The sequence below is a fragment of the Salvia splendens genome, chromosome 13 (assembly GCF_004379255.2).
Source record: "Salvia splendens isolate huo1 chromosome 13, SspV2, whole genome shotgun sequence".
In the NCBI taxonomy this organism is placed as follows: Eukaryota; Viridiplantae; Streptophyta; class Magnoliopsida; order Lamiales; family Lamiaceae; genus Salvia; species Salvia splendens.
Window position 1 is genome coordinate 19,593,058 of NC_056044.1, and position 72,089 is coordinate 19,665,146.

General features: G+C 37.8%; 4 protein-coding genes and 1 long non-coding RNA gene across 6 annotated transcripts; 2 read left to right on the top strand and 3 right to left on the bottom strand.

The window, feature by feature from the left end:
- Positions 1 to 4,931: 4,931 nt before the first annotated feature.
- On the bottom strand, positions 4,932 to 5,549 carry LOC121760662. The gene has a single exon (XM_042156300.1). It carries the CDS (start codon positions 5,547 to 5,549, stop codon positions 4,932 to 4,934), a length of 618 nt encoding a protein of 205 aa, XP_042012234.1.
- A 33,302-nt stretch (positions 5,550 to 38,851) lies between these two features.
- Positions 38,852 to 47,339, bottom strand: LOC121760321 (protein MRG1-like). 2 transcript variants are annotated; one of them, XM_042155997.1, is made up of 11 exons: positions 47,123 to 47,339; positions 45,649 to 45,702; positions 45,438 to 45,451; positions 44,907 to 45,052; positions 44,735 to 44,770; positions 43,825 to 43,865; positions 41,546 to 41,644; positions 40,875 to 40,954; positions 39,790 to 39,959; positions 39,479 to 39,551; positions 38,852 to 39,213 (listed from the first exon to the last, which is right to left on the bottom strand). In XM_042155997.1, exons 1-11 carry the CDS (start codon positions 47,240 to 47,242, stop codon positions 39,123 to 39,125), a joined length of 924 nt encoding a protein of 307 aa, XP_042011931.1. In that variant the 5' UTR covers positions 47,243 to 47,339; the 3' UTR covers positions 38,852 to 39,122. The 2 variants fall into 2 exon arrangements, with proteins under 2 accessions (XP_042011931.1, XP_042011932.1); XM_042155998.1 differs by lacking the exon at positions 45,438 to 45,451 and having other exon boundaries at positions 47,123 to 47,259.
- Positions 47,340 to 50,064: 2,725 nt separating this feature from the next.
- LOC121760663 lies at positions 50,065 to 50,646 on the bottom strand. Its single transcript, XM_042156301.1, has one exon. It carries the CDS (start codon positions 50,644 to 50,646, stop codon positions 50,065 to 50,067), a length of 582 nt encoding a protein of 193 aa, XP_042012235.1.
- A 1,086-nt stretch (positions 50,647 to 51,732) lies between these two features.
- LOC121762365 lies at positions 51,733 to 53,549 on the top strand. The gene is made up of 3 exons (XR_006042196.1): positions 51,733 to 53,021; positions 53,119 to 53,221; positions 53,311 to 53,549. It is a non-coding gene; the product is annotated as an uncharacterized LOC121762365 (long non-coding RNA).
- Positions 53,550 to 67,585: 14,036 nt separating this feature from the next.
- Positions 67,586 to 69,837, top strand: LOC121761255 (SUMO-conjugating enzyme SCE1-like). Its single transcript, XM_042156886.1, has 5 exons — positions 67,586 to 67,761; positions 67,866 to 67,949; positions 68,794 to 68,946; positions 69,044 to 69,157; positions 69,536 to 69,837. The coding sequence occupies exons 1-5, from the start codon at positions 67,693 to 67,695 to the stop codon at positions 69,596 to 69,598; spliced, it is 483 nt and encodes a 160-aa protein (XP_042012820.1). The 5' UTR covers positions 67,586 to 67,692; the 3' UTR covers positions 69,599 to 69,837.
- The last annotated feature ends 2,252 nt before the right edge of the window (positions 69,838 to 72,089 follow it).

Sequence of the window (72,089 nt, forward strand, 5' to 3'; positions counted from 1 at the left end):
TATGACTACTTCTGCTCTAACATTTTGAATTTTCAGCTCTAACTGATTCAGCTTTATTTTACAGGACTCCCTTTTGAATATAAACCTGCACTAACAATTAACAAAGATCAAAGAAATTATATATTTTCTCATAGATTAGTTAATTAATCAACAATGAAACTAATTTCTTGCTTTTCTTGTCGAAATTAAAAACATGCCTTTTTCCTAAGTCTATTTTTTCTTGATGCTTCTCTATGAGCAAGCCTCCTCAATGTATGTGTGCATGAGTGTGTAGTGTGTGCACGCGCGTGCGTGTCAATAGTAATGTTGACTATAAGAAAATTTTATGTTAGATGATATATTTATAACTACTGGAATATGGAAAAGATAAAAGAGAAAACATTTATATACATAAATTATTTATATATTTAAATGTACTAATATACATGAAATGTTGTTATTGATTGGTTTTAATGTTTAGAGGCAATGAATAATAATATGTTTTTGTGTATGAGTATTTTTCTTTTAGATCTACATTATTCAATCTGTCTCATAAAATTAGCATAACTTAAAAGGACAAGGATTTTAATTCATAATTAGTAAAGTAAGAAAAATAAAGATAAAATATAATAAAAATAATATTAGCTGATTGTAGAATCCACATTATTAATAGTAGTATTTAGTTGTTCAAAAGTTTTTATTAGAACTAGTCTAATTTTAGGTAAGAATCAAAATGACAAAACTTGTTAATTTTTATTGGATGAATGGAGTAATATTTTGAAGAGGGTGGTGGATTTATTTTATTTTATTTGTTGGCATCGTTTTATTAAGAATTCTACTAAGATTCTTGACTGGTGATAAATAGGAATATTTTTTTACTCATCCAACTTACGTTACAATTTAGAGTCCGATAATGCGCGTATATCATGCAAAAACGCAATTAATAATAAATGCATTTTACCATAAATAGATTACATGTAGGCATTTCGGAGGCATCTAGTAAGATTCGATATGGGATGCAAATAACAATTAATTCGGTGTAGTATATGTTAATTTAAAATATGAATGTTAACATTTTGTTTATTGCTCATATTCAAACAAAATGAAGATATACAAGAACCTAGTTGGGTGGCCGTTTTCATAGTATTTTCAAGTCAAAGAGTAGTGATAATTACATATGCAAAATATAGCCTCCTATATAACTTCATATATATTAGTAGTAGGGTGGAATGATTTTTAAACTTAAACACACACGTATACATAGACACTGATATTTTTCCCATTTGTATACAGTGAAATAAAGCAACATATGCATACACGCAACGACACATATATCATCATTTCATTATTATAATTAACCTAATTAAGCCATACTTAATCAGGAGAAGCTAAATTCGAATTTTCTTTAAACTAAATATTATTTAAAGAAAATGTAGGTCTTTAGGCTTGGCGCATGTTGCGTGACGGTTTGATCCGCATCATACACATTTTCTCACGTTACTTTATTCTCATTCATACTTTATTCTATCTAATTTTCTTTTCTCCTATTTTATTATATATTTATTTAATATATTATACATCTCTTTTTAATCTTTGTGCCAAAAATAAATGAGTCTACTACACGGAACGGAGATAGTATTATACTCCCTCCGTCTCACTTTAGTAGTCTTGTTGACTTTTCTGCACTTGTTTTATACAAATGATAATAAATAGTTAAAGTGAAAAAATGGTAAATGAAGAGAGAGAATAATGTAGAGAAAACAAGTGCAGAAAAGTCGATACTGCTAAAGTGGGACGGAGGGAGTATGTAAATTAAATATCATCTCAATTTTATATACTTTAATTTTTAGATTTATAATAAAAATAAAATTTTAGAATTTTTAATAATTGAAAAAAAGAATTCACACTACAAACATACTGCACACACAATACACATTGCACATGCACACACTCCACACACTATGCACATTGCACATGCACACACACTACACACAATTTACACTGCACAGACACTGCACATATACTATACACACTATACACTGCACACACTATACACACTACACACTAAAAAAATAATTCAGAGCAAATTATTCAGTATCAAATGTTTTTATTCATTTCTTTAACTAAACTTGGGTTATCCTACATAAAGCATTTCTCTGTTGCCACCTTTAGTCGTAGCGGGTGCGGTTGAGCCAGAGGGTGCTGAGGGGGCAGAGGCGGTGGAAGTACTCACCGATAACCAGAAAACACTGCGCGGCTTGGCGGATCGTCAGATGCGGCTGTAGCTAGTGAAGGGTTTGCTGCATCAAGTTATCGCCTTGTAATTAAATCAACCATTTTTTACTTTAATTAATTAAAGATATAGTACAAAAATAATAACAAGAATAACAATTGATGAGTGTTTATCACACAACTCATCATACATAAATGTTGACAATGTGGAAAAGATATACTCCATCCGTCCCAATGAAGATTACTCACTTTCCTTTTTGGTTTGTATCAACCAAGATAACCCATTACTTAAAATGAAAACATCTTTATCTCTATTTTATTCTCTCTCTTTTACTTTACTCTTTCCACTTAACACACAAAATAAAACTGTATAAAGTCTCGTGCCGCCCAAGGAAGGGGTCATCTTCCTTGGGAAAAAGAGAGTACTATAAAAGAGAAAAAGCATTTAAGTGCATAAAGTATTTGTATATTTACATAGGTAGGCTTTTAAATATATACTACTCTCTTCTTCCCATAAAAATAATATAACTTGAAAATATATGAATTTTAATGTGCAATTAGTTAAGTAAAAAAGAGAAATAAAAACTAGTTTATTTTAATAAGACAGATAGAGTAATACTCTGTACTTTGAAAGGGGCGGTGGATTTTTTTTGTTGTTTGATGGCATCCTTCTATTAAAAATTCTATAAATATTCCTGACTAGAGATAAAAAAGAGTATTATTTGACTCGTCCAACGTAAGTTATAGTTTAAAGTTCGCTAACGCGTGTATATCATGCAAAGGCGCAATTAATAATAAATGCATTTATAAGAAATAGATAACATGTAAGCATTTCACACTAAGATTTGATATGGGATAAAGATAACATTTAACTTGGCCTAGTACATTTTAATTTTAAATATAAATCTTAGCAAATAAAATGGAAACAAATATTAGTTGAGGATATATTATACTCCCCAATTAGTGAGAATTTTATAAAGGGTTCGTTCGGTACGTGGAATTGAAATTGAAATTCTATGGATAAATCAATTCCAAATTCATTGTTCGTTAAACAAAGGAATTGAATTATAATTCAAAGTGTGTGTAAAGGTGCAGTGTGTGTGTTAAGGTGAAGTGTGTGCGCGTGCGTGCGTGCGTGCATGTGCGTGTACTGTGTGAGTATGAATAGTAATGTTGACTATAAGGAAATTTTATATTTATACTAAATTAAATATGAAAAAGATAAAAGATAAAAAGCATTTTATATGCAAAGTATTTATATATTTACGCAGTTACCCCTTAATTAATACTAGTATATACTTTAAATGTCGTTATTGATTGATTTTAATGTTTAGAGGCAATGCATACTAATGTGTTTTTGTGTATGAGTGTTTTTCGTTTAGATATTATATTACTCAATTCGTCTCATAAAATTAGAACAACTTAAAATTAGAACATCCTAAAAATATGGCCAACTATGTATCTTCAAGTTAAACCCATGAGTGATCGCCTCTTCCACTTCGTGGGTCAAGTGCTGCAGCCCATGAATTTCTACCCGTTGCTGCTCCATTAACCCCTCCTCAAGGGTCAACAATTTGGGCTTCCTCCTCAAGGCTTATCCGTTGTGTGAACATGCTCAAGGCTTCTTGTATCTTCTTGCCCATAACGAATGGTGCGTGACGGTTTGATTTGCATCATTCACATTTTCTCACATTATTTTATTTTCTTTCTTATTTTGTTTTCTCCTATTTATTTATTTAATATACTATACATCTCTTCTTTAATCTCCATGCCGAAAAGAAATGACTCTATTACCCCGGAATGGAGAGAGTATTATATATAAATTCAATATCATCTCAATTTTATAATTTTTATATTTTATAATAAAACTAAAATTTTAGAATTTTTAATAATTAAAAAAAATTCACACTACATACATATTGCATAAACTACACACATTGCACGTGCACACATGCTGCACATACTATACACAGTGGCAGAAGCAGGATTTTGACATTGGGGTCCAATTTTAGGGTATTTTAATACCGGTGTTACCGAAAATTGCGAGGGAGATGAACAATGAGATAGAAATAATTAAATGATATGGAAACTAGAGAAATGTATTTATTTAGTATTATTAACAAAGAATAATTTTTGAAATAGGTTGATTAAAGAAATACTCCTTAAAACATGAAATATTTTTGTACATAATAGTTGTAGAAAATAAAAAATATTACTCCCTCCGTCCCACAAAGTTTGTCTTAATTTTACCAATTTTCGTCCGTCCCACTAAGTTTATTTGTCCCACTTGGAATCTACCTAAAAATAGACATTAAATACACCTCTCAATCTCTTCAATGTGGGACCCTTATTTCACTATACACCTCAATTAAATACAAAGTCAAACAATTTCTTAAAACGTGCACCAGGTCAAACTGGGACAAACTTTGAAGGACGAGGGAGTACAACATAGAAAAAAATAAAATGTAAAATTATGAACCAATTTAAAATAATATAAAACATGAATTTTATTTTTGTATAATAGTTGTAAGACATCACAAAGTAAATAGACAAATTGAAATAATAAAAAAGGCAAACTGGTTGAGACAGTGACGAAGCCAGAATTTTACGGTTGGGGGTACAAATAAAAAATTCAAATAATAAAATGAAACATAAATAATATTACATAATATAAATATAATGTTGTAAACACATAGTTCCATACAATGATATTATAACACTTATCTTCTACTTTTCATCTTCTGAAACCGCTGCATAATAGCTTCATTAGTTACATTAACAAACACATCCTTCTTAATATAAGGAACTAAGCAATCATTCAATAGCTGGTCTCCCATACGATTCCGTAGAGAAGTCTTAACGAGCTTCATTGCTGAAAAAACTCTTTCTACTGAAGAAGTGGCAACGGGTAAGAGCAATGACAGTTTAATTAACAAATAAACCAACGGAAAATTCTCATGTTTCCTTGTAGAAACCATATTCTGAGCAAGACCTGCAAGTCCCGATACTTTTGAAAACCTTTCATCTGTGCGCACATCAAAAATAAAGTTATCAAGCTGACTTTCAAGTTCATACAAAGTAACTTCAGAAAATTCAGATGGATAATACTTGGCAAGGCGAAGCAGCTTCTTTGACTCAAATGCAGAAAATGAGTCTCTAGGATCAAAACATGTCATACACAGAAGTAAATCTGTGTTGACTTCATTAAAACGGTGATTCAACTCTTGAGCTTGCATATCAATGACTGAACAAAACAACTCAACTCGATAATGGTGGAGATTTTTTATTTTCTCAATTTTACGCATTCCTCTTCCTCTAACTACACACTCATCTTCCATATCAAGCACATCAATCTCATTTGTTCTACAAAACTTTGTAACTTCAGTAAGCAAAACCTCCCAACCTTTTTTTTTCATCCAAACCCCTTAGCTCAAGTGGTTGAGGAGGGAGGCAAGGATACCGCGCCATCATAGAGGTCACGAGTTCGACCCCTGGGAGGCGCATCTTGGGGATTAATTTCCCCTGGGGGGTTCTTGAGTCCTCGCCTGGACCCAGGCGCTGGGGGAGATAGGTTAACGACGTCCCCTTGATTGGGTTGATAGACTGGTCTGGACCCGTGCTTGGGGAAAGGTTGGCTGACTCGTTCCTTTCCATCCCGACAACGAAGCGCAGCTCGGTGGTAAGACGCTTCACCTCCGACTGTTAGGCCGGGGGTCCGAGTCACTTCGGGGGGTAGATGGGGAACCATCGTCAATCCTCCTTAAAAAAGGAAGAAAAAAAACCTCCCAACCTTTTTCCCTCATTACTTGTAAACGTGTTTTTGCTACTTTGACAAGATTCATAGCATTAACAATGTCTCGATCCTTCTTTTGTAGAACTTGAGAGAGATCATGTGTAATTCCCAAGAGTTTCCTCATAAGATGCAACACAAAGATAAACTCAAAACAATTTAGAATTTCTTGCACATCCAAAGCTTCAGCCCTATGTGCATCCTCGTAATCATTCTCCCCAATATACTCAAGAACATCATTAATAGAAGAAAATAAATGCATCAAGTTGATGAGTGTACCATAATGCGAACTCCAACAAGTTGACGACGAGCATCAAGTTGATGAGAGTACCATAAATGCATCAAAATTAATAATTATGAAATTACTAAAATACCCCTATGATTTTTCAGAATTATTAAGGGGCCCCTGGGCCCCCAGGCCCCATTGTCCCTGGGTTGAGAGGAATCGAGTCGAACACAGTCAAATATTGTGCAAGGCAAGGTGACCTGCCATTTATGCTGATAAGTGAATTTGTAAATTTCATGATTACAAAATATATAGTACTATAGTAAATTGTGAAATTGTTAAGGATGTTGGAAATATTGAAGTCTTTTAGACGGGCAAACTCTTGCTATTACAAAAGAACCAAAAAACTGGAAGGTAAGTAAAACAAAGTAAAAACAATAAAAGGAACAAGATACAAACTATAGTCTTCTTTAAGTCGAGTCGAGGTATCTCTCTCCGCAAGACAAAATACGCCCCGGCTAGTGCTCACGGATTGGCGTAATGTCCCCAAAGATGAAACGACTTTCCTCCTATCGAGTTGAAGCACCTCAAACTCGTAGGCTCCGGCGAACTTGAATTGGAGACGAGAACCGAGCAATGCAATGCTCCTAATGCGAACTAGAATGCTTAAGCTAGAGAGAAGAGAGAGTGATTCGTTTTTTTTTCTTCTCTTCTCCTAAAACCCATCTATTTATAGGATAGGGGAGGCCACCTCAAAGGTCTTGGAATTAAGGGAAACCATAAACCAAAATGAGGTTACAAAACATGAAAGGCCAAAGGACTTGAAAGTGAAAAGCTAGAAGTCTTTCATATTATCACACGTTTTTCAACAATCCCCCACATTGGTTAGAGCACTGCAAGCTCAAACCAACACAAGACGTGTATGCATGCATGTAGACTCTTTTGCTCAGTTCTCAAGAAACGATACTGTATTTGGAGAGGTAACTTGTGGTTTTGAACCTTCCATAGTCAACACTATCGGACATACCGGCGGGCTAGTGGACGCGATGCCTTGAACTATTCCTCCTTGGTGTATGCCTAGTCAGTAGCATCAACACAATATTGTCTCAACTCCATCAGTTCTCACGTTTGTGTCCGTTTCGGCCGTGGAACACCTCTTTGGAATTCATAAGTGACTCACACACACGAAGCGGCCCCACTTCTCACTTACATAGGTGATTCTTTCATGAGTATCCTACCATACTGCATCTCCTTGAGATTTCAAGAATCATTAAAAGTCAAAAGACTTAACCTCTTACCACGTGCAGGTTATAACACTCAATGCTTTCTAAAGAATGGGCGAAGATTAAAATCTTCTGAGTGTTACAGCTAGATTTGTATAGCTTCGTTTTCCCATTGAACCAATCCCATGGGATCTCCAATCGTATGGTTGGGTTACCACTATACTCATCTTTTAAGATGTGTTTTCAATACCATTCCTTTTAGCAATTTATGCATTTGATCACGGTTTAAACCTTTTGTTAACGGATCCGCTAAGTTATCCACTGACTTTACATAGTCAACTGAGATAACGCCACTTGTGATCAACTGCCTTACGGTATTATGTCGCCGACGAATATGTCGAGACTTACCATTATAAAAGCCACTTTGTGCTCTACTTATAGCTGCTTTGCTATCACAGTGTATCAATACTGCGGGCACTGGCTTCTTCCAACATGGAATATATTCTAGGAAATTTCTGAGCCACTCGGCTTCTTCCTCTGCTTTATCCAATGCGATAAACTCAGATTCCATGGTGGAACGAGCAATACACGTCGGTTTCGTTGATTTCCATGAGACAGCACCACCCCCCACAGTGAACACATACCCACTTGTCGAAAATGAGTCTTTTGAATCAGAGATCCAATTTGCATCACAGTACCCTTCAAGTACTTTGGGATATCTTGTGTAATGCAACCCACAGTTAAGAATATACTTCAAGTATCTCAAAACTCTTCACAGAGCTTTCCAATGTTCCTTACTTGGGTTGCTCGTAAATAGGCTCAACTTGTTTACAGGACAAGCAAGATCAAGTCGAATATAGTTTGTGATAAACATCAAACTTCCTATGACCTTTTCATACTCTTCTTGAGCAACAGAATCACCCATATTCTTGCTCAGATGGACATTGAGCTCCAAAGGAGTCTTTGCTGGCTTACAATCAAACGAGTTGAATTTCTTAAGCATTTTCTCAACATAATGAGATTGCGTTAAGGCAATTCCCTCATTAGTCCTCAATATTTTGATTCCGAGAATCACATCAGCTAGACCCTTATCTTTCATATCGAAATTTCTTTTCAACATGTTTTTTGTCTCGTTAATAATGGCACTATCGCTTCCCATTATCAACATATCATCAACATACAGACACACAATAACAAACACGTTATTTGTGTTCTTAATGTAAACACACTTATCACACTCATTGATAGTGAATCCATTTGCCAACATCACGTTGTCAAATTTCAAATGCCATTATAATGGTGCTTGCTTCAACCCATATAATGACTTTACCAGTTTGCATACTTTACGCTCTTGCCCAGGCACAACAAACCCTTCGGGTTGTTCCATATATATTTCTTCTTCCAGATCACCATTCAGAAATGCACTTTTCACATCCATTTGGTGAATGTCAAGATTGTGCAAAGCAGCAATCGCTAGAAGCACCCGAATGGAAGTGATTCTCGTAAAAGGTGAATAGGTATCAAAAAAGTCATACCTTTCTTTCTGCTTAAAGCCTTGGACAACTAGGCGAGCTTTGTACTTATCTATAGTACCATCGGGCTTATATTTCCTTTTCAGAGTCCACTTGCACCCTAAAGGCTTACAGCCTTCAGGCAAGTCTACTAACACCCAAGTGTTATTTCTCATGATGGATTCAATTTCACTGTTGATAGCTTCTTGCCACCACGCCGCGTCTGGGCCACACAGAGCTTCCGCCAATGACTTTGGTTCGTCATCCAACATAAAAGTTATGAAGTCAGGACCAAATGTTTTAGCAACTTTAACTCTTTTACCACGTCTTGGTTCAACAACCTCAGGACTTGACCTCGTCCTTTTTGGAGGATTAGAACTAGTGGATTCATCCATCATTCTTTCACTAGAACGATCCTCTTACCTCTTGCAAGGGTATACATTCTCAAAGAATATAGCATTCCCTGACTCAATCGTTGTTCCTTCAGCCACGCCAGGCACAGCTGACCTATGGACTAGGAAACAATAGGCACTACTATTAAGTGCATGGCCAATAAAGATGCAATCGACTGTTTTAGGGCCTATTGCAACTTGTTTCGGAGGTGGCACTTCTACCTTCGCTAAACACCCCCACACTTTGAGGTATGAATATGAAGGTTTCTTCCCTTTCCACAACTCATAAGGAGTCACATCCCTATTTTTTAGTGGAATTTTATTCAGGATATGATTCACTGTTAACACAGCCTCCCCCCACATGTTCTGGGATAAACCAGAATTAATCAACAGAGCATTCATCATATCTTTAAGTGTTCGATTTTTTCGTTCAGCAACTCCATTTGACTGGGGAGAATATGGAGCCGTTGTTTGGTGAATTATACCACTTGCATGACATAATTCTGCAAACGGGGCTACATACTCACCACCTCTATCACTTCGAACACACTTAATTCGACAATTAAGTTGATTTTCGGCTTCATTTTTGAAGTCTTTAAACGCTTCAATTGCCTCATCTTTACTTCTTAATAAGTAAAGGTAACAATACCTTGTGCAATCATCTATAAATGTGATGAAGTACTTTTTACCACCTCTAGTTTGCACAAATTTTAAATCACATACGTCTGTATGGATTAACTCTAGAGGTTTTGTGCTCCGTTCTACCGAGCGAAACGGTAGCTTGGTCATTTTTGCTTCAACACAGACTTCACATTTTTCTTGTGAGTTAAACTTATCTACTTTTAGTAAATTAAGATTTACTAATCTTTTTATAGCATTTAGATTTACATGTCCCAGTCTTTTATGCCATAAATCAGAGCACTCAAGCAAATAAGAGGATGTGTCATCTTCCTTATTTCTTAATCCTTTTCCACGGTGAATGACCGTAACATTCAGCTCAAAAAGCCCATTCACTAGGTGACCTTCACCTATGAACTTTTCATACTTGGTCAATATAACCTTTTCACACTCAAATTCTAGTGAAAATCCATGATTTACTAGAAGTGAGCCTGACACCAAATTATTTCGGATGTCTGGGACATGCAGCACATCCTTGAAGGTAAGAACCTTTCCGGATCCTAATTTTAGGAACACATTACCCACACCAACCACCTCGGAAGAGGCTTGGTTTCCCATACGTATTTTTCTACCTCCAACATATTTGTAAGTAGAAAAAATGCTTCTCTCGGAGCACACATGACATGTGGCACCCGTATCAACAAACCATTCATTTGGATTATTACCATGGTCCACGTCGGAGACCATTGCGATCACCTCGTGATCTTTGTTGTTTATAACAGCACATTCAAATAATTTGTACAGTATTGTTTCCAACAATAAGTACACAATTATATTGAACCAAATGTGCATTGGTATATTCATCAACCCATGCATCCCAATTACTACTACCAAATCTAAATTGGTCTTGCTTGTCAAATGACAAACGATAAACATCATTCTCAAGAGAATAGATCTCAAGGAATTAACCACTCCATGGCGCATTGACATTGCGACCGTTCGTTGCTTTATTCCAGCTTTGAATTTCATGTTTCCTCCAGCTTCGGTCGACATGATTTCAACAAGAGTACAATATTTCGTCTTGCGATTGTTGGAAATATTGAAATCTTTTAGACGGGCAAACTCTTGCTATTACAAAAGAACCAAAAAACTGGAAGGTAAGTAAAACAAAGTAAACACAATAAAAGGAACAAGATACAAACTATAGTCTTCTTTAAGTCGAGTCGAGGTATCCCTCTCTCCGCAAGACGAAATACGCCCCGGCTAGTGCTCACGGATTGGCGTAATGTCCCCAAAGATGAAACGACTTTTCTCCTATCGAGTTGAAGCACCTCAAACTCGTAGGCTCCAGCGAACTTGAATTGGAGGCGAGAACCGAGCAATGCAATGCTCCTAATGCGAACTAGAATGCTTAAGCTAGAGAGAAGAGAGAGTGATTCATTTTTTTTTTCTTCTCTTCTCCTAAAACCCGTCTATTTATAGGATAGGGGAGGCCACCTCAAAGGTCTTGGAATTAAGGGAAACCATAAACCAAAATGAGGTTACAAAACATGAAAGGCCAAAGGACTTGAAAGTGAAAAGCTAGAAGTCTTTCATATTATCACACGTTTTTCAACAGAGGATGCTATTGGTTCCCAAAGACACTATGTAGGTCCGTTCCTGACTATACACACGAATTGTACACAAACTCCACACACTATACATATATTGCACACATTTTGTGAAGGGGTGAGTATTCAGTTTTTTGCAAGAGCGGGCGTAGGATTTTTTGTTGGTAGGGGGCTGTACTATATAGCATTGTCAACGAAAAATAGTCTTATATGTGAACGGAACAAGTTTTAATGCGTATTGGTAAAGTCGCAGAGATACAGAGAAATAATAGGTAAAGTACAATAAAAAAAATGAGAATTGATGACAAAATTTCCATAAATACAAATGACAGTGGATAAACCAAAAAAAAAGATAATTTTTCGTAAACAAATAGAAAATTTTGTATGATAAAAATATATAATGAAAATACATAAAAAAATGTTTTTGCATAATTAAATTGAAAAGAAAAATAGATAAAAATTAACTTATTATTTAAAGTCACTATGAAAATGAATTTTGAGTCTGTTTGGATTATTTGAAAAGAAAAAGGAAAAAATATGGTCGAGAAGAAAATTTAGAATCTGTTGAATTTATTAATTGGAAACTAAGTTAGCACTAGTATTAAACTAAAATATACAGCTAACACTCCTAAATAAAAGTTTTAAAAAGTTATTGCACTGTAAAAAGACACTGACATTTAGTAAATAGCGTAACATCTAGAAAAGTTTTAAATATAATAATAATAATAATAATAATAATAATAATAATAATAATAATAATAATAATAATAATAATAATAATAATAATAATAATAATAATAATAATAATAATAATAATTTATTAACTCTTATAAGTCAACATCTTCGTCCTCCACCCATCTCGGTAATCATTGTTATATTTCATCATCTGCACTTTTTTTATTTTTTATTTTTTATTGTTCACCCCTTTTTCATACTACTTTTTGATGATTTAGTCTTACGTAAACTTTGGTAAGGCCGAGAGATAAGTTTACAATTTTTGAAAATTTTAGTAATAGAAAAAATTAAAAAGAAAAAGTTGGATAAGGGCTCAAGTCCTACCCTTCTTGAACATGTGTCCACCCTTGGTTTTTTGGCCAAACCAAAATTTTGTGAAAAATGAAAATCAAACCGAACTACATTATCTAAAAATCAACCCGAAAAACATAAATCTGAATTGTAAAGACCAATCTGAATCGAAAAGCAAAAATTGCATAAATTTATACAAAAATAACTAAAATTCAAAATTATTTTTTACAATTAAGACAAATTATATTGTGCCAACCAACTAACATATCCAAACAATTATAGTTTACATAAAATCTAAATATTATTTCATTTATTAATGTAAATTAACAAAAATATCGTTTGTTTTTAGACAAAATAATTACTCATTCCGTCCATGATAATTTGTCACTTATTTCCATTTGCATTCGTCCCAAAAAAATTGTCATCTTTCACTTTTACAATGTTTGGTAGTGGAGCTTATATTCTACTAACTCATTATCACTCATATTTTATTACTCCCTCCGTTCGTCCCACAAAATTTGCGTACTGTACCTTATATTCCACTAATCTATTCCAACTCACATTTTATTATAAAACTAATATATAAAAGTAGTACTCACTATCCACTAACTTTTTCAACTCACTTTTCATTACATTTCTTAAAATCCGTGCCCAGTCAAAGTGTGACAAAATTTAAGGGATGGAGGGAGTATAAAACTAATACTTCATCCGTCCCAACTAAGTTGAGTCACTCTTTTTATACACTCGTTTTAAAAAAATTGTAATAAGTAGTTAAAGTGGATATATAGTATAGCAAAGTATAAGCGAGAATTATGTAGATAAAAGTGGATATAAAGTTGATATATAGTAAAGTAAAAGCAAGAATTATGTAGTGTGTGTTTGGTGAGTGCACAGTATGTTCAATGTGTGTATTGTATAATTGTTCATATTTCATTCCATTCTTATATTATTTGTAGTTACCAATCGTAGTAATGGAATCAATTTATGAATAACAATTTCATTCCCTTTTGTATTTTGTGCATACACCAGGTACAAGAATGAAATGGAATTGTCTTTTCATTTCAATCTCTATTACATTCCCATCATCATTTCATTCCCTCCTCTTTCCATTCCATCACACTAAAGTTGGCAAGGAAAATGATTTCTGGGAAAATGAATCCCGGGAATATAATTTCTAATAACTTTACTTTCCTGTGTTTGGAAAATATCAAGATTTGAAAGTATATATTTGATTTAAACACTAAACTAAAAATATACTTATCATTTTTTATTTATAAAAAATAATAATACATATTATTTAATAAATTATTAAATACAGATGATAATAATTATATTATTTTATTTATTAATACGATGGATAGTTTAAATATGGATTATACATCATAATATATAATAATAAAATAATAAATAAGATTATTATTATTATTATCATTATATTTAATTAATTTATAATTTAAAATTTCACTACAATTTTATTGTTAATTACTAATTTATAAATTAATAATTATTATATTATTATATAATTATAATTATATTTAATAAATTATTATTATTATGATAATAAAAATAAAAATAATTATTAATAATATAGTTATAATTATGATAATTTGAATTATAGTTATTTATTATCCTGAAATTAAGTATGGTTTATACTTTTAAATTATTTTTAAAACATTGTAATAAATAATAACAATAATAATGATGATGATGATGATAATAATAATAATAATAATAATAATAATAATAATAATAATAATAATAATAATAATAATAATAATAATAATAAATTGTACTATATTGCATTAAATATGTAAGAATCCTAAAAATGGGAAAAAGAATACCTAAGAAAAGTTAGAATTCAGAATCCTGGAAAGTTGTACTAACTTTCCTTGTTTCAGGATTCTGATTACTTTCTCTGTTTGATTAAAAACGGAAAGAAACACAGGAATTTAAAATTTAAGGAATCAGATTATTTTCCCAGATAGAATCCTGACAACCAAACATGGCTTAAAAGATTTTGTAATCATACAAGATGCAGTCACAATCAAGTGTGCTAGCAGCAACGTATGTTTAACAGAAAAAACAAACTTTCCTATAAGTAAACATATAGATGTAAGACTACATTTAATGAGGGATGAACTAAATTTCAACCGATCACAATATTGCAAATATATATAATTTCTAAAGCTTTCCGACTTCAAAGTTATATAACGCTTGGAATTGGTAAATGTGTTGCAAATATGATAAAATTGTTTTTGGAGGAAAAGATACGCATCTTGCAATTTGGATTGCGGTTCAATCTTATTCCAAGTTTCATTTTCAACAAAAATATCGAGCAGAATTATCGAAGAGAGAAAGAGTTTTGAATCTGCATACCCAGAAAAAACAATTCAAAGCAAACTATTCTGTATCAAATGTTATATTGATATCTGCTTAATGCATTTCTCCGTTGCCGCCTTTAGTCGTGGCGGGTGCGGTTGAGCCAGAGGGTGCTAAGGGAGCAGAGGCGGTGGAAGTACTGGCTGATGACCAGAAAACACTGCGCGGCTTGGCGGATCATCAAACGCCGCTGCAGCTGGTGAAGGGTTTGCTGCCTCAAGCTATGACCCTGTAATTAAAATTTAATCAACCATTTTTTTACTTTAATTAATTGAAGTTATTCAAAAATAATAACAAGAATAACAATTTATTGGTTAGACAACTCATCATAAATGAATGTTGACTATTTGGATATTTTAGGTTAGGTGATATATTTATAATAAATTAAATATGAAAAAAATAAAAGAGAAAAAACATTTATATGCATAAAGTATTTATATATTTACATAGGCTTTTAAATATATACTACTCCCTTCGTCCCAAAAAAATAGCATAACTTGAAATGATACGGGTTTTAATGCGCAATTAATTAAGTAAAAGAGAGAAAGACAAATTAGTCTATTTTTATAAGACGAATAATAATACTTTGAAAGGGGTGGTGGTTTTTTATTTATTTTTTGTTATTTGATGGCATCCTTCTATTAAGAATTCTATAAAGATTCTTTACTAGAGATAAAAAAGGATTATTATTTTACTCAACCAACTTACGTTATAATTTAAAGTTCGCAAACACGTGTATATCATGCAAATAAGCAATTAATAATAAATGTATTACCAGAAATAGATAAGAGGGTAAGCATTTCGCTGTAAGATGCGATATGAGATAGATAACATTTATGTCGGTCTAGTATATGTTAATTTAAAATATAAATCCTAGCAATATTTTATTACTCATATTCAAACAAAATGAAGATATACAAGAATCTATAATTGGGTGAACTTTTTCATCGCATTTTCAAGTTCGTGGCATTATTTGTCAATTTCAAAATTCGTTAAAAAACCGAACTCTTTAAAAGTTCCATAATATTAGGTGCCAATATCCCTTTAGATAATTGATACTACCTAACAAATTCAGAGGTTGTTGTAATTCAATAGAGGGAAAATATTTTAAGTCTTTATTTTTGGTTCATTTTTGGTCCGTAAACTTTGAAAACATCTTTTCAGATCCGTCAACTTTGACTTGATATTATTTAAGCTACTTTTTCACTATTTCAATTTTTTAGATAAAAATACCCTCAAGAACATGAAGGAAGGATAGAGCGGATATCGTTACAGTATAGTCACTACTAAACAAATTTTCTGTGTCCACCCCTGGATGAGGATGATGGCATCATCCCATAGGAAAACATGGGATTATTATTTTGATTTTGATGATGATTGATTTGATCATCATGTTGCATCTCATGATGTTGAGCTATTTGTGTAGAGTGAGAGTGACGAAGCTCTTTGCTGTTGACTTTGTTTGAAGCCATGAGATGGAGAGAGAGAGATGAGATCTAGAGAGAGATACAGAGACAACTCTTTCTTTTCTTGTTTGCTCAAAACCAAGTATTTTGTTATTGTTTTATTGAGAAATTGGAGATGAACATAATGTAGATAGAGACAAATGAAATTAGAGAGAGAGTGTGAAAAGCAGTTATGGAGTAATCAAAAGAGAGGAGGATGGTATAAAAAATGGGGAAATGAATTGAATGCAAAGAGAAAGGACAAACCCTATTTTAAGGTTTTCTACGTAACAAAGAAGACTTTCATTACCCAAAATTAACTTTCATACAATTTCATTTAATTTTACCCCCTCTCTCTTAAAAAAAATGGTATAAGTTTATTTATTGGGGAGTGTGGAGATAAGAAGTCTGAGTAGTAAATGTCACGGTTGTTATGTTTTTTGTCACTAGAAATCAATGTCTCTTTGCGTGTATTTTGATTCTCTTTTTATATAAGTGTCAAATATACTCCATCTTCCATGGCTAAGATGATACATTTCTTAGTCGCCACAAGATTTTAGGAATTGTTGGTTAATGCGTTTAATTGAAGAGAGAAAAGATGGATATAAGTATTAAATGGAGAGACAACGCACTACAAAAAAATCGCCAATTAGTGACGGATATTTCTTCACATAATAGATTAGTGACAGATCAAGTTTTGGCAGATCCGTCAATAATAAACTTGTCAGTAAAAAGTTTTAGTGATGGAATTTTCATCACTAAAGTTATTGTGACATAAATCATAAGCGACTGTTTCGCATTAGTGACAGAGTACTTTGTCACTAATTAGTGACAGACACATTTCAGTCACTAATTCTGTCACTTGTTCTTGAGCTATTGAATTCTGTCACTAATTCCATCACTATTTTGCTTTTTTTTTGTAGTGGAGAAAGCTGAATATTTTAATTGGAGATGAAAAGAATGGTTAAGTGTATTAATTGGAGGGATAGAGAGTTTCCAAAAATAAAAATGTGTAATCTTATTTGGGACAAACTAAAAAGAAAAGTGTGTCATCTTAGTTGGGACGAAGGGAGTATATATGCTGAATAGTACTCACTCCATCCCTAATAAGTCGCGTTTTGTGCATTGGTTAATGGTCAGTTTGAAGGAGCTTAAACATATAATATGCGTAATTTAGCTGCTAAGTATGCAAGAAAATGGTCTAAACTCATGCAAGGGGTGTCGAAGGCAAATCACGTGAAAAGAAGCAAAAAGGTGCAAATTAGTCAATAGATTGCACCGTGGAGTTATAGCACCGGAGAAGGCTGGCTTAGAAGATTCCGAAGGGCAGAAATGTCAAAGCAAGAGAGGAGTATCCCTAGGGATTGAGGCCATGTCTTCCTATAAATAGAGAGCTTAACATGAAGATCATAAGGACGCCTCATCGCCGTTCACCACTCACCATCTTTCACTCCAGCTCACCACTTGAAGCCTTCGGCCACAGGCCAAAGGGGGGGTTCATCATGCTAGTTCCACTCTAGACATAGTAGTTAGTCAAGCAGTATCATCGCTATTAGTAGCAAAAACAATCTACTTTATCGTTTATTTTTCCATTCTAGTTTTGGATCTTGCTACTGTTTAGTTTTTCGGATCTCCGTAGTTAAAACTCGTGGTTCGTTTCATTATGTTGTTGGAATCATGGATCTAAGTTCATTTTGAGATATGGAGCTTTTGTTTTGATCATCTAGTGTTAATTTTAGCTTACGTTTTGATGCTTGGTAGGTTATGCCTAGTTTGAAGTAGATCTTTCGTTTCTTGAGTGTTTGGATGTTTTAATCGGTCGAAGTAATAGAAAATGCATGGTTTCAATTCTGCTTTGTCTTAGCCTTTCTTACATGTTGATCATTTTACGTAGATCTTAGGTTATCTTGTTTTCGTTCTTGTTTCGAGTATAATACGGCATTTTCAATTTCGAGCTCAAGAAATCATCCATGGGGATTGTTAAGTTATGTTAGTGTCGTCTAGTAGCTTTCTTTTCCAGATGCACACTAGTAGTTAAGTCTTCCATAGTCAAGCACACCATATTATGACATGTTGCATTTTGAGTCACACCCGACCTTCTGGTCAGTTGGCAGCAAGTCAAGCCTTTCCAAGATATCTTCATGAGTGTATCACGTTCTCTCCATCTCTGTGGGATCGATCCTTACTCTGCTATAGTAGTCAGTAGAAGTGGGTTGAGGTTTTAATACGAAGGTTAGACAAGTCCCAATGACAAAACTAGGTTTTGGTTCCTCCTAACCAGTTGAAGCACACACCACATAGAAAAGAGAATCGTCGCACAGCCCAGCTCAAACCTTTTTGGAGTATCAATCCAGAAAAAATAAGGACATTTGGGACGACACTAGAATTAATGCATCATTGGTAAAAATAAGAGAGATGGGGAGAAAGATAATTAAATAGTGCTAGTGGATAGTAGGACCCACATTATTATTTTTGTTTAATGGTGGGCCCTAGTGGAATAAGTTGTAAATAAATTGATGTATATGGATAATGAGTTTGGTAGATATTTCCATAAACAAAAATAAGATATTTTTATGGGACAGGCGGAAAAGGAAAGTGTATTTATTTTTATAGGACGGATGGAGTAAATTAATTGGTACTAAGATATATTTTACCGATCTATAAATTAAGAGGAAAAGTGAACTACAATTTGATTCTTGATAAATAAAATTTGCACCATTTAGGTTCCTAAATTATGAAAATATTTCTCCCACCATCCCATAGAAATAGGCTATTTGGGATTGACACGGGTTTTAATGTATAATTGGTAAAGTAAAAGAGAAGGAGAAAAAAGTAGTTGAAAAAGCGTAGTGGATAGTGGGGCTCATAAATACTAAAGTAAAAGAGAATGAGAAAACAGTTGTCATAAATGGATATGGGCCATTTATATGAGACGGACGAAAAAGAAAACATGGCCTATTTCTATGGGCAGAGGGAGTATAATTATAGCTTTCTGGAAAATTTTAAATATCATCTAACGATTTTTCCTTTTGTGTCTATAAATCCTAAAAGGGTATAAAAGTCATTTTTTGTACTTTTTTAGCTTACACTGTCTCCTTCTCTTTCACACCAACCTCTCTGTTTTGACACTTCTCTCTGACGTCAAACGATTCAATAAACGAGCTAAATTTCAAGAACTAAAACAACAAGTATATATATTGTGCAAACTCCAAACTCCTCAACACAGTGTCAACACATTGTAAAATTTTAAGATTTTGATATCAATGCATTGTCAACACAGCATCAACCGTTGACACTGTATTGACATTATCTGTTGATGTTATTTTGTCATCTATTGACATTTTCTAACGATACAGATCATAATTTGAAGTTTGTACAATATATAGAGTTTGTATTTGATAGCATCCATATATAACATACATGTAAAGAAGGGCTCATCTTCACTACTTTCATGTCTTCATCCACAAACTTCATTGGGGTTCTTTATTAGGGGAAAAAGGTGGTGGCGACGCAACAGAGGTGAGGAGGAGACTGGTGACCAATGGATTGACGGTTGCAACATCGACATGAATAAGAAGAATATAGAGACGTGGAGTAGGACTTATGTGTTAGGGTAGATACTAAAAGCATGCTTTGAGTGGTTTATTTACTTTCGTATAACCTTATTTTCCTATGTTAAATGTGAAGAATTATTTTTGTCGTACATTTTTGTTCTTGATTTTAATTGAATAAAGTAGTCCAATTATTCTACATGGTAGGGGCAATGGTGATTGTGTCATCACTAAATGATCTATTTCTCGGTTTCTTGCAGAAATATATTAGTATTCACAACCTAGATAGGAAAGAGACTATATATCATAAGAGATTGCAGTATCAAGTCTAAGGTATTATAACCCTGGGATGACAAATGACATTGGTATTTAGTTATACAATTCTCTTACTTAATTCATGAAGTACGGTGGTATGTTCATGTTGTTTGTGGAGTAGGAAAAATCCCTTTGATGATTGGCTCCAGATTGGAATATGTCTCCTAATTCCACAAGGGGTACATTGTCCTTCCAGGGGTACGTTATTGTTCCCAGCCCATCATTATTTTTTACCTCAGCATCTCTATTCATGGGGTCTTCTCATTCATTGTTTTTACCATGACTCGGCCTGATATGAATCTCCAAGTGGACTCTTTACCACCATAGATGCATAAAAAATGGTGATTACAAGTAAAAAAAAGTTATACAGTACATAATAATCAAAGCATAGATTGAAGATTAATATAGACCAAATTAATTGAATATAATGTGTAATTACATGCTAGGAATAACAATGGAAATCTAGTTGGTCATAATTAACTCAACGACATCAAACGTAGGGTGTGAATGTCAATCGAAAGTGACGACGATGGATTATGGAACTCAACCAAGAACAAAAGGAACACAAAGGATTTTACGTGGTTCGGTTTAAATCCAACCTACGTCCACGGGAAACGATCTGAGATGTTTATTCACGTTTGAAGATGGAGCTTTACAATGGAAACACAAATGAGAAGGAAGAACAACACACACACGCTATCTACTCTCAAGATACGAGTACAAATGTTTCTCTCTTCACTCTCTCTTTGATTCTCCACACACATCTGTTCATCCCTAAGATTGAGCTACATCTTATACATATATACTCTCCATGCAACATCGAAACCGCTATGCAACGGCTAGTAGTTATCAGTCGGTTGCAACTGCTTTCTCACTCTCACAACCTCTTGCATTGTTGTTATTTCTGTTGCAGTGAGCTCATGCATTCAGCCATCTCACTTGAACAATCTACGAGCCACATCACATGGCCTTATCCTAACAATCTCCACCTTAGACATGTGAGTCATCTCTAAGATCCTTTGTCTCCACTTCATCACTCCACCTTACTGCACAATCACACTCACCAGCCTTAAGCAATGCACAAGCTTGCAAGCTGGTAGTGCCTTAGCTAATGCATCAGCCGCATTGTCCTCAGTCCCAACCTTCAGAACCTCTACTTCATTCTTCTCAATCGTGTCCCTTATGAAATGTAACCGGATATCTATGTGCTTACATCTTTCATGGAACACTTGATGTCTGGCCAAGCTAATGGCTCCAGTGCTATCACACAACACCTTCACCTTCTTCTGTTTAACTTCAAAATCTGCTAAGATTCCCTTCAACCATACCCCCTCCTTCACTGCCTCGGTAAGGGCTATATATTCAGCCTCTGTGGTGGACAGAGCAACAACTAATTGAAGGGTAGATTTCCAACTAACTGCAGCACCATAAAGTTTGAAGACATAGCCTGTATGAGACTTTCTATTGTCTAGGTTTGCTGCATAATCAGAGTCACAATACCCCAATAAAGGGTCATCATCTCCAGAATCATCTTTCTTGAATAGTATTCCCAGATTCATGCTTCCTTTTAGATACCTCAGGATCCACTTTAATGCACTCCAGTGATCCTTTCCAAATTCTTTCATGTATCTGCCGGTGATACTCACACCATGAGCTAGGTCCGGCCTTGTACAGATCATACTATACATAATGTTTCCTATAATATTTGCATAAGGGATCTTTGACATCTCTTTTCTTTCTTCATCCGATATTGGAATCTGCTGCAGAGGCAACTTGAAGTGCTGTGCTAATGGAACAAATACTTCTTTGGATTTCTCCATCTGGAATCTCTTAAGAACTTTGCTCAAATAATCTGATTGCACCAGATAGATTTCCCCTCTGTCCCTGTTTCTCCGGATGTCCATTCCAAGTATCCTCCTTGCTTCTCCGAGATCCTTCATTTCAATCTCCCTGCTCAACTCATCCTTTACTGATCTTATCTCCTTCATGTTGGCTGCAGCAACAAGCATATCATCAACATATAGCACAAGATAAGCCAGCGTCTTCACTCCATCAGACTTTATGTAAACGCAGTTATCATATGCTGATTTTATGAAACCAATGCTCCTCAAATGAGAGTCAAACTTGAGATACCACTGCCTACTATTTTGCTTCAATCCATATAGGCTTTTCTTTAATAAACAGACCTTCTCTACTTGCCCCTAGACTACAAATCCCTTTGGTTGTTCCATATAAATGGTTTCAACTAAATCTCCATGCAAGAATGTTGTCTTAACATCAAGTTGATGTAGCTCCCAGCCCTTTTGTGCTACCACTGACAGCAGTATTATGATGGATGAATGCTTCACAATCGGGGAGAAAACCTCATTAAAATCAACTCCTTCTTGCTGCAAGTATCCCTTTGCTACAAGTCTAGCTTTGTATCTAATTCTATTTCCATCAGAGACCTCCACCTTTTTTCTTGAAAATCCACTTACAACCACTGGTTTCTGTGAAGGTGATCTGTCGGTTAGGACCCTGGTCTTGTTCTTTGACAAACTCATATTTTCGTAGGTGTAATTGGTATGTTGAAGTGCTAAATGCCGACTTCGTCTCTCGAAATCGTCTTTATCCAGCCAATTATTCTACTTTTTGGAGTTTTATGTGTTTGTTGAGTGTTATAGGAAAAACTGCTTAAAAAGAGGTGAAAATGCGTTCAGAGAGGGAACCAAAACAGGGACCCGGCCGAGTGACTTTTTAGTGCATTAATTGCACCCGGCCGGGTGAAGTTAAAGTCCAGATATGAGTCGAAAAGAGAGACCCGGCCGGGTGAATTTACAGTGCAATAATTTCACCCGGCCGGGTAGAAACAAATTCCAGATACGGCTCTAGAAAGGAGACCCGGCCGGGTGAATTTACAGTGCATTAATTGCACCCGGCCGGGTGAATCAGTCTGACACGTCTGGAAAGCTGAAAACGCGATTTTGACAAGAAAAAAAAAAGAGAGAAAAAGGCTAGGGTTGCAGGGGACGGAAATTATTCCATACCGAACGCCTCCTACACACACACACCACCCCAAGCACACCTTTGAGAGAGAGAATTGAAGATTGAAGAGTCCACATTGGAAGATTGAAGCTTCAGTCCATAGATCGATCTCACAGGAGTACTTAGTATCTTTTATTCATGTATTTGTTGAATTCCTATGTGTTGAACATGGTTTTTATGATGAACATGAGTAGCTAAACATTTCTTGTAGAATTCTTGGTGATGATGCACTAATTTCATAGTTTTAATCCGATTGATTTTGTTCTTGCCTTGCTCTTGTAGTTATTTGATTGTTCTTGAGTTTATTCCTTTCAATTGCTTGATCACCACTTGATTGTGTAGGATTAATTAGATTAATCGGGAGATGAAATAATTAATCCGGAAATAAGAATAATTCACACCTTAATACAATAGAACTCGGGAGAGTTGAGGTTTTGAGTGAGGTCACTAACCTAATCGAACTTTTGGGAGTTAGAGGTTTTAGGATTAGAAGGGGACTTCAATTCTAGCATCTAAAACAACGGTTTCTCACCTCGGGAGGGGGTTTAATCTATAATCGTGGTTGACTTAGTAATTCTAGAGACACCAAAAGGTAAGGTGAATCAATTGGATAAGAGCTTGGAATTGTGCATCGGATCCTTGAGTTCTACAATTTTTCCATATTATCTTTCATATCATTATCATACCGTGTTCTCTTGTTCTTAACTGTTATTTGCTTAGTATATGCTTTTATTAGTTGTTAGAACAAACCAAACTTCACTTGATTGTCTAGATAGTAGTTGATTTTTGTTCGTGGTAGTTAAGTTGATACAAAATTGTCTCTGTGGGATACGATACTCTTGCTTACTGATTGCTACACTAGCTCCGTACACTTGCGGGTATTACTTGTGTTAAAATAAGTCGAGTCAAGTTTTTGGCGCCGTTGCCGGGGATAATTGTGTGTCATTATAGCTTAATATCGTGATAATAATTGAGATTACTAATCTAGATTTTACTCGCTTTATTTGTACTTTTTATTTTTGAGTTCTCTAATAGATGTGTTTCCTTGTTCAGGTTGTATGCACACTCGTTCTAAGGGTCCACCTTTAGAGCCTATCGATCCCGAGATCGAAGCATCCAACAGAAGGAGGAACGCGCAGAGAAGGTTAAACCAAAGGGTTCGGGTTTCTTCACCCGCTCACAGGCGTCCACCTTCTCCTATCCAGAGAACTCCATCACCCAGTCCATCTCCACTTCCGTCACCTATACAGTACGAGCCTCATTCTCCAATTCTAATGGAGAACGAAGGGGAGAACAACAATGAGGATCCTGTCATTCATCAACTCTGTCTGCAGCTGGCTGCCATGCAGAGGCAATTGGATGAGCATAACGTGAGGCCAGTGCCCGTACAAAATCAGTTTTCCTATAGACAGGTTACCAATCCACCAGTCAATAATGCGGGGATAGCGGTCAACAGTTTTTAATTGAGACCGGGGTTGATAGATAGAGCAGAAGCAAACGCATTTGGTGGGACAGGTTCAGAAGATGCCAACAAGCACCTCACCAAGTTCATACAGATCAGCAACACAGTGAAGGCGAATGGGGTCACAGATGAGCAAGTCCGCCTCCGATTATTTCCATTCTCTTTAAAAGACGAGGCGAGGGACTGGTATGACAGCATGGGTCCTAATTCTGTGCCCACATGGGATGCAATGGTGGAGCTGTTCTTGGAGAAATACTATCCACCTAGTGAGGCACTCAAACGCCAAGCTGAGGTCATTCAATACAAGATGCACCCTCAGGAGAATATCATGGAGGCTTGGAAAAGGTTCAAGCAGCTGATGAGAAGATGCCCCAATCACGGGCTAACTCCGGGACAACAGATCTTAACCTTCTACAGGGGAGGCACGCTGGAAGCAATGCGTGAACTAAACATGAGCGTCGGAGGATCTCTCTTGAAATTGGGGGAAGCTGAAGCACTTGAAGTGATTGAGAGGGTGGCTTCAAACGATGATGGATGGAGAAACGACAGAGGCAAATCTTATAAGGTGGCATCCACCTCCGATAACGATAGGATGGATGCAATATCCAAGCAGCTGGAATTCATAACTGACAAGCTTGGGTATATGGGAACGAGTCAGGTTGGGACTGAGATGCAACAAGGAGTAGAAGATGTGAACTATGTTCATCAAGGTGGCAACAACAGAAATTTCAACAATTACCGCCCCAACCAAGGAGGAGGCAATTACAACCACTATGGGAACAAGGTGCATCCCAACTTGTCCTACGGGAACCCGAATAATGCCCTGCAACCACCACCCGGATTCCAGGTATCAAATGGCCAAGTCGTGGAACCGAAGAAGGATGAGCTGAAGGATGTGCTAATGGCCTTTATGAAGCAAACGGGAGAGTGCATGAAGGACTCCAACAAACGGCTAGTGCAGGTTGAAGCTAATGTGAATGACCTGAATATTCACATGAAGAGCATCGATAACCAGATGAGCCAGATTACACAGGCCGTGGGTATTCAGCATCAACCGGGCCAATTTCCATCACAAACGGTTGTAAATCCTAAAGATTTTAAGGATTGCAAAGCCATCAATCTTAGGAGTGGAAAGAGCTATGAAGGCCCAACCATGCCTACAGAGAAGGAGGGGATCTCTAAAGAAGAGACAGTTGCAGAAGAGGTGGTGGAAGAAGAAGAAGCAGTGGAAGAGGTGCCGCCTCCTAAGGCGAGTACCGTGATACCTGCACCCCCTGCTGAGATCAAGATCCCTTTTCCCCAGCGCGTGCAGAAGAAGAAACTAGATGATCACTTCTCTAGGTTTCTTGACATATTCAGAAAGGTGCACATCAACATTCCGTTGGTAGAGGCGTTACAGCAAATGCCTGGCTATGCAAAATTTTTGAAGGAAGTGATCTCCAAGAAGCGGAGGTGGGTGGAGCACGAGACCGTCAACCTGACAGAGAGCTGCAGTGCTATTATCCAGAAGAAATTGCCCGCTAAGATGAAAGACCCTGGAAGCTTCAATATATCATGCATAATGGGGGATAGCCAAGTGGGCAAGGCTCTATGTGATTTGGGAGCGAGCATTAATCTTATGCCGTTCTCATTCTTTCAGAAGTTGAAGATTGGGGCACTGAGGCCCACTACCATCACACTCCAGATGGCCGACCGATCTGTGTTGTATCCTAGGGGGATTGTTGAAGATATACTCGTCAAAGTCAATGACTTCATATTTCCCGTGGATTTTGTGGTGCTTGATATGGAGGAAGACCGGAATGTTCCTCTTATCCTGGGAAGGCCTTTCCTCGCTACAGGGAGGGCAATGATTGATGTGCAGAATGGAGAGCTCACACTCCGACTTAATGATGAAAGCGTCACATTCTTTATCTACAATGCGATGCAAAGACATGATGACGAGGATGCAGGGAGAGTAGAGCATTGCAACATGGTTGAAGTGGTCGATGACTGTGTGAGAGGGGTGGCCCGAGCCATCTCTCCACAAGACCAATTGGAGCGATGCCTATCGCAATCTATCTTTTCTCCTTATTATACTGAAGTGATTGAGCCTAATGACGATCTATTGAATTTTGTAGGAGCTCTCAACTAGGCTGAGGAAGTCCCCAGGTTTCGACAGAAATTCCAGCCACTAAGGGATCCGGATGCTGAGGAGAAGAAAGAGGAGAAGAAAGAGGAACTTAAGCCGTTGCCTTCACACCTTAAGTATGCATTTCTCGGGGAGAATGCTACTTATCCGGTAATTGTATCATCTTCACTCACTACTAATGAACTTGATAAATTGCTGAGAGTGCTTAGGAAGTATAGGAGTGCAATTGGGTGGTCTATCTCGGACCTTAAAGGGATAAGTCCTACGGTTTGTATGCATAGAATCTTGCTAGAAGAGGGGTCTAAACCCAAAGCTCAAAACCAACGAAGACTTAACCCAATAATGCAAGATGTTGTTAGGAAAGAGGTGTTGAAGTGGTTAGATGCTGGGATTGTCTATGCTATATCGGACAGTGATTGGGTAAGTCCTACTCAAGTGGTAGCTAAGAAGGGGGGAATGACGGTAGTGAAAGGGGGAGACGATGAAATGATAGCCACTAGGTTGGTGACCGGGTGGAGAGTATGCATAGATTATAGAGCCCTCAATGCCGCGACTAGGAAAGACCATTTTCCCCTCCCATTCATTGACCAGATGCTAGATAGGTTGGCGGGGTATGAGTACTACTATGCAAGCCGGACACTGGATCCCGCACAAGCAAATTACACTACTACAGAAAAGGAGATGTTGGCGGTGGTATACTCGTTCGACAAGTTCCGTCCCTATCTCATCGGGGCGAAAACTATTGTGTTCACCGACCATGCCGCCATCCGTCACCTGTTTGTCAAGATAGATGCCAAGCCGAGGTTGATAAGATGGGTCCTGCTACTGCAGGAATTTGATTTAGAGATCCGGGACCGAAAGGGATGCGAGAATGTGGTGGCCGACCACTTATCGAGATTGGAGCACTGTTTTGAAGGTGAAAATCTAAAGGTGCCCGCCCATCAATGAAGAATTTCCCGATGAGCATCTTTTCTTTGCTCAAGGCTCATCTCCGTGGTACGCCGATATTGTGAACTTTTTGGTGGCAAGAGTCATCCCCGAAGAGTACAAGGAATATCAAAAGAAGAAGTTCTTCCACGACGTCAAGTTCTACTTTTGGGACGAGCCATTCTTGTTTAGGCGATGTGCCGACATGGTGATAAGAAGATGCATTCCTGAAGATGAATGGGAACTTGTGATGAGGAAGTGCCACTCTAGTCCTAGTGGAGGACATTTTGGAGCTAACCGAACGGCGATGAAAGTGCTCCAATGTGGTTTTTATTGGCCGAGTATCTATGGAGATTGTCAAACCTTTGTGCTTCATTGCAATGAATGTCAAAGGACCGGGGGAGTGTCAAAGAAGAAAGAGATGCCTATGACTACTATTGTGGAGGTGGAGCTATTTGATGTATGGGGGATCGACTTTATGGGTCCCTTTCCACCTTCATCCGGGCATCAATACATACTCTTGGCGATCGACTATGTCTCAAGGTGGGTAGAGGCTATCCCCACCCACGCCAATTCCTCCAAGGTCGTCATTAGCTTTGTGCAAAAGAACATCTTCACAAGATTCGGGGCTCCTAGAGCTTTGATTAGTGATGGGGGGTCCCACTTCAATAATAGGTGGCTTGAGCTCGTGTTGCAAAAATTTGGTGTCAAGCATCGAATTACTACTCCCTATCACCCTCAAGCAAATGGTCAAACAGAGCTAGCTAATAGAGAGATAAAGGGGATACTTGAGAAGACGGTGAATGCTAATAGGAAAGATTGGTCTATGAAGCTCGATGATGCTCTTTGGGCATATAGGACGGCATACAAGACGCCGATTGGCATGTCACCATATCAATTGGTGTTTGGCAAATCTTGCCATCTTCCCGTGGAGCTAGAACATAAGTCTTATTGGGCGGTGAAGCAATTCAATGCCGACTACTACAAGGCGGGGAAGGAGAGACAACTCCACCTTAACCTTCTCGACGAGTTTAGAAATGAGGCATTTGAGAACTCTTCCATCTATAAGGAGCGTCTCAAAAATTATCATGACAAGATGATCGAGAAGAGGGAGTTCTCCCCGGGAGATTCCGTGCTACTCTTCAATGCACGAATGAAGCTCTTCCCCGGAAAACTCAAGTCCAAGTGGTCCGGACCGTTCAAGGTGAAGACGATGATGAAGAATGGAGCCATAGAGCTTCAAGGAGATGATGGAAGAATTTTCACGGCCAATGGCCAAAACTTGAAGATTTTCCATAGCTATGAGCAAAAGGAGGAGGTGTTCGTGCTCACCTTGGAACACTCCCAATGAGCTTGCAAAGCGTCGAGCATACGACGATAAAAAGTTGCGCTATAGGGGAGGCAACCCCTAGTAGGTACTTTTATTGTTTTTGTGTGTGGTTGTGGTTTATTGTTTTTGGCTTGTTTCATTTTTGTTCCTTTTTCTTTGGTGTTCCTTTTTTTTTCTTTGTGTGTGTTGTCTTCTTTTTGTTGTTTTGTTTTGTTTTTGGCTTGGTTCCTTTTGTTCTTTTGAGTTTGGTGCAGGTTTGGAAAGGAAATGATGCATGAGGCGGCAGAAACCAGTCAAAAGAGGTCACCCGGCCGGGTGTATTATTAGTAAATAAATACTACCCGGCCGGGTATGAATTACGCGTCTAGAAGTCCAGAAACCACTCAAAATATGCCACCCGGCCGGGTGGATTTTCAGTTATAATATTATACCCGGCCGGGTCTGAGTCACGCGTCGATGAAGCCCAGAAAAGGGTGTAAAATTGCCACCCGGCCGGGTGAATATTTAGGCTGAAAATTTTACCCGGCCGGGTCATTATGCGCGAGCCCCAGATCCACAAAAGGTACGAAATTCGAAATTTCTTTTCTTTCTTCCTTCTACTCAGCCGCTGCAAACTCTCCCCCCCCCCTCCTCCAATTCCTCACAAATTTCACTCTTCTCTCAATTCTTCTCTCAATTCCACCCACAATCCTCTCCACCCATCTCTTATATTTGTGATTTGGAAGAGTTTTACCGTTTACTTTGTGGATTTTGGTCAATAACACAAAGAGGACGAGAATTTCAACAATTTTCTCTTTCTAAACAACCAAGGTATGTTTTCTCTCTTCCATCCTTCTAATCCATGGAATTCTTGCTATACATTGTGATGGGTATGAAGTTTACGGAATCTATGAGTTGAATTTGAGGAGTTAGGTGCTTGAATTGTCAAATTATTGTGAAATTTAAGGCTTTGATTGTGAATTGCTTGTGGGTATAGCCTCTAATTAGGAATTGTAGGAATTTGTGCTACATGTTGAGTTCTATGATGCCAATGCTTGGTTTTTGGAGTATAAATTGATTATGTGAGTTGTGGTGTAGGGATTGAGTCTATCTCCCTATCTTGTGTGAAGTGTTTTAATTGAGTTTTAGAAATTGAGTCTATCTTTCTAAAGTTCATCTTATTGTTTGCCCCATATTGTTGAAAATTGGTTTGTTGGGTGCTTTGATGAAAGGTACAGGGATCGAGTCTATCTCCCTAATTTGATGCTATAGCTTTGATCTTAGGAATTGAGTCTATCTTCCTAATTTCACTTTGTTTTGCCTTCGTCTATAAACATTTGATTGTGGACTAAAGTTTGGGGGAGTTGGCTTCTTGTTGTGGTCTATTTCAGGTACAATCTAATATGGCCAACTTTGCTAATCCCCGGGCTTTGAACGTGACTTTGAGAGGCAGAGAGGAGAAGAATAGATGGGCAACGCTGGCACTATTGGATAGTATGCCGTCCCGGTACCCGGTCGTCGACCTACTCACCGATATGGGCATTCAAGCATCTTGGGAAATTCTCACCGAGGCGGGCCACCTAAACTTCTTATTCGCACACCGCTACGGCTCGTACAAGGCCCTAACCTTGGAGTTCCTAACCACTCTCCAAGTGAACTATGTTAACATGGTCTTGGTCTCCATCACCTTCCGTTTGGAGAATGTCGAGCGTACTCTCACATTGGTGGAATTCAACTCTATCTTCCAGTTGCTCGATGAGAATGAGGAAGGGTGCATTGGAGCAGGCTACCTCCAGCCATGGCCCTATTTTTAACCCCTCCTGTGCCAAGATCAATTCCATTCGGAATCCGGTGTTGAGGTATATGGCCAAGGCCTTGGTTTGTTTCCCGTTTGCCCATAAAGAACTGGGTAGCATCTCCTCCGAAATACTTTTCATTCTTTGGGGCATGTTGGCCCATCGACGGATCAACACTGGGTATTACATGATAAAGCATTTGGAGAGACATGCAAAGAAGAAGAATGGTAAACTATGTTGTGGAGGTGTGATACTCGCCTGGCCCTCCATTTTGATGTTGACATAGAAGAGCGGCACCCAGATTCGGGAAGTATGTCAGTCGATTGGGACATCCTCAAGAAATCAGGCATGATCGTTGTGGATAGCAGGGGCGTCGGGTACTTTGTTCTAGACCCGAGTACATTTATCAAATTCCCTTCCCCTCAGCTAACCGCAGTTGGAGGGTGGACTTATCAAGACAACTGGAGGATGAACTCCGCTGACCACATGGCGAGAATTGCAAGTGATCCCCCCCAGGGCGAGGGATTTACCGGCCAACAGCCAATGCGTGTGGGTGCACATCACTTCCCGCGCCCCGAGATCCCCAATGAGCCCCTACCCGGACATGATGTTGAGGAAGAAGATGAAGAGGAGCCCGAGGACGGCCAGCCTAAGAGGAGGCGTCCGGTTGGCCGACCATCTACGGGCAACCAACTGGCCGAGATACTTGAAGGGATTCGAGGCATACGCGTCGACCAGCAGCAGTTGCGGGAGGAGAACCAAAAGTGGAGGACTCAGCAGGAGTCAAGACTGGATCATTTTGGGGAGCAAATAGGCCACCTACAAGCTCAAGGTGACGCCAGGTGGGCGGAGGAGCAGGCCTTCTATCGCGCCTACTACGCGAGATTTCCTCCACCCTCCGATTAGAGGTATCACACCCCATCCACTTCTTTTCAAACTTATTCATTCCTTCGTATTGAATAAGTTTAGGGGAGTCTGTCGTGGATTGGTGGTGCTTCCCTTCTTTCCCCACTATCTCCGTGGATGATTTGTGAACTTTTTGTTTTATTTTGTTTTTCTATTTGATTTGTGTACGTCTCTCCTGTGGGACTTGAATATGGGCATGTACTGATCATATAATTATTCATACTATGAGGTGTGTACTTTGGGCGCTTATGACGATCTCTTCTGAAAATGCTTTGTGAAAATGGTGGGAATATGCGTTATTGGTTATGAATTGCTTTTGAGTGAATTGCTTGTTTGCTTATTCAATGCCGATTCCCAGAGAGATTTGAGCCGAACTTTCATTTCAGTGTGATATTATCATATACATGTTGTTGTTTCTAGAACTTGCTCCCGATCATATTAAGTCTACGTAGTGAATGTGAGTTCAGGAAATGAAGTTAGGCCCTCTTTGTTCTCCCTTTCACAAGTGTACATAATTGTCTTAATCCCTAGTCAGCCCTCCTAGCCTAAAAGTGTTCCGATGATGAATAACTATAAACTACCCTCAAAAGTGATAAGCTTGTAAAGAAAAAAAAAAGAGAGGTCAGAAGCACATTTTGGGCGAAAAAAAAATAAGAAAAAAAAAAAACTGGAGGTATAAGCTAGACGAAGTCTAGAGGGTCATTGGTTGAGTTCCTAAATAAATGGGGACAGGATGGAAGGAAGAAGTTTGACACTAGTCTTACTTTTCTAAGATGCGTTTGGAAAACTGGTTATTTGTTGGTAACTGTAATTTGTGGGTACTGGTGCTTCCTATTCTTTTAGCCACTTAAGCCAAAATAGTCCCTACCTTCCAAAGAGCCACGTTACAACCTTAATAAAGTCCTTTCTGATCTCAAACTCACATTCACAACTTAGTAGAGGAGATGATTGATTTTGAGCAAGCTTATGGTAAACACTGCTTGTATTTTGATTTGAGAGAGTGGTAGTATTGAATCCTATACACTTAAGAGCGGAAAAAAAATGTTACACTTCATAAACCTGCGAGGGCATTGAAACCAAGTGATACACGAGACAGTAACTCAAGGTAATGTTTGATTGATTTTGCATTCCATGCCGTTGTTATTTTAATCTGAAGCAAAGCCCAATTTCACCCTTCGTATGAGTTTATTATTTATGATCTTCTTCTTGTTATTTGAGGACAAATAAGGTTTTAAGTTTGGGGGAGTTGACAAACTCATATTTTCGTAGGTGTAATTGGTATGTTGAAGTGCTAAATGCCGACTTCGTCTCTCGAAATCGTCTTTATCCAGCCAATTATTCTACTTTTTGGAGTTTTATGTGTTTGTTGAGTATTATAGGAAAAACTGCTTAAAAAGAGGTGAAAATGCGTTCAGAGAGGGAACCAGAACAGGGACCCGGCCGGGTGACTTTTTAGTGCATTAATTGCACCCGGCCGGCCGAAGTTAAAGTCCAGATATGAGTCTAAAAGAGAGACCCGGCCGGGTGAATTTACAGTGCAATAATTTCACCCGGCCGGGTAGAAACAAATTCCAGATACGGCTCTAGAAAGGAGACCCGGCCGGGTGAATTTACAGTGCATTAATTGCACCCGGCCGGGTGAATTTACAGTGCATTAATTGCACCCGGCCGGGTGAATCAGTCTGACACGTCTGGAAAGCTGAAAACGCGATTTTGACGAGAAAAAAAAAAAGAGAGAAAAAGGCTAGGGTTGCAGGGGACGGAAATTATTCCATACCGAACGCCTCCTACACACACACACCACCCCAAGCACACCTTTGAGAGAGAGAATTGAAGATTGAAGAGTCCACATCGGAAGATTGAAGCTTCAGTCCATAGATCGATCTCACATGAGTACTTAGTATCTTTTATTCATGTATTTGTTGAATTCCTATGTGTTGAACATGGTTTTTATGATGAACGTGAGTAGCTAAACATTTCTTGTAGAATTCTTGGTGATGATGCACTAATTTCATAGTTTTTATCCGATTGATTTTGTTCTTGCCTTGCTCTTGTTGTTATTTGATTGTTCTTGAGTTTATTCCTTTCAATTGCTTGATAACCACTTGATTGTATAGGATTAATTAGATTAATCGGGAGATGAAATAATTAATCCGGAAATAAGAATAATTCACACCTTAATACAATAGAACTCGGGATAGTTGAGGTTTTGAGTGAGGTCACTAACCTAATCGAACTTTTGGGAGTTAGAGGTTTTAGGATTAGAAGGGGACTTCAATTCTAGCATCTAAAACAACGGTTTCTCACCTCGGGAGGGGGTTTAATCTATAATCGTGGTTGACTTAGTAACTCTAGAGACACCAAAAGGTAAGGTGAATCAATTGGATAAGAGCTTGGAATTGTGCATCGGATCCTTGAGTTCTACAACTTTTCCATATTATCTTTCATATCATTATCATACTGTGTTCTCTTGTTCTTAACTGTTATTTGCTTAGTATATGCTTTTATTAGTTGTTAGAACAAACCAAACTTCACTTGATTGTCTAGATAGTAGTTGATTTTTGTTCGTGGTAGTTAAGTTGATACAAAATTGTCTCTGTGGGATACGATACTCTTGCTTACTGATTGCTACACTAGCTCCGTACACTTGCGGGTATTACTTGTGTTAAAATAAGTCGAGTCATTCTTCATGAGGGATTCTATTTCTTCTTTCATGGCCTCAAGCCACCTTTCCCATTCATTTCCTCTCATTGCTTCCTCATAGGTAGCAGGCTCATCAAACTCAATGCATTCACCTACATGTAGAGCAAAGTATGCCATCTCATAATCTGAGAATCTGGATGGCAGTTTAGTTACTCTCTTTGGCCTTTCCCTTGCTGCATTTGATGAAGTAGTGCTAGCTGGTGATGGATCAGAGCCTTGTCCAACATCCGAATGTCCCATGCCTCCTGCATCAGAGAGCTCATTGTCATTTTCTTCCAGTGGCTCCACCTCAACTGATGTAGGTTTATTTCTGTCTGCTAGAAAAGGCATCCTTGCTTCATCAAATGTGACATCCCTGCTAACTATCAGCTTCCCGTTGTTAGGCTCTGTACACCAGAGTCTATAGGCCTTAGACTCACGTTGGTATCCCAAGAAGATGCATCTCAATGCTCTGGACTCCAATTTTGTCTGCTTGACATGAGTATATGCTCTACACCCAAAAGACTTAAGTTTATTAAAATCTGGTAAGCGGCCATACCATCTTGCATCTGGTATATCAAAATTAATTGCTGATGAAGGAGACTTGTTGATTATCACAGCAGCAGTAGCTACAGCTTCACCCCGGAATCTTTTATCTACTCCAGATGTCAGTAGCATGCACCTCACTTTCTCCATAATAGTTCTATTCATCCTCTCAGCCACACCGTTTTGTTATGGATTCCTTGGAGCTGTCTTATGCCTCTGAATCCCCTTTCCTTTACAATAATCAGTGAACTCGGATTATAGAAACTCCAGTCCATTGTCTGTCCTCAAGCACTTAAGACTCACCTTCTTTTCTCTTTCAACCATCAAGTGCCATTCCTTGAAGAATCTGAAAGCTTCTGGTTTTTCTTTAAGCACTTGTATCCACAGTTTTCTTGAAAAATCATCTATGATTGTCATGAAATATCTTCCTCCACTCATGGTTGGAGGCTGAGCAGGCCCCCACAAGTCACTATGAGCATACTCAAGCATTGATGCAGAATTGTGCTTGCCTTTTGGAAATAGCAGCTTCTTGCTTTTTTCCATCATACATTGTTCACACGTGCTGAGGTCTTCTTGCACCCCATGTTGAAAACACCTTTGCTTGCAAGTCTCAGCATCCCTTTTGTGCTTAAGTGACCCAACCTGATGTGCCATGTATGCACACTTGTGTGCTTCTCAGCTATGTTTGTGCTCCCAGATATGACACTAGCCTCAAGATAGTAAAGCGTCTGTCTCTTCACAGCCTCCATGACTGTCTTTGGACCCTTAAAGATGATCAACTTTCCATTCTCTGATCTCAAACCATATCCTCTTGTCTTAAGAAGTCCCAGGGATACCAGATTTCTCTTGATCTCTGGTATGAATCTCACATCAGTGAGCAATGTCACAGAGCCATCTTCAAGTCTAAGTCTGATATTCCCCACACCTCTTATCACACAAGTCTGATTGTTTCCAAGAATTACTAATTTGAATCTTAAGGATTCAAGAAACATATGTTGCCCGGATTTGTTCTTGCAATAATATCCAATAACCCAAACAAGAAATATGACAATAAAAAGATGGAAAAGAAGAAGAAGATGATAAGTGTTATGATTTAGATTCATGCTCAAGAAAGAAAACCTAATGGCTACTTTCACAAACAAAAACCTAATGGCTCCACCAACTAGCAACACAAGAACTAGCAAGCATACCTTAACAAATAATCTAAGCCCGACAATAGATTAAATGCAACCACAAGGGATTTTGGATAAATCTTCAATGATGAAGATGGGTGCTCACAATGGAGTCTTTGTTCTTTAATAATGTTCAAAGTCTGCCCACAAAAACCCTAGACATGGGTATTTATACAAGAGAAAAAAAAGTGCTAAATAAAAGACACAAAAAGAGTCCAAAAACGCAAGTCGCGCAAAAAACCCGGTTGGGCGTTTTTCCTCATGCAAAACGCCCCAGAGTTCGCGACCAAAAACTGTCATAACGCCCGCCCTCGCGTTTCGTTCTGTATTTTGCGGCTTTCTTAAAACGACCATAGCTTCAATGTCGTTTGCACTTCAATGAGGGTAATGGATTTCTCTCTCCCGTACCACATAGCATCCTTGAAGTGTTCAAAGGATTTTGGGAGAGCATTTAGCAACGCGATCGCCTTATCCTCTTCTTCCATTTTTGCATCGACGCTCTCCAAATCATCCAAGATCTTGTTGAACTGATCTAGTTGATCTCCAATGGCTTTATCATCAGTGAATCTGAAAGAGTATAACCTTTGATTGAGATATAACCTGTTTGCCAGAGATTTGGTCATGTAGAGATCCTCTAATTTCTTCCAAATTGCAGCTTGCTCTCTAGCAACCTCTCTCAAAACTTTGTCATCCAAGTTTAGAATGATCACACTCTTGGCCTTCTTCAAGATCTCGGCCTGCTTCTCTTCAGGCTTATCATCTTTCTTCGCCGGCTCCAATGCATCGTCGAGGCCTTCCTGAGTGAGCAATGCTCTCATCTTGATTTGCCAGAGACCGAAATCGTTGGATCCATTGAACTTCTCGGTTTCGAATCTCGTCATCGCCATCTTCAAGGCTTCCCACAAACGGCGGCAATTGTGAATGTCAATCGAAAGTGACGACGATGGATTATGGAACTCAATCAAGAACAAAAGGAACACAAAGGATTTTATGTGGTTCGGTTTAAATCAAACCTACGTCAACAGGAAACGATCTGAGATGTTTATTCACGTTTGAAGATGGAGCTTTACAATGGAAACACAAATAAGAAGGAGGAACAACACACACACGCTATCTACTCTCAAGATACGAGTACAAATGTTTCTCTCTTCACTCTCTCTTTGATTCTCCACACACATCTGTTCATCCCTAAGATTGAGCTACATCTTATGCATATATACTCTCCATGCAACATCGAAACCGCTATGCAACGGCTAGTAGTTATCAGTCGGTTGCAACTGCTTTCTCACTCTCACAACCTCTTGCATTGTTGTTATTTCTGTTGCAGTGAGCTCATGCATTCAGCCATCTCACTTGAACAATCCACGAGCCACATCACATGGCCATATCCTAACATAGGGAAAACCCATAAATTCATGATAATCCAGTGATGCATATGAAGATTATTTACTTCAACAGAATTACCATCCTTTGTTTATTCATTCTTCCTTGATTTCCCCTTCTTTCACGGTGCTTCTGTATTTTTGTCAAGTCTCTCGTATCGTAATCGTATGCAGCAAAAGCTAAATTAAATTATGAATTTGCGTCTCAATTATCCGCCTACATGGATCGTTGGATACGCGAAGCACGAACTTAGTGGACCGTTGGAGATGTTTTGGGCAGCTGATGCAAAGCAAACGAGACGCTAGCAATGTTTTGGAGAGAGTGCACATTCAACATACCACGAAAAACATTCTGGAGTGACAGTGCAAACCATCAGAACGTTGGGTTCATGGAAGACAAACTCATGGGTCTACTAGGCGAAGAACTCTATAGACCCGAGACATTTTGGAGTGCATTTTTATTTCCTCTCTTCGTTCGAGCTCAATTATCAACAGACTCAATTTGTTGCCTATTAGTTGTACTAAATTATTAGTAGTGTAATTTAATACTCCCTCCGTCTCACTCTAAAGTGGAACATTTCTAATTTGGTAAGAGATTTTATATAGTATTGTTTTGTAAGTGGAGTAGAATATTGAACAAAGTAAGAGAGAGGGAAAAAGTAGAGGGAGTGGTGTTTCTATATTTAAAAATGTGTCATTTCGAAAAGACATCCTAAAAAAGAAATTGTGTCAATGAGAATGGGATGGAGGGAGTATGTTGCTAAAATTTAACAACGATGAACAATTGTATAAATATTTTGCTATTCAGCTGCTAACCATTTTACTTGTGAAATTATGACAATTAGTAGCGAAACTAGCTGCTAGTAAACGGAGTAGTATTTTTTGGAGTGTTTGTTCTGGATCTATCCATGCTAATAAAATTCATTACAGATAGTGATCTATATACAAATTATACTGTCAAAGATTTTTTTGTAGTTCATTTAAAATACTCCCTCCGTTCCCTCATAGTTGAGGCGGAACTTTTCAGCACGGAGTTTAAGAAATTGATGTTTAGTGTGCTAAATAGATAGATAAAAAAAATAAGAGAAAGAAAAAAGTAGATGGAATAAAGTAGAAAGTGAATAAAGTAAGAGAGTAAATTAACAGTGAGAAAAAATGTTTCTGGCCCTAGGGCAACTATCACTCGCATACAATAATGTATGCGATCAACAGTGGTGTAGTTTAGGAATAATACCCAGTTTGAAATAATGAGGTTACGTTTGCTTTGAAATATAAAAAATTTATACATAGTCCGTAATAAAAATGAAATATAAGAAAATCAAGGGAAACTATGCATCCTTCTTCTAAGACGAGTATATGTTGCTACAACGATAAGTTTTTGCTAGTTAAAGAGCCTAACAACAACAACAACAACAACATGCTTACTCATACAATACTGAGGCTTCTTGCCGGTATATCATAGCCAAGAATAATAACAAGAACACATGCTGGTCAGCTATCCTTCATCTTGCCACCTCCTTCACTAACTTTAGGACCATCATATGCCGAGAGGAAGAAAGCGCTCTCATTATTTTGCAGAAACCTACATCAAACACCCCCACAGGTAAAGTTAGATAAGTATTGGAAAACCAAAAAAGTTCCAACTTCAAATTCTAAGTGAATGGTGCTAAACCCTGTCTGCACAACTGAAATCAAGGGTATCAGTAAAATGAATGTTGCCCGAGATGTACAACCTTATTTCAGCAAAATGAATTTCAATATGGATCATTATTTTATTCTTGAACCATCTGAGCACATAAACAGAGCAGTCGATGCCATGATGTCAAACAAGAGGACTAACAACGTACTTGATAAACTCGAGCAATCTCTGCCCCAACCGAATCAAAGTCTCCTCATCAATTAACAATTCTGGCAATTTCACTGCAAATAATAGAGAACAAAAACATAAATATGATATCAACAAAACAAGTCAGAATTTCCAAATCAGATATTAGCAGAACAAATCAATACATTTTCAACAAGGTGAAACTCCAAGCAGACGAACAATTTCACCTCAATAAGCATTCTATTAATGCAAAACAGTAGTACAATCATATAAAAAAGTTAAATAAAATAATATTTGTCGATGATTTGCTAGTTATAATTGAATTGAGCATACCAAATAGGCGCAACAAATGTTCAGCTCCATATATAGTTGATGGAGATGTATTATCCGAAACAGCCTCCCGGTACTGCAGGCATTCTTTTTTGTACAAAAGAATAGCTGGCAAAGCCTTTTCGAAATAACATCTTAACCCATTCAAAATTTCTCCAACCACATCAGTCATCCTGTACTCATAAAAAAATACCATCAAAGATCATCAACCATGTACAATGAAACATTTCACAGAACAATCTATCCTTGCTTCCAAGGATATCAAACAACGCAACTTCTACAAGATAAAACCATGCAAGTAACCAAACAATGTACATAACTATAGTTTTAGATGCTACCGGACCAACAAGAACTACTTAAAGCTCCAACTTTTTATAGGGACGGTCGTGAATAGAAAATCAAACTACTGTGATGTATGGGAGTAAAGCCAAAATAATATTTTAATAATTACTCCCTCCGTCCCAAAATAAGAGTCTTGTTTTGCCATTTCGGTATGTCCCACAATAAGAGTCCTATTTCACTTTTACCATAAATGGTAAGTAGGCTCCACATTCCACCAACTTATTCCACTCACATTTTATTATAAAACTATTATATATAAGTGGGACTCATACTCCACTAACTTATTCAATCCACTTTTCTTTACATTTCTTAAAACTCGTGCCATAACTAAATAGGGCTCCTATTCCGGGACGGAGGGAGTACTAATTGTAACAAATCAACCTGTTAACAAGTGAACTTTCATGGTATATTCCCGAAAAGACAATAAAGTGAAAAATTAGAACACTGGGCATGCTTTATATTATATTTTAATGCATCTCCTCTGTGAATGGATATCATGCATTTTCTTCCATCACGGCAGTGCAATCTTTGTCAATACCCATCCATCAAACAAAATAAATGGTCCACAATTAACAAATAGAGTACCAAAGATTTTTTACAACCATCATTCACACAACTGTTGCTTTTTGTTAGCTAACTGAAACTAGATATCCAGAATAGCTCATCCATATTTCAATGAAATGGAGAAACATGGCAGATAGTAGTATACAGCCATGAAAAAGTTTCAGATGAGAAAAAAAACTCACATGCCATCCTTCTTGGACCTGTGTTCCAGATATTTTGTCAATATATCATCAACATTTGGTGATCTCGGGAGCTTCACAAGCTGCAGAGAAGAAAACCTTTATAAAATTATATTTATGAATGTACGATTTACTTTCAGTGAGAGACGCAAAATATAATACAATATTCTGGAAGCACAAACAGAATGGGAAGCAAATACCCTCAGAAAATCCAGGACCACACCTTACCTTACATGAATGGTGGAGGTCTAGAAGAAAAAAGTTATCACCATTACGTTAAAGCCCATGATTCTTGAGAACATTCTTATCTGAATTTGGCTCAAGAAAAAATAGATGCAATGTAGTAAAATTGATCAAAAAAGGACAGATAATGATTTCGATCTGCAGTGGCACAAACTGAAAATGGAATGAAACGCCTGATGGGTAAGCATTGGTCCACATAAACTAGCCAGTTAGGTTTGCACTGTTTTTTAACTGTCCTGGATAACACTTCAGTAATGCTGCCACTAACTGTCTTAGAAGTTTATCCAAATTGCGATTAAAAAATTACCACTGGAAATCCTAATTTTTCCCTATAATCCCTCATTAGCATTCGTGGAGTAAGTATTAACTCATTAGCACTTTCTCCTTCTGAAACTTTTACTTGAATTTAATGTAGCAAAGAAACACACTACCTTGTTTTGCTGAGGAATGAACTCCCAATCATCAACTAATTGCTTCTTCAAACTGGGAGGAATGTGAATTTTGATGAGATTTTCTGTTGTTGGGTTGTCCTAACAATGAGTAGATCAAAAACATCACTTAAGGGGTAAATGCCGCAAACAATGCAACATTTAGCATAATAGGAAATTATAACAGTGTTTCGAAATGTTGCATTTACAAACTTACAACACTTTTTATTTATTTATGTTGCAATTATAACATCTGCAAAGAAAAAACGTTTTACCAATGAAACAACATAGTGTAATTGGGATGGTGGAATTGCATAAGGCCATGTTGTAATGGAAAACTGGGTTCAGTGTTCTGTTACTGAAGTATTTAACACATTTTCAAAACTCTGAAGAACTTTAAGTTCTTGACAACTCCTATGAGTTTAGAAAGTGTTCACCGGAGGTCCAAGAAAACAGAAGCTCAAGTAACAACAAACTTTCAACAGCATCAATTTAAACAAATTTAGATTCTGCTGATGCAGAGTAGTTTAACCATATGATGAATTAAGCCGTATAGAGAAGAAGATATATCACATTCTAGGAATAAGAGATACTCCCTCCGTTCCGCGGTAGTTGAGTCATTTCATTTTCTGCACTCGTTTTTAAAAAATGATAATAAATAGTTAAAGTGGAGATAAAATAAAGTAAGAGAGAGAATAATGTAGATAAGACTCTTATCTACATTATTTTGTCACCTGCTTTACTCTCTTTCCATTTTAACTATTTATTATCATTTTTCCAAAACGAGTGCATAAAATGAAATGACTCAACTACAGCGGAACGGAGGGAGTATTAAATTACTTTGGTACAGTTTCTCTTTATATTTGCACATGACTCTGAAATTAAAGTGACAACCAGGAAACGTCTTAATATATGAAACAGAAATACAACTAATCATACACCAACAAGCATTAGAAAACGTCCAAAATCTAAGCAATGATGTTTACTAAGTTAAAAAAATACTTATTTAAAGAGAGATGAAATGAAAACTAAGAGAAAAATAGAAAGAAGAAGAAAGGAGCATATACACGGCAGATATGTGATAGAGCTCAACCGTGGAGGGTATATACAGTATACACGAGGTCCACGTCGAGTAGCCACTCAAGCATGAGAAGAAGAATGAAGCGAGAGATTGGAAGAAGAAAGTCATGCATTTGTTGATCTAGTCATTCAGTTGTCGCATATCATAAATAATTCAGAGTCCAAATCACATTAGGGGTATGTTAATAGTTGTTATTTATTTCCTTAAGTTATTAGGATTCACTTCCTTAGTTTAGTAGTTTTCCTTTTCTGATAATTATCTCTTCTTTTACAAGTTGAAGTAGGAATCTCAAGTATATATACCCCTAGAAATTGAAGGGGAAATATAGCTTGAAGTCTAGCACTCCCTTCGTCCCACTATAAGCGACTTGTATTCCTTTTTGGAACGTCCCACCTAAAGCGAGTCATTTTCTTTTTTTGGCAAAATATATCAATTGGTTCTTTTACTTTATTCTCTCTTCACTTATTCTCTCTCCACTTAAATCTCTAAATATCATTTTCTTAAATCTCGTGCCAAAAAGAAACTCCTCATTTATGGCGGGATGGAGGGAGTATTTTGTTTGGCATAGGTCAAGGCCTCGCAAGAGGAAAACTATCATCCTTGATCAATATTGTTAAAAGAGCGCCTGAGGCGCGGGGTGCTCAGGGCGGCAGCTGAAAATATTTCAATCAAAAAACCCAAAAGACTTCATGAAATCTTATTTTCCTAAAATAACTCATCATAAATATTTCCTTTAATCCCTCCAAATCACCAAAAATATTGCAAAAAATAATACTACAATATTTTATAATCTCCAAAAAAAAAACAATTCAGCTCTTCTCCTCTTCTCAAGACATTAATATTCCTTATTATCCTCTTCTCAATTAATTCTTCCTTCTTCTACTCAAATTCTTTTTTTAGTATAGCAAGAAAAGAAATTTTCCAATCTATTAGAGCGTCCCACGCACTGCGCCCCGGATTTTTACAGAATTATCTCGTTGCGCCCCACACCCTTAACAACATTGTTCTTAATTCAAGTTAGTTCAAGTTAACTCCAATTTATTCAGTTAGTCAATCGTGCACTAGTTCTTTCAGTTTCATCTCAATATATAATTGTGTGTGTCTCTCTCTCGACAAAGCGCTCTACAATCAATATCTGTAGATAAGTGCACTCCAAATTAAACTTGCAAGCTTACTAATGTAGAGGAGGGACAGAACAAACCTCAATCCCTGAGTCAGCCTTTCGCTTTTTCCCCTTTGTAGCTGCAAAATTGATAGAGTAAAGGCGAGAGGATGGAAAACAATGGAATGGAAGAAATAAACAAGATAGAAATCCTCAACGGGGCCAACAGAATAATAGTTCACAAACTCAAATGCAATACATGCCATCTCAAACATTGAGGGACTATATACAAGGACTGCCTAGTGACTCCTACTAACAAACAGACTCGTAAAACAACTCTATCTCTAAAAGACTAGTAACACACGACTCCTCTAGCAAAACAACTTAGTAAAGGATATGCAGCTAAAGATAATTTTGCGCTACAGCTAATGATAATCCGCAACCGCTTGATTCCCACGCTTGTAAACCACCACGAATAAGACTCAGTATCAAATACCATGACAAGTACTCCCTCCGTCCGCGAATAGGAGTCTCGTTTTTCCATTTTAGTCCGTCCGCAAATAGGAGTCCCGGTTCACTTTTACCATAAATGGTAATAGGGTCCCACCTTCCACTAACTCTTTTCACTCACATTTCATTTAAAACTAATATATACAAGTGGGACACCTATTCCACTAACTTTTTTCCACCTATTTTTCTTAGCATTTCTTAAAACCCCGTGCCGCCAAGAAATGGGACTCCTAATGGCGGACGGAGGGAGTAATAGGCAATTAAGTCCAGAATACACGGCTATTACTATATGGCTATATCCCAAAGTTTCTTCCTTCAATTCATTTCATCAAGAGGTTAACAACATCAAATATTGGCATAAAGGATTCATTTTCAACCTAGTTTAGCCTCCACTTGCTTACTAAACTATGGACCAGGATAAGGTACCAATTTTTGTTGAAGAAGATATGACGTGAGCAAGTGGGAAATTACACACAATGGAGAAACCTGATAACAGTACCTGTGGTCTTTGCCTCCCCTTTATCCACTTTAGCATCTACAAAATCCATGAGTAAAAGAACCTTAATACCAAAAACAAACAGCTCACCAACCATAAACAGTTATCTGACGAAGAAATACCAGTATCAAGAACCCCTAAGAAATTAGCAGATCAAAGACTGACTGACACATACCAGTTGAACTTTTTGGTTTTGTTTGAGCAGAACGCCCTAATTTAGTATTCTTGTCAACTCCAGCTTTCTTATCAAGGGCCTGTTGCTTCATAATATTCTCTTCGGTATATTTCATCAGCCGATCCATGCCTACCCATTCATCCCAACTAATTGGAAGCATATTGAACGTTTAGTTAGTGATAACAATTACCAGTATAGGCCTAAAAAAGCAAAAAACTACTCATATATTTTAACATAGAACTGCAGGACTCTGATTAGCTACACATAGGGCTAAACAAATCTAACTTAACCCAGAGAATTTATTTTATTTGTTTCTAAAATTCTGAACTACAAGGGAAGAAAATTTTGCCTCTATATAATTAGTAAAACTAAGCTATTAAAACAGCTATGTATATTCTGTATACAATTAACCTAACATTTAAAACAGCTGTGTATTATGTGTTCTACAAAAGTACAAAGAAACAGAGACTGAGATAGGACCTCCAAGTCAGATAAATAAAGAAGGAAATGAAGGGATGGGAACATGCTCACTTTTTATTCCAACCCTGTAAAAAATAAACTACCAATTAGAGTAGATATAGTGGTATTCCATTTGACAAATAAGACCTGGGGGACATGTTATTGACAGGCTAAACAAAATGGTGTAATAGGAAGAGCTTCATTAACAAAGTCACAAACATATTAGGTAACGCGCAACCAAAATCAACTGGGAATGGAAAGATAAGTAGGAAATTAAACTTACAAGGTAATGGAGAAAATATCTCCACTCATGCTTCTGGAACTCTGCTTTTTGAACCTTATACACACAAAAGAGCAACTAATGAAAATACTTTTATGAGTAAAGAAAACCATCATGTATTGACAAAAGATCAAATAGTATGTAGCAAAAATCTAGTTGTATAAAAAAAATGAAACTGATCCTGAATAGTATATCACCAACACATGATCTGAAATAAAAGAATGAACGAAATATATAAATCATGTTTCTAATTCAAAGATGAGAGCAGGCATGATCCCCACAGCCCTAATATAAGAACCAGAAAGTAATTCCTGGAATTTTATTCACAGAGAAGTTTTTAGGGGGCTCTGACACAATCATTATTTCTGATGATTCAGTATATTAATACTAATGAGCCATGATACCCTGTAAAGAGGACTGCATAACTTAATTTGAAGCAGAAGAAAGGAACTGCGAATATTGCAAATAAGCAAAGTTTCTCATTCGAACTTGCATGCCTGAATGATTTTCTTTGTTCCAATTCTCAAGCTTTAACACTGGTTATTAAACTTTACTATAAGCCCCATTAGCAGGACTCTACTTCATACCAAAAGAAGAAAACAAACAAAGGGAAAGGGTTAATATATTTGAACAATAAAACTGAAAGAAAGGGTGGCAACTGAAGCATAATTGTTCAAAATTATTCCCCTTGAAAGTGAGGTAGGTATGCAATTAGGAAAAAAACAACATACTGACACACCATTAAAATCTAGTAATACTTGGCATTAAGATATCACAAATAACCACCTTAATGACAAAGTATTTCATTAGTGTATATCTGATGCGGGATCAAATATATACCAGGAGTAATGAGTACGCACAAGATACGAACATGTATGATAAACATAAAGAGACATAGATATCAAGATTGAGGATTATTACATTTACATCTACATTTAGAAAAACAAAATGATATCCTCTACTTAAGTAGACAAGTCACATATTCTCTAGTAAATTTGAGTGATTCATAATCCTGGAATATTGATAGAAACCTGAAACAAAATCCTATGAGAAACCCACATATCTATGTTTGTAGCCGCTTATCAAACATGTGAATACCTATGCACTAAACAGTTCCACTATGATTTCCACATCACATTAGCCAGATATAAGAAAGGCAACGGAACTAAAATCAATCAAAGACACTCAAGAGAAAAATGTAATGAACCTACATAAACAACCTTATTCTTCAGGTCAATAATCCACTGCATTTTAGTATGCATCTAAGCCTGGCTAGTTCACTTTCACAAGCAATCAAATATAACAGCTATCCTCGCATGAAAAACACATCTAAAATTATATCCATATTTGAATTTTATTCAAGTACCAAATCATGGTACTAAAATTAGCATATAAATGAGCTCCAATTACTCAGTGTGCGAAGATAATCGTTAATTGAACAGAAGAAAAAACCCTAAGAAATAGATATAGGGAGTACTTTGGCTTCGTAGATGCGGGGACCGTGGTAGGCGAGAACCTTCTCGCCCTCGGAGAAGAGGCTCTTGGACTGGGATTCGAGCGCGTCGCTCGCCGACTCTCCGTTGGAGCTGCTCACCATTTTGATGGTAGTTGAGAAATGATTGGAAGAGAATCGAGAAACAGTGTGGTTGCAATGCCGATAAAAGTGATTTCCCACTTCTTTGCCGGTTTCAAATCTGAAAACGAGTGGATACCGTTTTATATAGCATTAGTTTGTGTCAATTAAGCTGCTCATTTAAGATTAATTAAGCTTAACGGCTAGTTTTTAATTTAAGATTAATTAAGCAACGATGAAAAGTGGTTCAGGTGAATATGCAATGAATTCCGTTTCATTTCCAATCACCTGAAAATCAAACAAAATTGACAAATAAAAAAAATTACATAATTGTACTTAATAACCTAAACTTTTAGTGGATTTTTCATTATGAAATGTTTAAAATTAATAAAAGTGATATTACAATAATGTCAAATTTGCAACCGACCTGTAGTTTTAGATCGTGACTCGTCCGATTTATTTTTAGGCTTTATTTGTCATGTCTGGATGAATGTATTGACATATTTTTTCCAATAATATTACTACCTCCGTCCCCAAATATTGTCCCACTTTGACCCAGCACGGTTTTAAGAAATATATTAGAAAGTGAGTTGAAAAAGTTAGTGGATTGTGGGTCCTATTTTTATATATTAGTAATATAATAAAATGTGAGTAAGAATGAGTTAGTGGAATATGGGTCTACTACCAAAAATGATAAAAAGTGAAACGGGACAAACTTTGGGGGACGGACGAAAATGAAAAAATAAGACAAATTTTCAGGGACGGAGGCAGTAGTTGAGTAGCGAGGACAAATTTTGCTACAAAATAGTGGACAAAGACTTGTCGCAACTTCAACTAATTTAAATGAATTTTTCTTTTGATATTTAAAATTTTCGTAAGAAATTTAGAATTTAAATATAATGATTAATAATCTCTGTTCTATATGATATTACAGATTAAACAAACTAAATTGATTTAGAATTAATAATAACTTAGTACCCAAATTTGAAGTCCTCAACTCTCATTTTTCATATATATATATATATATATATAGATGATCAAAATAAAAATACATTTAAATCCAGAAATGCACCCCAAATCTTGACCCTAGGATTAGATGATCTAATGGTCAATAATCAACTAAAAACACGGAAGGTCATAATTAAGCAATTTTGGGTCATATTATAATATTTGGGTTTAATGTCATGCTAAGATCATTTTAGGTCTGTTAGCATGACCTAAAAATTAACTAACTATGACCTAAAAGTGCCATACGTATGATATTGTTTTACGTTTCTGTATTTAAATTTAGTTTTGCATATATCAAAACCATATATATATATATATGACCATTACCCAACCTATTGTACTTACCGTTACTCAACGTAACTCACACAATAAAGTCCTAGGTATAATAAAATGGAATTTTCATTCTGTTTTTTAGCGATGATAAGAAATCCCAAATGAATAGAATTGTATTCATTGGTTCATTTTATTAATATGATTGGTAGCTACAAATAATATAAAAATTGAATAAAATGAAATATGAATAATTAAGTATGTTGATTTATCAAGGAAATTATTCATTCAAAAATATTTGGGATCATATTATTATAATATACACGTAAGTGTATAATACAGGGCAAATTCAATATATTATTCCCTTATTTGAATGTGTGGATTTGGTTCATTAGGTAGTTTTCAGTTTTGCAATATTTGTGTTGGGTTGAGATTGAAACTTATTGGCCTAGTACTACAACACTACACAAATACACAATGCAATATGTCAATTTGTCATTCTTCCTATAAATTACTAGCTTTTTTGGTTTTATACTAATTGTTTTTCTGTCACGGTTGATTTAGTTCTCTTTTGAAGTAAATTTTTAGTCTGTTCAACATATCTATGATAGTACTAGTACTATGTTAGAGTATCCACAATGGTGGCCCTCAAGAAGGGCCAGCAAATGTGGCTCTCCTGGGCTCTCCACAATGGTAAATAGCAAGAGCCACGAAATGTGGCCCGCTCCAAAATAAAAATTAATTTGTTTATTTTTTTTAATGATATTTTTAATTTAACTACAATAAATTTTATTAGACTATAATTTATGATATTTATACAACGAAATTTTTCTAGTTTAAAAACAACAACCTGAAAACCCATATCATTATGCGGCGCTCCCTCTACGGTTCCAGACCTCTTCAACCAAATCAGCCTGCAGTGTTGTATGCGATATTTGGCTCCACATATCGGTGTACCGCTGGATCAAGTATTCATTAGTACGTGGTACACCCATCTGCAGGGGCTTCATGACAATACCCGAGCTCGAACTAGCACCATCTTCCGGTGTCCATCGCTTTGCAGCAAATCCTTCGTCAGCTATTATCATATTGTTCAATATGATACATGCAGTCATGATGTCTGAGACATCATTTTCGTGCCATTGTCGAACCGGGCACCGTATAATGGCTCATCGCGCTTGGAGGACACCAAAAGCTCGCTCAACATCCTTCCTAGCACCCTCTTGTTTTTTCGCGAAGTAGGTTTGCCTCTGCCCAACGGGTTGTCGGATCGACTTCACAAACACGGGCCATTGAGGGTATATCTCATCTGCCAAATAGTATCCCATATTATACTGCGTGCCGTTGGCCATGAATCTAACTTGCGGACCCTCACCCCGGCACTCGACATTGAACAGGTGGGACGATCGTAGAACGTTGATGTCGTTGTTCGACCCATCGACACTAAAATACGCATGCCAAATTCGCAAGCGGTAATCAGCAACGGCTTCCAGGATCATCGTGGGATGTCGGCCTTTGAAACCAGAAGTGAACTGCCCCTTCCAAGCCACCTGGCAGTTCCTCCACTCTCAGTGCATGCAATCGATGCTCCCCAACATCCCTGGAAAATGATGTGCAGTCCCGTGCATATCAATCAGTCTCTGGCAATCATTGGTCGTTGGCTTCCGTAGATACTCCCCTTTGAAGATATCCTTAATGCCCCTACAAAACTGCCTCAACGTCTGTAGGGCAGTCGTTTCGCCCATCTGTAGGTATTCGTCGAACATGTCAGCCGCAAGCTGCCTAATTGTCACCGTACACTTCTGATATGTCGACAAGCCGGGTCGACCGGTGGCATCATATCGCAAGTTGAAGCACTTGAACCGCTGCGCCAAACACGTCGATATATGGACGAAAAGTTGTTGCGACATTCTGAATCGCCGACGGAAAATCTCTAGCGGATAACAGGTGTTCTCGCTGAAGTAGTCTTCCATCAACCTGCGGTCAGTCCCGGCATGGTCACGGTCGATATACCGCCGATGATAGAACGGTCGAGGGATTGCCACCGCCGCCACCGCCTCAGCCTCGTCAGCTTCACGTTGCACCGCTGCAACCAGGTTTTGGAACTCCAGATCTACCGCTTCTTGGTACCGTTCATCCTCGGAATCCATATTTTAGAAGTTGAATTGAAATAGATAGGAAAGATTGGAAATAGTGATGTTTGAATTGGGGTAGAAAAATGGAGGGAAAATGGTGTGTATTTATAAAAAAAAGAAGTAAAGAAAAATATTTTTCGGTGGCCGGGCCGCGGCTCTCGGCCAGCTGTAGTGGTGGGCCGCGGCGCACACGGCTGAGCCGCGTGAGGGCCGCGGCTCCCTCTCGGCTCTCGGCTCCCATCCGCCCTTCATGGTTCTCTGCAGTGGGGGCCGCGCACCCAAGCCACGGGCGCCGCGGCTCCCCCACTGTGGACACTCTTAGGAGCCCATAATATTGTGGAGAACCGATGTTCCGTCCACGTTCAAAATTTTGGCACCAAAAAAATGGTCACATGGGTCACGGGACAAATCCCCACTAAATCTCTTTAATTGCAAATATGCTTTATGATAATTTCTCCAAATAAAGTTTATGCAAAAATTCATTTGGATTGAAAAAATAATGAAATATCTCATAAATCTCATTTTTATGATTAGTACTATCTTCTTTTAAAAATAAAGATTTGTTTTATATTAATATTTCACTCAAAATTAGAAACTTAATTTTAATAAAAAAAATATTTATATAATCAGGAGGGATTCATTCATAAAAAAAATTGAACTCTATTGTGTGAGGGAGTAGTTAGTAGTTAGAGCATCTCCAATGGCGGACGTCCGCGACGGGCGACCGGGACGTCCGCCATTGTGGCGTCGAAGGTCGGATACGGAAGTCCCGTGAGGACGTCGGGTGTCCTCGGACGTGCGGGCGACGGGCGGGCAGACGTCCGCCATTGTGGAGTGGGTCGGACGTCCGGTAATTAAATTTTTTTTTTAAACTCTAGTGGGAAGGGCGATGGGAAGGGCGGATTGTGCAGGGGATGTCCTAGTGACATGGCAGTGGGATGGGAAGTCCTAGTGACGTGGCAGTGCGATGGGAAGTCCTAGTGACGTGGCAGAAGGTGTTTTTTGGATGTCTTAGTGGATGTCCGAGTGGGACATCCGCCCACTGATACTCTTACAACTTACAAGTACCGTAGTATTTAGCAAACAACGAACACTCTTGACAATGAAAACAAGCGCAGACGGTTCCACCACCACGACCGCCTCCGCGGCGGCGACCTCATCTGCCATCTGGAAATTCGCAGTTTCGCAGCGGTTCCAGCACTTCTTAGACAAGTCAACACCGTACTTGCTCTACCGTTGGACCGCCTTCCTTTGCATCGCATTGATCTATGGCCTCCGGGTTTACCTGCTCCAGGGATTCTACGTGGTTTCCTACGCCCTCGGCATCTACTTGCTCAATTTGTTCATCGCTTTCCTCTCGCCGCAGGACGACTCCGAATTCGACGCCACGCTCCCTATTCGGAGCTCCGAAGAGTTCCGCCCCTTCGTCCGCCGCGTCCCCGAATTCAAATTCTGGTTCGTCTCTCTTTTTTTCTCTTCCCCAATTTCAAATTTAATTATCTTAAGTTTTGTTTTGTAATTAATTTCCGCATTCCTAATTTGATCGCTTCAGATTTCTGACCGATTCTCTACTAATTCCTAGCATCTGTGTGCCCTAATTAATGCTTCTAAAATTTCGCTCAATTTACTCCCTTTAAGTAGTACTCCGTATATTGCAATATTGGAAGATAAGAGAGATCTACTAGGGCTATATAGTTGTGGCTTTGGATTTGAAATTTATGCAAACGGTATTTCCTTCAGAATTTTTTTCTGTAGTAATGCTTTGAAAGCTTTAATCTGGTTTTCAACTTGAGGCACTAATTTGCACCGTACGTTGGTCCAAACTCCAAAAGTTAATGTTGTGTAGTTCTGTGGTTTCTGTAGTTAGCTAATGTTACCTGAATGCTGTGATGATGTGATAGTTAGCATGCCAGTCTCAGGAATATTGGTGATCAAAAACAATTTCATGTCTGAATGTTGATGGATTGGCACTGTCTGAATGTTTAACTTTAATGCCATGGCACAATCAAGAAAAATCAGATATCTGTAAATGGATCATGGGGGTACCCAGCAATTAGGTTTTATGATAAAACAAAATTTGAAGATGAATAATCTTGGCGAGGTGAGGGTCTGAGTACTGAGCTTGATATGTTCAAAACTAAGTTCACTTTTTGTCTTCGTTCTGAGATTGGTTGTCTTCTGAAAGCATACTGTATAATTTTTTATATAATTGGAATACCACTAAAGCCTTCTGCATTGCATTCGTGCTGACATTCTTTGGCATATTTGACGTGCCTGTGTTTTGGCCGATACTTCTCTTCTACTGGGTCATGCTGTGCACGCTAATGCTGAGGAGGCAGATACTTCATATGATGAAATAAAAATATGTTCCATTTTCTACCGGGAAGCAGGTAATTTTGTAATTTACCTTGCGGTTCAAACGTTGTTGGCTGCATTTTTTTAGATTCCTTTGTCCTCAACATAAGATTTATCCGTTCTTCCTTTCAGAAGTATGGTGGAAAGAGAGACTCCTCTCCTTTCAGAAGTATGGTGGAAAGAGAGACTCCTCTCCTGAGAGAGAGAGCTTAAATCCCTAGTTGAAAATTTGAGGGTAGGTATAACTTTTATTTTCCTACAAGACTTTTTTGTTTAATATAATCTGTTCTCTCAATTTCTAGTTTTTTGGTTTTTGTTCCTCAGCAAAACTTTGGGGCTTCCATAGCTGATCAAAGCAATCCTTGATTTGCCCAGCAAAGTTGAAATCTTACAGCCAACAATGATTTTGGTTGATGTTGCATAACGTTTAGATGTTGAATAGATTAATAAAGAAAATTGCAATTCATGGTCTTGGAGCTATACTGAATTTGATATCTATGAGTACTATATAAAATTAAACATATTGACAGCTAATTGAAATGGAACCGGGCTTACTATTGAAACATTTAGTATCATCACGCATTCTCTCCCTCTGCCATTAATTATCGCAGGTTGTCCCTGATCATATTTTAAGAAATGTAAAAAATAATGGGGGAAAAGTTTAGAGGAATGTGGCTTCTACTTTTTATAATAATTTTATATTAGAAATTGAGTGGAATAAGCTATTGGAATGTGAGGTCTATTATCAAAAGTAGTAAAAAGTAAATGTGATAAGTATTGGCGGATGAACCTTAAAAAAAGTACTAGTAACAAGTTATAACGGACGAAGGAAGTATCAAAAGGAGGTACCCTTTGCTATAAGGGTACAAATGTCAAATCATGAAGGGTATACTCTAGGGATTGGAGCTTGGAGTCGTCCTATATAAAGGAATCTAAAGGAATCAACATTGAACGAACATAGGCTGCTTTTTCTCCTTTTTAGAGTTTTTAGAGGGAAGCTCCACACACAGCTGCAAGTCCACTCCACACTCCAGAAAATGCGCTCTGCCTCCTAGCTCGAATGGGGGAATCATCGTGGTTCCACCGACCTACGGAGCGAAGATACAATCTTTTAATTCTGTTTTGCATCGCTTTTGTCACGACCGCCCTTTAGGGTAAATAAATACGGGCGATCGTGATTAAAATAACTTAATATACACACGAAGGAAACTAGGGTTTCAATAAAGAGTTTGACCAATAATAAATATTTAATAAAAAGGGCCAAGAGGTTGACATTATCCAAATAATTAGGTTCAAAGCTAAATGAATGATGAGTAAAAACAATGTCTCAGCGGAAGCGTTCAAGAGAAAGAGTGACGTCATGTGTGGAGACACAACGACACTCGTAGTTCACAACTAACCAAAACATGCTTCAATTTTAAATTGCTCAACACCACCAATTGTTCGTCGCCGCTCAACCTGCACATAGGGAAAGCACATGCAGGGCTGAGTACTATAAAAGTACTCAGTGGGCTCATGCCGAAAATAGTTGATAAAAGTTATGTCATCCATACCACAGTGAACTCGAGTTTTAACTTGAGGAAATAATCGAGTTCACAAAAACATTATCATAGACTAGCTAGTCAAAACAATCTCCCCACTTTCTCAACAATCCATCAATCTCAACATTTCCATAGTGCGACGAAAGTGTGGCCACACTAGTCGCCCACGAGACCGGCCGACTAGCAAAGACGGCTCACGATCCCACCTGTGTACACTAGCCTGATAGGGTTTGTGGCCCTACTCAGACCCGAATTCGTTTAACATAGCCCTATAGCCTAATGGAGCGAACTCACAAACTAGACATCAGGCAACAATCTCATCATCAAGCAAACATGACATGACATAACAGTTTAAACCACCCTTATTACACTATAATCATACTTTTGAAAACGTTAAAGAGTTTCAGTAAAAGAAAGCCCATCTTGACTGCTTAATTCACAAGCACTTGCTTCCCCTTGGTATCACGTTTCACTTGCGATGATTCACCTTTATTATTTAGATAATACATAAATCAACACACTTTTCAAATAAATAAATAAAATGCGTGCATCCTAATTAAAGTTATTTATCTCATTTTTTCTCAATTTTCGATTATTCTGCGGCCGCCCAAGGCTTCGCGTGAGACGCCCGTCGGCTACTTACGCCCCTAATTCCTCCGTTGACTCCTCGTATTTTTCTTAATGATATCGAATTAAATCCTAAGATTTAATTAAGCACATGAATTAATCATCAAAAATATTTTCCCTCGCAAATATATTTATTTCGGACTTAGAATTAAAACCTCATTCTTGGAAAAGTTTCGAAATTGATTAAATAATTCCTAAAAATTATTTAATCCTGTGATTAACTTATCGTTATAATTTTCCTATAATTAATTTAATGATCAACACAAAGATTTATTTACAAAACCCAAATTCTCCACCTTATCTCTCAAATTGAATTTTAAAGCCCAAACCAAATTAAACGGAGCCCAAACTTAAATAAATCCTCCAATTTAATTATAAGGCCCAAATCCATTTAGAATAACAAAGGCCCAAATCCCCTTTCTTCCACCATTCTACATGCCTCTCTCATTCTCTCTCGACAAACTCGAAAATTCCCAGAATCTTCGTCGTCGTCTCCCATCTCACCTCCAGAATCGACGGCCCACATATCTTCCGCCAAGAAATCCGCCGCACCACCGTCGCTCGGCGCCGAGAGGCGCTGGTGTCGCCGCGTCCAGATCCTCCACCATCGCGTCGACCCTCACGCCCGCGGCCTCTGCTCGTCGGTCAGCTACAGCTCGCCCCTCCGTCTCACGCCGCGTGGGGTCACAACTGTCGTACAGCAGAGCCGAGTCAGGCGCCTGCTGTCGTTGCCCGTTATTGTTGTCCGGTGGCTGCTCGACGGTCCCCGAACAGCTCCGAAATGACACCGCGCAGCCCCAAAACCAACCCGAACCACCCCGCAAGATAAGTTCTCTTTACTAAATTTTGTTCTTTTGTGTTTTCGATTAATCACAGCGGGTGTTCGATTATTGATTTTTCGGTTCGTTGTTGGTGGTGTGGTTTGATCGGTGATGTCGGTTGATTGAGTTATGTGGGAGGCGGAGTATGATGATATGTTGTGAACAAAAATCTAAAAAATTCACACTTTAGAATTGGGTAGAAATTATACCTCCGTGAGTAGGACTTGGTTGTGGAGTTCACAAGGCTGAAAATGAAGATTCTTGAAGCTGGAAAATTTCGATTTCTGTTGATAGCAATCTGATGTTAAATTCTGAGATAGGAGCAATTTAGGTACGAAACGATAGAGAAATTGTTTACCACATTTAGGACCGAGTTAAGAATTAGGCACCCTTCGAAGTCTGGGATTTCAAAAGGAAACCTTCCCTGAATTCTTGTTGCAGAGTTGCAGCTCGTTGCAGAGATGTGGGAATAATGAGAATCTGATTTAGGAGAAAAATATATTAGAGAGAAGATGGCTGATGGGTAGTTTAGGTTTGGGGAGAGATGGGAGAAACGGTTTTGGAGTTGCGGGAAATAGGGGGGATTTCGAATTCCGTTTTTTTGTGATTTTGGATTAATTTGGATTTGTTTGGTATTTTATTTACAGATCACGGAGGAGGAAAATCTCTGCGGAAATCTTTATTTAAAATTTGAACTAAAGAATAATTGGTGACCAAGTCAACGAGGAAAAGATTTAATTAGATTAGTTTGATTCGCGGTCCTTTGTATTTTATTTAAATTGTGCAACCCACAATTTATTTATCACCGGACTGGATTTTTGTATTATTTATTTAATTTATCGGATCTAACACGGAATCGAGTCCAACAAACAATCCTCACGGAAAGGAATTATTTAAATTCGCATTGTGATTTACTTCACAATTTCTAGCTCTTATAACAAATTATCAATTATTCAAAAATATTTAATTTCACCCCACATTAACTATTCAAAGCAGCCACGTCATATTTTCAACAAAGTTGACCCAATCAAAATTCCAACTCAAAATTAGGTCACGAAAAGTATCCAACGACAATTCCACTCGACAAATAAATTCACGGACTTCGCAATAAATATTTCATTAATTGCAAGTACTTTAGGCTTCAAAAATTAGGTTTAGAAAAATGGGGCGTTACTTCCTACCAACCTTAACAAAAATTTCGTCCCGAAATTTGTTACCCTCATGTAAAGAGTTCAGGGTACAATTCCATCATCTTGTCCTCATTCTCCCACATGGCTTCTTCATGCCCATGATTTTCCCAAAGTACTTTCACACAAGCAATGGGTTTATTTCTCACATTCTGGATCTTTCGGTCCAAAATAGATTGGGGTCTCTCCTCGTAGCTCAAGTCCGGATTCAAGGCGACTTCTTCGTAATGGATCACGTGCTTTGGGTCAAACACATATTTCCGTAACTGCGACACATGAAAAACGTTGTGCACATTTCCAAGGCTTGGTGGTAGCGCTAATCGATATGCAATGGGGCACACTCCTTCAAGAATTTCGTAAGGCCCAATAAATCACGACTTCAATTTGCCCTTGACGCCAAATCGTGTTATCCCTTTTGACGGGGATACCTTCAGGAAAACTTTGTCGCCAACTTGGAATTGTAAGTCAGTTCGTCGGACGTCCGCGTATGATTTCTGTCCGTCTTGAGGTTCTTTTATCCTTTCACGAATTTGCCGAACGATTCCCACCATTTCTTCAACGACATCGGGTCCAAATATTCTTCTCTCACCAACTTCGTCCTAGTAGAGCGACGATCTACACTTTCTTCCGTATAATGCCTCATACTGCGCCATGTTTATCGTTGCCTGAAAACTGTTGTTGTAGGCGAACTCAATCAGTGGTAGTGCTGCCTCCCAGCTTCCTCCTCGGTCGAGTACCACGGTTCTCAACATATCCTCGAGAGTTTGGATCGTTCTTTCAGACTGTCCATCAGTTTGCAGGTAAAACGTTGTGCTGAAGTTCAATTTGGTTCCAAGCTCTCTCTGTAGACTCATCCAAAATCTTGAGGTGAATTTTGGATCACGATCGGACGTGATAGTCACTGGGACTCCATGCAATCGGACTATCTCCTTTACGTAAATTTGAGCTAGCTTGTTGGACCTATAGCTTATGAGAATCGGTATGAAGTGCGCACTCTTGGTAAGTCGATCTATAATTACCCAAATGGCGGTGTTCCCTCTCTCAGAGTCCTCGGCAATCCTGTCACGAAATCCATGGCGAGGTGTTCCCATTTCCACTCAGGAATCTCTAGCGGTTGTAACTTTCCATACGGTCGTTGATGTAGAGTCTTTACTTGCTGGCAGACTAAACACCTTTCGACGAATGACGCTATGTCCCTCTTCATACCATTCCACCAAAAGGACTTCTTCAGGTCTTGATACATTTTCGTACTTCCCGGGTGGGCGGTGTAAGGAGTCTCATGTGATTCAGTCATAACCTCATTTTTGAGCTCCTCGTTATCCGGGATGCTTAGTCTTCTTTCGAAAGTAAGGGCATTGTCACCTTCTTCACTAAAATTCCTAGATTCGCCGGTTCGCACCTCTACACGAATTTCTTCCAATTTCGCATCCATCCGTTATGCTTCAATAATCCTCGACCTTAGATCAGGTTCAACAGCTAAAGTGGCGATTCGTGCTTCCACTGTTTCAGGTGCCCTCACCACTTCCAAACGCATCTTGCTAAACTCGCGAATCAAGCTTTCTTCTTTAGTGAGAAAAGTAGCCAGTTGGGAATGGTCCTTCCGGCTCAAAGTATCTGCCACTATATTTGCTTTGCCGGGGTGGTATTTGATGTCACAATCGTAGTCTTTCACCAACTCGAGCCATCTTCGTTGCCGCATGTTCAAATCTTTCTGCTCAAAGAAATACTTTAGGCTTTTGTGGTCCGTAAAGATCTCACATCGAACTCCGTAGAGATGATGTCTCCAAATCTTTAAGGCGTGTACTATCGCTGCTAATTCCAAGTCTTGGGTTGGATAGTTCAACTCGTGTGGCCTCAATCCTCGTTATCCGGGATGCATAGTCTTCTTTCGAAAGTAAGGGCATTGTCACCTTCTTCACTAAAATTCCTAGATTCGCCGGTTCGCACCTCTACACGAATTTCCTCCAATTTCGCATCCATCCGTTGTGCTTCAATAATCCTCGACCTTAGATCAGGTTCAACAGCTAAAGTGGCGATTCGTGCTTCCACTGTTTCAGGTGCCCTCACCACTTCCAAACGCATCTTGCTAAACTCGCGAATCAAGCTTTTTTCTTTAGTGAGAAAAGTAGCCAGTTGGGAATGGTCCTTCCGGCTCAAAGTATCTGCCACTATATTTGCTTTGCCGGGGTGGTATTTGATGTCACAATCGTAGTCTTTCACCAACTCGAGCCATCTTCGTTGCCGCATGTTCAAATCTTTCTGCTCAAAGAAATACTTTAGGCTTTTGTGGTCCGTAAAGATCTCACATTGAACTCCGTAGAGATGATGTCTCCAAATCTTTAAGGCGTGTACTATCGCTGCTAACTCCAAGTCTTGGGTTGGATAGTTCAACTCGTGTGGCCTCAATTGTCGTGACGCATAAGCAATCACTTTGTTGTTTTGCATCAACACACATCCAAGTCCCACCTTCGAAGCTTTAGTGTATACCACGTAGTTCACTCCAAGCTCTGGCACGGCTAGAATCGGTGCACTAGTTAGCTTCTCCTTCAACAGTTGGAAACTTGCCTCACACTCCAGGGTCCAATTAACTTTTACCCCCTTCTTGAGTTGTTGAGTCATGGGTCTCGCTATCTTGGAGAATCCCTCTATAAACCTTCGGTAGTATCCTGCCAAGCCTAGGAAACTCCGAATCTCGTTTGGTGTTGAAGGTGCTTTCCATTGCTGTACCCCCTCAACCTTGGCGGGGTCCACTCGGATTCCCTCTGCTGACACAATGTGACCAAGGAAGTTCACTTCCTTAAGCCAAAACTCGCACTTGCTGAATTTGGCATATAGTTTCTCACTCCTCAACGTCTCCAATGTGATTCGCAGGTGTTCCTCATGTTCCTTCTCATCCTTCGAGCAGACGAGTACATCATCTATGAAGACCAAAACGAATTTATCCAAATATGGATGGAATACTCGATTCATCAAATCCATGAATACCGCAGGTGCATTTGTCAATCCAAACGGCATTACCACAAACTCATAGTGACCATATCTCGTGCGAAAAGCAGTCTTCGGTATGCCCTCTCTTCGGACTCTCAATTGATGGTATCCGGACCTTAAGTCCATCTTTGAGAACACACCAGCTCCTCGAAGTTGATCGAATAGGTCATCTATTCTCGGCAGTGGATATTTGTTCTTGTGAGTCATCTTGTTCAACTCTCTATAATCGATACACATTCTCATCGATCCATCCTTCTTCTTCACAAAAAAACACAGGCGCGCCCCACGGTGAAACACTGGGTCTAATGAAACCCAAGTCCATAAGCTCTTGTAGTTGTATCTTGAGTTCTTCCAACTCTTTAGGCGCCATTTGATATGGGGCCTTAAGTCCATCTTTGAGAACACACCAGCTCCTCGAAGTTGATCGAATAGGTCATCTATTCTCGGCAGTGGATATTTGTTCTTGTGAGTCATCTTGTTCAACTCTCTATAATCGATACACATTCTCATCGATCCATCCTTCTTCTTCACAAAAAAACACAGGCGCGCCCCACGGTGAAACACTGGGTCTAATGAAACCCAAGTCCATAAGCTCTTGTAGTTGTATCTTGAGTTCTTCCAACTCTTTAGGCGCCATTTGATATGGGGCCTTGGACACCGGTGCCGACCCTGGCTCTAGGTCGATTGTGAACTCCAATTGTCGATCCGGCGGTGGACCAAACAACGCTTCAGGAAAGACGTATGGAAATTCTCGTACCACAGCGACATCCTCCACTTTCCTTTCTTCCTTCTCATCTCCTTGTAGATAGACCAGATAGGCAGGACGCTCTTTTCTCAACATCGTAGTGGCTTGGGGTGCGGAGATGATAGACGTTTTTCTGTTCATCGTGATTCCATGATACACGATTGGTTCCTTTCCAGGGGCTTGTAATGATATTTGTCTCTCCTTACATCGAATCGTAGCAAACTTCGCAGTCAACCAATCCATTCCCAAGATTACATCGACATCCTTCAAGGCCATAACTTGTAAGTTTTGCGCGACTAGCCTAAGTTCCCCCATAACAATTTCTACGTTCGAGCATATTCGAGAAATCTCTATTACCCCTCCCACTGGTGAGGTCACCATCATCATATGTTCAGATTTAGTAACTGGCAAACTTAATGTGTCCACACATTGTTCTGATATGAAAGAATGCGATGCACCCGTATAAACAACACAACAATAGGTGTATCGAGGAGTTCGCCCATACCTGCCAATCAATCCCTCGTCCATGGAATCACATTTCATAAATCATACAGTTCATGGACATCTGTATTACAATCACAAAATTGCAACTATGCACTCATCATGCTTTTTATTCACAGTTTCGTAATCATAAAATTTTGACCACATAGACATAAAAAAAATTCCGCTCAGGTAATCAACATGTATGTCCTTCAAGTTAAATTCGCAGTTCAAACATGTAATAATAAGTCTTCGCCTCAAGCATGCGATTCATATTCACACTTCAATATCCATAACATTCAACGCCTTTAATCACATACTCCCATAGTGTCTCACGTCTCGTATGACCACAACACTTTTCAAAAGCCATAGCATTTACTTTAAATTTCCAATAGGCCCAAAATTGTCATTTTCGCAAGGAACCATTTTTCCACCGAATTTAAAAAATTTTGGTAATTCATTTAAAAGTCGCCAAAATATTCTTACCTCTTCTTTCGTGGTTGGGCGTGACGAGTTGTGGTGTTGAGCCTTTAATGTTTAACACTTTAGCCGATTAAGACAAGGATAGATTTTTGACTCAAAAAGACTCTTGGGTCCAGAGCGGAAAGAAACTGAGGCTCTGATACCAAACTGTCACGACCGCCCTTTAGGGTAAATAAATACGGGGAATCGTGATTAAAAGAAATTAATAAACAGACGAAGGAAACTAGGGTTTCAATAAAGAGTTTGACCAATAATTAATATTTAATAAAAAGGGCCAAGAGGTTGACATTATCCAATTAATTAGGTTCAAAGCTAAATGAATGATGAGTAAAAACAATGTCTCAACGGAAGCGTTCAAGAGAAAGAGTGACGTCATGTGTGGAGACACAACGACACTCGTAGTTCACAACTAACCAAAACATGCTTCAATTTTAAATTGCTCAACACCACCAATTGTTCGTCGCCGCTCAACCTGCACATAGGGAAAGCACATGCAGGGCTGAGTACTATAAAAGTACTCAGTGGGCTCATGCCGAAAATAGTTGATAAAAGTTATGTCATCCATACCACAGTGAACTCGAGTTTTAACTTGAGGAAATAATCGAGTTCACAAAAACATTATCATAGACTAGCTAGTCAAAACAATCTCCCCACTTTCTCAACAATCCATCAATCTCAACATTTCCATAGTGCGACGAAAGTGTGGCCACACTAGTCGCCCACGAGACCGGCCGACTAGCAAAGACGGCTCACGATCCCACCTGTGTACACTAGCCTGATAGGGTTTGTGGCCCTACTCAGACCCGAATTCGTTTAACATATCCCTATAGCCTAATGGAGCGAACTCACAAACTAGACATCAGGCAACAATCTCATCATCTACCAAACATGGCATGACATAACAGTTTAAACCACCCTTATTACATCATAATCATACTTTTTAAAACGTTAAAGAGTTTCAGTAAAAGAAAGCCCACCTCGACTGCTTAATTCACAAGCACTTTCTACCCCTTGGTATCACGTTTCACTTGCGATGATTCACCTTTATCATTTAGATAATACATAAATCAACACACTTTCAAATAAATAAATAAAATGCGTGCATCCTAATTAAAGTTATTTATCTCCTTTTTTCTTGATTTTCGATTATTCGGCGGCCGCCCAAGGCGTCGCGTGAGACGCCGGTCGGCTACTTACGCCCCTAATTCCTCCGTTGGCTCCTCGTATTTTTCTTAATGATATCGAATTAAATCCTAAGATTTAATTAAGCACATGAATTAATCATCGAAAACATTTTCCCTCGCAAATATATTTATTTCGGACTTAGGATTAAAATTCCTCGTTTTTGGAAAAGTTTCGAAATTGATTAAATAATTCCTAAAAATTATTTAATCCCGTGATTAACTTATCGTAATAATTTTCCCACAATTAATTTAATTATCAACCCAAAGATTTATTTACAAAACCCAAATTCTCCACTTTATCTCTCAAATTGAATTTTAAAGCCCAAACTAAATTAAACGGAGCCCAAACTTAAATAAATCCTCCAATTTAATTATAAGGCCCAAATCCTTTTAGAATAACAAAGGCCCAAATTCTTTTTCTTCCACCATTCTACATGCCTCTCTCATTCTCTCTATATCCTTCTCTCTCTCGACAAACTCGGAAATTCCCAGAATCTCCGTCGCCGTCTCCCATCTCACCACCAGAATCGACGGCCCACATATCTTCCGCTGAGAAATCCGCCGCGTCGCTGCTGTGCAGTCGCCGTCGCTCGGCGCCGGGAGGCGCTACTGTCGCCTCGTCCAAATCCTCCACCATCGCGTCGACCCTCACGCCAGCGACCTCTGCTCGTCGGTCCGCTACTGCTCGCCCCTCCGTTGCACGCCGCGTGGGGTCACAACTGTCTTACAACAGCGCCGAGTCTGGCGCTTGCTGTCGCTGCCCGTTGTTGCTGTCCGGTGGCTGCTCGACGGTCCCCGAACAGCTCCGAAACGACACCGCGCAGCCCCGAAACCAACCCTAACCACCCTGCAAGATAAGTTCTCTTTACTAAATTTTGTTCTTTTGTGTTTTCGATTAATTACAGCGGGTGTTCGATTATTGATTTTTCGGTTCATTATTGGTGGTGTGGTTTGATCGATGATGTCGGTTGATTGAGTTATGTGAGAGGCGGAGTATGATGATATGTTGTGAACAAAAAGCTAAAAAATTCACGCTTTTGAATTGGGTAGAAATTATACCTCCGTGAGTAGGACTTGATTGTGGAGTTCACAAGGCTGAAAAGGAAGATTCTTGAAGCTAGAAAATTTCGATTTCTGTTGATAGCAATCTGATGTTAAATTCTGAGATAGGAGCAATTTAGGTACGAAACGATAGAGAAATTGTTTACTACAGTTAGGACTGAGTTAAGAATTAGGCACCCTTCGAAGTCTGGGATTTCAAAAGGAAAACTTCCCTGAATTCTTGTTGCAGAGTTGCAGCTCGTTGCAGAGATGTGGGAATAAGGGGAATCTGATTTAGGAGAAAAATATATTAGAGAGAAGATGGTTGATGGGTAGTTTAGGTTTGGGGAGAGATGGGAGAAACGGTTTTGGAGTCGTGGAAATAGGGGGGGATTTCAAATTCCCTTTTTTGTGATTTTGGATTAATTTGGATTTGTTTGGTATTTTATTTGCAGATCACGGAGGAGGAAAATCTCTGCGGAAATCTTTATTTAAAATTTGAACTAAAGAATAATTGGTGACCAAGTCAACGAGGAAAAGATTTAATTAGATTAGTTTGATTCGCGGTCCTTTGTATTTTATTTAAATTGTGCAGCCCACAATTTATTTATCACTGGACTGGATTTTTGTATTATTATTTAATTTATCGGATCCAACACGGAATCGAGTCCAATAAACATTCCTCACGGAAAGGAATTATTTAAACTCGCATTGTGATTTACTTCACAATTTCTAGCTCTCATTACAAATTATCAATTATTCAAAAACATTTAATTTCATCCCACATTAACTATTCAAAGCAGCCACGTCACATTTTCAACAAAGTTGACCCAGTCAAAATTCCAACTCAAAATTAAGTCACGAAAAGTATCCAACAATAATTCCACTCGACAAATAAATTCACGGACTTCGCAATAAATATTTCATTAATTGCAAGTATATTAGGGTTCAAAAATTAGGTTTAGAAAAACGGGGCGTTATAGTTCTATTTCACAAGTGTTTTAGTGTTTCGAACATCCTAGCTTGAGAATCTCGTAGTTATTTTGCTGTTTGATTTGAATATTGTAATTTAGAGCTTTGGAAATTGTTCTACTTTTAGTAACATGCATATTCTTATTGGATTTTTTGATGTTGAGCTTTATTTACGTCTTGTTGGATGCTTTTCGCAATTGTTGGTTGTCTGATTTAGTAGATCTAGGTTGTTAGTGTTCGATTTAGTAGATCTGGTTCACTCTGTTTTTAGAATGAATGCTTAGGACTCATTTCCCGTTTTATTCGTTGTCTAGTTAGTTAGTTAGCATAGATCCAATAGTTTCCAGCTTGAATTTCTCATTTACGTTCCGTTCAAAGCATGCTCTGTTTTCTTAAAGTTTATTTATCAATAATGTCTCAAATGCTTTGTTTCGTTCAGTTACTTGGAGAAGATGAGGTAGGAAATCGTTTGGAGAATCATATATGAAAATGCTTTATGCCTTTTTTACTTTTTGAGCTTTATCTGCCACTTAGCCAGTTTAGGAAATAAGGTCCCCATAAACTTTTTCACCTTGTCTGTCTATTTTAGGAAATTTCCAGCTTGATCTTTTAGATGCAGGTGTTCTTAGTTGCTTTAGTTCAAATTTAAATGTTAGTTCATATTTTCATGCTTGTGTCGTTTATTCATGTTTCCGTACATTCCCAGTCCAGCTGATCAGTTTAGGTAAATCCCATGTTCAATCTTTACAGTCAAGTAGATAATTCTTAATCCACTTTAGTTGCGTGGTAGCAGCCAACCCTCCCAAAATGTCCCTAACACGTGCTTTTACACCTCCAACCTTGCGGGATTCGATTCTTACTTCTCCATGCTTAGTTTTAGTATCTTGTGGGTTAAGGTTTTGAAAGTAGCCTCGGATTGCGCGTCCGACGACACATAGATAGGTCTAGAAAGCCTGTCTGGTCAATTCACGTATTTTCCATGCACATGCACGAACGTGGGTTCAGGGACGGAGCCAGAAAATTATACTAGGAGGGGCAAAAATATAACATACAAATAAATAAATATAAAAATAATATATATACATTAAAATAACATAGTATATTATTTTAGAGGATAGTAAGCCTACGCGTACATCAAGAGAGGGCCAAGTAAAAATTATTTTTTTCTAAATTAGGGGGGCAAATTAGGTGAATATGTATATATTTAGGTTTTATAATATATATATATATATATATATATATATATATATATATATATATATATATATATATATATATATATATATATTTACATAGTTATAGAAAAATGAGCTGGGGCATTTGCCCCTTCTCACCATATTATAGATCCGTCCCTGCGTAGGTTGGTTTAGTCTGTCTACTTGATCAATCTACGATACATATTACTCCCTCAGTCTCATTCAAGATGAACACATTTCCTTTTTTGTTTGTCCCAATCAAGATAACCACTTTCCAATTTTGAAAATAACATCCCCTATCCTCATTAAAATATTCAATTACCTTTTTTCTCTTTATTTTATTCCATCTAACAACGCTTCCTAAAATCCCGTGCCACTAAAAAATGTGGTCATCTTGAGTGGGACGGAGGAAGTACATTATATAATACTCTCTACTACGTTAATTGCAAATTTCATGAGTTTTAATGCATAATTAGTAATGTAAGAAAAAAGAGAGAAAGTAGTTGAAATAATGTAGTTGATGGTGGAGCCCATAAATGATAAAGTAGAAGAGAAGGAGAAAAAGTTTCCATAAATGTATATGGACTATTTCTATGGGACAGAAGAAAAAGGAAATTTAGACTATTTCTATGGGGGAGTATTATTATTATTATTATTATTATTATTATTATTATTATTATTATATAATATTATATATAAATTGGAGAGTTAATTTTATTTTATATTTGTCCATTAATTTTATCAAAATCAATATTGCAGTACTAAAATAGTTTTGGAACAAGACAAAAGAATACACAACAGTTGCATTTAAGGCCAACCTAATGGGTTTCGAATCAACCCTATTCAAACTATGAGCTAATCGGACGTGGATTAGCCGAGCTAGAAACTTTCAACTTTAATGATTCAGTCACAAATTTTTTTAAATTGTATTGACATTTTGCCTATTTTTTTCTTTCTTTTGCATTCATGGGAGACGGAATATGAGTGTGTCGTCAAGGAATGAGTCTCTTAACTACGGACGGAGGGAGTAAATGCTAATTAGTGTTTTTAAAGAGAAAACAAAATTAACAAGGCAATTAACTTGACATAGTTTCATGAATGGAAGAAACCCTCCATTCCCACGAGTTGCACACATAATAGCGTTGTATTCACGCTGAAATAAAACAAAATAATTCATTTTTCCTTTTGACTTTTCTGTACAAAGTTTTCTCTTTATTTCCAAAATATTTGCAGCCATGAGATGAAAGATCTAATGATTCTAATCCAAGCCGTCCATTCATTCCTGCAGAACGCAAAAAAAGAAAATGAAAAATAAAACGCCCCTTTCTCCATTTATCACTTGCCTCGAGGACTATTCTATAGCTATAGTCCCATTAAAGATTGCGAAACCTCTTTGTTTCTCTTCTCGGAATTCTAGGGCTCAGATCATCCTCAGAGCAGAATGTCTGGTGGAATTGCGCGCGGGCGGCTGACGGAGGAGCGAAAGTCATGGCGGAAGAATCATCCACATGTCGGAGCACTTCTCTTCTTTTATTTTCGATCGCAGTTTGTGTTTGTTGTTTATGGAGTGATTTTAAGTATGAATTTATTGTGGATTTTGATTTTTGGCTGTAGGGTTTTGTGGCTAAGCCGGAGACTCTGCCTGAGGGTACAGTGAATTTGATGGTGTGGCACTGCACGATTCCTGGTAAGGCCGGGGTAAGTATATCAATCAATCAACTAATTTTGTTTATTCGTCGTTGTTTTGACTTGGAATTGAGCCCCTGATTTGGAGTTGAATAATGTGGATTTGACATAGGAGTTAAGCCCATTGATTGGGTTGAATATTGTGATTGCGTCTACTTTTTATTGGGCAAATTGGTCTCGTCTATCAGCTTACTTAATTTTTGTGGAAGTTGTTTTGAATTGTTTGAAGTAAACGTTAGTCAGCCATGGTAGTTTTCCCTGAAATACCAAACCATGGAGGAGAGAAACGAATGCAATCTGCAGTGTTTTGTTTGAATTTAAGTTTCTCTGGCTTGATATTTGTTCAAAATAAGAAATATGCTTGTTTTATAGATTATGAAGAATTATGTTGATGTTATGTTGCATGAAGACTATGACTATGTATTTTAACTGTTTTTGTAATGTTTCATTTGAATATTATTGTCATCATAATGTTCTTCCTTCCTGTTGATTAAGATCCAAGTGTTTTTCTGAATTTTGGTTGACAGAGTTTATTTTGTTTGTGATGCATGAGTTTCCACTCTAGTCTGTTGGTCTGTTGGGATTCCCACCAAACTTAGTTGGGAAACTTGGGTTATAACTGTAGTAGACTGGAGATCTGATGGAATGAATGTACTTCAAATTTTGAATTGGCTTTGTTCACTTTTTTGTTTTATTAAATTGTTCCATGTTGATTTTCTATTGCTGTATACATATAATTGATGTATGGCAATGCTTGTAACGGTTGGCTCATGAACAGATGAATGAGTTATACTGAGTGTGGTGTTTACTTATGTTTTTAATAAGTACTAAATATTTGATCATGGGTGCATTGCAGACCGACTGGGAGGGTGGTTATTACCCACTCACAATGCAGTTTAGTGAAGATTATCCAAGCAAGCCGCCAAAGTGTAAATTCCCACAAGGCTTTTTCCATCCTAATGTGTACCCATCTGGAACTGTTTGCCTCTCAATTCTTAATGAAGATAGTGTGAGTGTAACTGCTTCTTCTATATCCGTTGTCTTACTGCTCTGCTAATTCTTATGCTGATTATTATTATTTTTGTATCTATTTCAAATATCATTAGGGTTGGCGCCCAGCCATCACAGTGAAGCAAATTTTGGTTGGTATCCAAGATTTGTTGGATACGCCTAATCCACAGGATCCAGCTCAAACTGAGGGATACCATATGTTCATCCAGGTTATAGAAATTCTCTAAGATTTTGAAATTGATACCGTTCTCTTTCTTTAGAGATTTATTGCAACAGTTGCCCAAATTTATTACCACTTGCTATATAAATCGTTTCTCCCCTTGGGTGTAATGTGCGCATGAGATATAAGACAAACATAATTCTTGATATTTTTCTTATATTGCATGTATATTTCATTCTGATACTCTTCATGTATATGGCCTAGTTCTTTAGTTTAATTCCAAAGTCATCATTCTTCAATAGGTCATGGGTGAAAATAATTTATGTGCCAGTGTATTTTCATATTCATATTCTTTCATGAGCCCTAGAGAGCTGGGAGTGAAAAGAGCTCCATGTTAACTTGTGCCGAACTGTTGTATATCCTGCAGGATCCAGTTGAATACAAGAAAAGGGTTCGGCAACAGGCGAAGCTGTATCCTCCTCTTGTCTGAATATATCTTTGTGCTGGTTATTCCTTAGTTTTGAGGCAAACGTGTTGCTAGAATTTGTATTTATCGAAAGAAGGTGATCACGTACCCCAGTGATTGGCCCTTACTTGTTGGTACGATGTGTGGATGTGCTTCTAGTTACTGAACCTGCATAACGCATAGAAACCTCTTGATTGTGATAAGGAGATTGTATTTGATTGATGTCGAATGTGGTAATATAAGATCGCCTTTCCTTTGCTCGACTTTGAGGGATGCGTTATTTTTTCACACATTCAAGAATGTTGTTTTTGGCCCTTTACAGCGACCTTACTTTGATGTCTTCCATCAAGTACAGAACATCAACCCGTGTCTCTCGTTATATTTTCTTAGAGAGGTTTATTATTTAGAAATGATAACATGTTGGATTCAGTATTTTTCTCGTCTATTTTTTACTTTTCTAATTTCGATCTCTTTATTCTTTAAGTATGGTTCGAATTTTTAAATTATGGTGATTTTTTTTGTCAGAACTTAAAATACTACAAATATGCAGTGTATTTATCTTCTCTATCTATTTGTTGTTCACCATAGTATCACAATTGACATATTTTGATCAACTTAAAAAGGTTTCTAGGGTTTTTTTTTTAATTTAAAAAACATTCTAGGTACTTTGTAATATATTATTGATTTTGATGTTTTTTAAAAGTCATAGATGTATTACCTTTTATAATTTTGGTCAAGAACATTAATTTTTGCATCTTTGAATCTCGAATAGAGTACTACTGCCAGCGCCGTCGTCCTCTCTGTATAGCCGGCCATCACTTTCCGCCTCTGTCCCTCAAATACCTAACTGCGATGCAACCGCCGTCCAACATTTCAGACTCGTGAATCCACCGACTGGCTGTATTGTGGCGCCGACCAAATCAAGGTTGAGTTGAGCTCGCCCAAGGCCGTCGTTGGTCGCCCTCAAGGCTCTTGCCGAACCTGGCCAGTCGTCGCCTGGCTGCTGCTGTGCATGCTTCGCGCCGCCAGTGCCTCCTTCAACAGTCCCATCAATTTCTCTCGAGTTGTTGCCATCGCCGCCTCTTCTCCTCTGTTGGTTGAATGTGGAATGTGATGAAAGATTGTGTGAACGTGGGGTTATACTGAAACTCTAATTGGATTTGTGATTTGCATGATTCAGTTCCTATTTTTCAAGATGTTATGAATGGCCTGATTTTGTTAAAACATAGGAATTGGAGTTGCTGAGTTCTGCAATCTGACGCAAAATGGAGAAGTGGAGGTGTATAGAAATCCAAAATAAAATTGGAGTAAAATATTAGGGGTAATTTAGTCTATTTATAAATATTATATGAGCAATAATAAGAAAAAAGAAGAAAAAATAGATAAAAAATCGAAAATCCTTTATTCCGAAAAATTCGCATGCCACGATCCCATATTTTGAAAGGTTAGAGAATTTAATCCTAAATTTTGAAAGGCTTGCGAATTGAGATCCTTTTTCCAAAATCTCTCGGATTTGAGAGTAACATTTCTGATACGGGCCTTTAGGGCTGGCAAATCGTGCAGATTGGGTCGCTATCGGGGTCAACCCAATATCGACCCAACCCAATAAGGTCAAACCCAACCCAACCCGAAATCATCGTGTTCTTAACGGGTCCCAACCTAATAGATTCGTGTCGGATTTGTGCCATCCAAAAAAATATTGGTCCTCTTTTAATGATAGTAAGTTACTATACAATATAGTTTAACGCTATAGGATAACGATAGACATATGATATTATATAATTAAAATTTGATATTACACGATAAAATAAGATATTATAAAATTAAAATAATTAATTTAAATAAATTTTAAATCCATATAATAAAATTAAAGTATAAATTTAAGCATATTAAAATTAAATGTAAATAATAAAGTTAAAATAATTATTTTTTAATAAAATTTAAGTCTGCAGTAATATTTTTTTTATCATGACAAATAATTAATAATAGTATTAATCATATTTTTACTAATAAAATTAAAGTATAATATTTTTAATTAATAAAAATAATTAAAATTAAAGTTTAATATATTATTTTAATTAATAAAATGATCAAAATAAATTTTTTTCCTTAACGGATAACCCAACCCGACCCAACCCAACTTAAAATTTCAGGTTCTTGTTGGGTCGACCCTATAAGGACCCAAATCCTAAACGTGCGTGTTCGTGTCTGGTTAAAATCGTGCGAATTCATGTCGGATAAAAAATTGTCAGCACTAAGGACAATGAAAGCTGTTACAATGCAGATACATTTTAATCCTATTTTAGTTGGTAGGATATCAGAAAAATAATGAAGTTAAACAATTGTGAGATTTTCTTTGTTTTTTTTGTCTCCACTATTTAAATCACGTGCTAGGTTTAGTTTTTCTTAGTGTTAACTCCCCCTTCAAAAGAATATGCACTTTAGGTTTGACACGAATTTTAATACAAAATTGGTAAAATAAGAGAGAGATAGAGAAAAAAAGTAATTGAAGTAC

Bases quoted from the DNA above. Each gene is read 5' to 3' on its own strand.
- LOC121761255 (XM_042156886.1), top strand. From the start codon at position 67,693: ATGTCTGGTGGAATTGCGCGCGGGCGGCTGACGGAGGAGCGAAAGTCA. The intron at 67,762-67,865 runs GTCGGAGCACTT...TTTTGGCTGTAG, and splicing joins GGCGGAAGAATCATCCACAT to GGTTTTGTGGCTAAGCCGGA. The intron at 68,947-69,043 runs GTGAGTGTAACT...AAATATCATTAG, and splicing joins CAATTCTTAATGAAGATAGT to GGTTGGCGCCCAGCCATCAC.
- LOC121760663 (XM_042156301.1), bottom strand. From the start codon at position 50,646: ATGGATTCCGAGGATGAACGGTACCAAGAAGCGGTAGATCTGGAGTTC.
- LOC121760662 (XM_042156300.1), bottom strand. From the start codon at position 5,549: ATGGAAGATGAGTGTGTAGTTAGAGGAAGAGGAATGCGTAAAATTGAG.
- LOC121760321 (XM_042155997.1), bottom strand. From the start codon at position 47,242: ATGGTGAGCAGCTCCAACGGAGAGTCGGCGAGCGACGCGCTCGAATCC. The intron at 45,703-47,122 runs GTACTCCCTATA...TGTGTGTATAAG, and splicing joins CCCGCATCTACGAAGCCAAA to GTTCAAAAAGCAGAGTTCCA. The intron at 39,960-40,874 runs GTGAGTTTTTTT...TTATGAGTACAG, and splicing joins AGGTCCAAGAAGGATGGCAT to GATGACTGATGTGGTTGGAG.